This window comes from Vanessa atalanta, chromosome 9 (genome assembly GCF_905147765.1).
Source record: "Vanessa atalanta chromosome 9, ilVanAtal1.2, whole genome shotgun sequence".
In the NCBI taxonomy this organism is placed as follows: Eukaryota; Metazoa; Arthropoda; class Insecta; order Lepidoptera; family Nymphalidae; genus Vanessa; species Vanessa atalanta.
In genome coordinates this window covers 2501-57792 of record NC_061879.1, presented here as the reverse complement: position 1 = coordinate 57792, position 55292 = coordinate 2501, and the positions used below count along the sequence as shown (strand labels likewise).

Below are 55292 nucleotides of genomic sequence, written 5' to 3'. Positions count from 1 at the left end.
CCTTGCGATATTTCATTCGTCACCGTGCATGTATGGGCAATCATTGAGAGTTTATTCAAATTCATTCGACTTGTTTCCTCGACCCTCGGTGAAAAACTATGAGTTCCGTCCACTGCGCCATCTTAAATTCCGTTATGTTATTACTGCCATATTGTTAAAATGAACGGTGTTACATTCTAGGTGTAATTCCCTCGTGGGTACGAGGCACGCTGCTGAGGAATGGTCCTGGATGTAATAAAATTGGTTCATATCAGTACGATCACGTTTTCGACGGCTTAGCCCTTATACATAGGTGAATATTACATAGTTTTAAGTAAATATTGAATCAGTTTTAAGACACCTCACTACTGGGCTTCCTCTGAAGCAGTAGCCAGAAGTACACATGAATGCAGAATTTCATCCGACACACGCAGGCTTCCTCACACGAGCACGTATATAAATTGCTATTAACAGTTACCATCTCATATATAAATATGATAAATTTCCACATATATATATTAAATGGTATAGTCATGGTGTTATGAGACGCGATTAACAAATGAAATTAATAAAAGGTTAACGTACTCGAGCCAGCGTCGACCGTAATGTATGGCAAGTCACACAAGGTTTACAAATATTTGTCTTTAAAGAAATTAGTGTTATTGTATTTAGTTTTTAATTTGGTAATTAATACATATAAAAAAGGAAAAAAAGGTTGTTAGTAAGCACAGTCTTTCGACTTAGTAATAGATAACCTGAGGACTTGTATATCAAAGGCTGTACTGAGAGAATTCCTTGAGGAAAATATTTGGAGCTAATTCAATTAGCTATATATATTTTTTTATTTACCTTTAATAGATAAGTATGACTTATGTAATAAGTGTTAAATTTATTTATAATGACCAATTTTTATTAAAGGTTTTCCATAAAGCATTCGAAGGTGACCTACCAATGTCGCTTTGTCCGTTCAGAGACGTATAAAAAAAATACTACAGCGAATCGCATTGTGGTGACAGAGTTCGGCACCAAGGCGGTTCCCGACCCTTGCAGGAGTATATTTGACCGGTAAGAAATTCATGCCTTACGTTATACCTTATCATTTGCCTGCAGTGGGAAAAGCACGACAGAAGGAGATCAATGATCTGAGCTGTTTCTTTTAACGAAAGCTGTAAAGAAATTGGAAACTTTTCAAAAACACAAACTACAATATGATTTTTGTTCTTCCCACTTTGAGTATCAATAAGAGTAATGCCTCAATTTGTAATTTCTAGAATCTCATCAATATTTAACTTCACTATGGATCAGACGGACAACACGGCGGTCTCAGTGTACCCGTTCGGAGACCAAGTCTACGCCATGACAGAAGTGCCCGTTCTGTACAAGTGAGTACCAGCAGGCTCAAGTCCATCAGAAGTGCTTAGAACGCAAATTATGGCCAAGAGTTTCGAGATGATGCTACTCTTACTAATCTTCTAGATAATAATTAATTTATTTATTTATTTTGAAAGTCACACATTTCATAATACCTTAGAATCGACCCAGTGACCCTCGAGACTGTGGGAAAGGAGAAACTGGCCGACTCGTTGGTTGTGTGTCACACTGCTCACCCGCACGTCATGCCCAACGGTTAGTAGTATTAAATATTTTATACCCACTCCGTTACCGATACTTGCGCTGTCGACTGCTTCAGGTATACGGCGGTGAATACGTAACCTATATATGTATTATACTTTAGTATTAAAGAAAATGAGAAGTGCGCATAGCAAGTATATAAACAATACCTTCTCAATATTTTCTTGCTGTATTATTTATATTATCCTTCATATTACATACGAGACTATCAAAAATATTAATAATATAAAGATTGGTTTGAATCTTGGTTTTATAATAAAACATCGATCCAATACCGAAATGTTATTGTTATATACATATATATCGACGGCTACAGTCAGTTGTCCGGCCGTCTGTTAGTTAATGTACTTTTTGTTGCACACAATTTGGCATCGGCGATATCTTCTAAAGTTTTATTGGAATGATAATACTGTAGGAGGGAATTAATATTAAATGCTTAGCGTAACGAACATGATTATCTTAATAAGAATCAATAATGAATTTAATTTTTTAGTAATTTGTTTACCTTCAAAAATAGACACGTGACATCGCGGGCTTTTCTGTAAGTTTATTGTCACGATTTTCTAGAACATTGTTTTGCTGAATCTCCCGAGGTGTTAGCCATGTAAGCGTGCACAAGCAGGTCATACTTTAGCCATTTTGGACAATTTATTTACAAATTCTGTATACATACCTTCCTCGTTTATAGCTCTTTCTATTTGAAAACCGTATCAAAGTCCGTTGATTGGTTAAGAAAAAGAGAAAGCGACTGTGTCTTATACTGTGTTGTTATTATTATTTAATTTAATAAATTCCTGCCGGACCCGAAACCTCGTTGTCACTACTTCGGGCACGTATTTATTAATGAAAATGACATCAGTATCATCTTCTATATAAAGCTTATTAATTAGAGAACAATATATTTGTATATTAACAGGAAAACAAACAGACAAACATTAGACTAGCCTTAACACGTTAATAAAATCGCACAATCGATGTCATTTCCTCAATTAACTCTACATTTTTTATCTTTGAATAATGTGGAGTGTTGGTATTTGTTCCACTCTGTAATAGTTAATAAATGTATGTGTATGTTTTGATTAATTCATTATACAAAAATAATACAATTTACTAGGCTTGTGCATGTGCAAGCCTATCTGAGTAGGCAACGTCCTCTCATCAGTTTAAGGGTTTGCAGTGTCTTACAATATCTCAGTTCCCAAGTTGGTTGGCGCATTGGAATGTAAGAAGTGATTACCAAAATCATCAGTCACAAGTAGCTTACCTATAATTATCTCACATTAAAAAAACTGTTTATTATTCAACTGAATAGCTTTGTTTTTATTGATTTAATTATAAAATACGACGCATTCTCACCTACAAACAATCTCAGTATTTCTAGTTTAAACGTATAATTTAATTTTAATTAAAACAAGAAAAAATTATAAGCAAGTTTCGCAAGGCCATGTTATCTGTGACCGAGTTGATAACGAAGAATGTTATTTACAATTGAAATATGAATAAATTAAATAAAAACTGACATGTTCTAATGATGAACAAAGGTTCGTATACTATAATGTTCAAGTCATAAATTTGATGCATTTAATAATATTTTTAACATTAAATTGCGTCGAAAATAATCGATACTGGAGACTCTTTTATGTAACGTTCATCATTTATTAAAAACAAACCATTTCTTTAAAGAATAGCTAGGCGAACGGGCAAATAGGCCTTATGATATAGAATTGTGATGAGTGAGCGTTACCCACCCAGATTGGTATATAAATAGTTAAGTAATCAAATATAGGAGACGACTCTGTAGTTTAACTGCTAAGAGGAAAGAAAATACACGATGTTTTTGTAATCTGCGTTATAAAGAAATCCTTAATTTGTTTTATTTTTATAGGAGACGTTTACAACGTGGGCTTGAATACCGTGAAAGGGGACTTACGTCACGTGGTTGTGAAGTTCCCTTACAGCGATAAAGGTAATTTAACTTTTCAAAGTAATTTAAATTAACAAAGAAAAACAAATATAACTTCGAACGAGATGAATTAAACAAATAAATAAAAAAATGGAATTATTTCTGGAATGATCTGAAAAGCGGAAGAACGATTCCACATACGTAATATATGGAAGTAAAAAATTTCAACTAGTTAAATGATGTGATTTATTTCAGGAGACATGTTTGAGGCAGTGGAGATTGTTGGCAGCTCGAAGCCAAGATGGCGCTTCAATCCCGCATACATGCATTCATTTGGTACACATATACGATCTATTATTAAAAGCCATTTAATTTTAACAAACAACAACGATACTGCCACTAAGCGTAGAACACACACCTGTAATACCTCGCATAGGTGAATGCTCGCCTCTGTTGAGAACGGAGAAATCACGAGGCACTAATATGGCAGTAATGGTTATAGTAGTAAAAAATATGCCTAAAGTTTTTGTATACTAAAATTCAGATTTCATGAATTATTTCTAAATGAATAAACTATTGTATAAATGATATCTTATTCATGACATTTGGACTCTTATTCTTTTAATTTTTGTAAAAGGGGTGACGGAAAACTATTTCGTGATAATCGAACAGCCGTTGGTGATATCTCTACTGAATTTGATGCGCCGCCGCTTCATCGTCACGGAGCCCTTCGCCTCCACTCTGGTCAGCTACCCGGAATGCGAGGTGCGTATTCTTTGTGCAACATCATTCATTGTTATCGCTTTACATTTCATAGCTATTCTGTTAATTGTAACAATATAAAAAAGATAAAAACGAAGTTTAAATAACATTCAATCAACTAACTCTTATTAGAAGGATAAATTGTCGTATTGATATAATTTCTACACGCTGTCTACAACTGTCAAAATTATACAATTCTTCGGATAAAAGTTAGCTTGTTCAATGCTGTGGAAAGTTTTTGCAGTGGACTCTCACGACATCTTAGCTCTTTTCAGACCAACATAATTCTAATACACCGAGTGACCGGCGAAGAGAAACGATACCCGACGGACACGATTTATTTCATGCATGTCATCAATTGCTTTGAAACGGACGGCGCCCTTTGCGTCGACTTGTGCTCGTATAAAGATGCAAACATACTTAACGCCATGTACGTCTCGGCGATAAAGGTTACAAATATTTATTTAAATATCCCGTTTTAAATACTGTTAGTAATAAAAATAACCATGTTAATTTAAAATCTTAAATATTTAATTGTACTTAAAAATTAAAATACATGACTATGAAAAGTCATTTGCTTTTTCTTTTATCTAATTTAGAGATTTTAGTTTAGGAAAGTTACTATTTCAATTAAATTAACTTTTAAATATTATTTCTTTAGAAACGCTCATATAGCCAATCGGAAAACATCGATGATATTTTTTCCATAATGTTTTGATCAGGATATGCACAGCAACCCCGACTACGGCCAGTGGTGTCAGTGCCGTCCCAAACGGATCGAAATCCCCCTCGAGGCGCCACCCCTGACTAAAGTTGAATCACGTTTAATTGCAGACGTCGGAGTCGAGACGCCTATGATTAACTATAAATTATGCAATGGTAATAATTTCTATACGTTTTTATCAAAAGTCTGACTGTAGTTTTGCTAACAAACGCCGTATGCAGTTTTTCTTACGTTTAAAATTACCGCCATGCCGCTCATCGCATTACACAAACCTCAATATTAATAATAATTCAAACTCAAACTCAAACTCAAATTCCTTTATTCAATATAGAAGTATTACACTTTCTTATTGATTGTCAAGTTAAACACTACCACCGGTTCGGAAAAAGAAAACACCCTGACCTGAGAAGAACCGGCGAAAGAAACTCAGCGGGACTTTTTTTTTTTACGTCAAATTAATTATATACATAATTGTATATGAGTAGAAACAGCCAGGAGGCGATCGTTTCATTCCCAAGGTGTGCTATCAAACATAAACTCACTAATTGTATAGTAACCTTTCGCACACAAGCGTTCCTTAACAATTTTTTTAAATTTCGCAACAGAAGCATTTTGAACGCTTTCTGGGATCCTGTTGTAGAAGCGTATACATTGCCCCACAAAAGAGTTACTGACTCTATGCAGTCGAGTAACAGGAGTAACAAGATTGTGTTTGTTCCTTGTACCAACGTTATGAGAATCACATTTTCTCATAAAAACATTAATATTTTTCCGTACATACAAAACATTACAGAATATATATTGAGAAGCAACAGTCAATATCTTAATTTCTTTAAATTTATACCTCAAAGATTCCTTGGCTCCCAGATTATAGATTGCGCGAATAGCCCTCTTCTGCAGCACAAATATAGTATGGATAGCGGCTGCGTTACCCCAAAGCATAATACCGTACGACATTATACTGTGAAAGTAACTGAAATAAACTAGGCGAGCCGTATCAACATCGGTAAATAATCTAATTTTTTTGACCGCAAATGCCGCAGAACTCAGTCTACCCGCCAATCCGTTTATATGGGGGAGCCACTGTAATTTGGCATCAAGTGTAAGGCCAAGAAATTCAGTTGTTTCAACTGGATCCATCGATTCCCCATTGATAAGTACATCGGGTTTTACATTTTGCACGTTTGGTGTGCTAAATTTTACAATTTTAGTTTTTTTATTATTCAGCCTAAGATTATTTACGCTAAACCAGTGTACTATATCAGACATAGCATTGTTTACATCGTCATACTGTACCTAATACGTGTAATCGTTACGAAAGTATATGTTATCAATTTTTGTTTTCATTTCAGGTAAGCCGTACAGGTATTTCTACGGAATTGGGTCGGACGTTGATACTGGTGACGCTGGATCGGTAATTACAAGATATTTAACAAATAATAATGAGTCCTTTTTAAACTATCTTCCTCTAATTTCAAGATACAGTTCTTTCTTTCGATCCAGTTGCAGATAAAAAATAAATTAACTACATATTTATTTTCTTTTATTTAATTTATTACATCCGATTTTTTTGACACTACACATAAGCACCGCCACGAAACTTTATAGAGAAAATCTACCAAGTAATTAGACTAAATAAATACTGCAATAAATTAAATCATTACAAACAATGTTCTCTTTGTATGAATGACTGGTTTTTAGAAAATAATAATCATAATTAAACAAATATAAGTGCCAAGTCCAATTTGAATGTGTATTGTTGTTTTTCCAGATTGTTAAAGTAGACACGAAGACTGGGGAGGTGCTATATTGGAAAGAGCCCCAGTGCTATCCCAGCGAACCAATTTTTATTGCAAATCCGGACGGCCAGGTTAGTTTAGTAGATAAAAACACTGTAATTTACTCATATAAAATCTTAAGAATAAAAATACGAAACGAACGAACGAACGAACGAACGAACGAACGAACGAACAAACTCACTCTTAGCTTCGTTATCTAATTAGCTCGGTAGCACCAAATTATTGAAACGTCTGATTAAGATACACTTTAAGTTGATACATCAGTAATTTATTAGAAGTGATTAAATACGTACGTATACTGGCTAAATCAAATATATCAAGTGACGTCAGTATAAAGCGTGTAAAAACCGGAAAAAGTAATCTTAGATTGTCAATATATTCTAAACAACATATTCTATTGTAATGCTTTACATAATTATCTGCTTACTTAAGTGGTGTCTCATGTTTCAGGGCGAAGACGACGGAGTGCTGCTCAGCGCCGTGCTGTGGAGTCAAGACGACCGCGCCATCGCACTCTTAGTGTTGAACGCTAAAAACTTGGAAGAAATCGCACGAGCGCACTTCACGACACCGTCACAAACTGCGAAATGTTTTCATGGATGGTTCTTGCCGGATCAAATGAATTAAATTGACCTTATTTATAGTAATTATTCATCATATCTTGTTAGCATAGATTCAGTTCATTTATGTAATATAAATAACGGTCTCATGTCCATTATTGACACTTACAACAGTGGCAAGGCATATTGACCATTACCATGACCTTACATTGCCAATGCATTGTCAAACAATATACGAACGAATATGTTATGTTGTAAAATAAAGTCTGATATTTTTTGTATATATTAATTTATTTTAAATTAAAATTTCAAAGATCAAACGTACAAAGTCTAATATTTTTACGTATATTTCTATCGAAATAAATATTAGTAAATAATGATCTGCTATACAGGCGAAACTACAATGCTTGAAAATATTATCTGTTTGTCAAAACTACTGGACCGATTAATTGAAATTTGGTACACAAATAGTCTAGAGCCTGAGAAAGGACATTTTTATTTGGAAAATATGCTGTAAAGGGTTGAAAAGGGGGATGAAACTTTGTATGAAAGTATTGTCGCTTTTGGAACTAGAAGAATAAAACTTATATTTTAGGCTGTATACTTATAAAATAACATATCATGACACCCACTAAGGAGGTAATTATGGAAATTCTACCCCTAAAGGGGTGAAATGAAAAGTAAAGATTATTATTAAATGGGGGTTGAAAGTTTGTATGGAAATCCGTCATTTTTTAAGTTGGAAACATAAACTTTATTATTTGGATACTGATTAAAAATGAGTACATAAGTATTTAAGCGTTTTTGCATATTCTACTCCTAAGGGGGTGCAATAAGGAATGAAAGTATGTGTGAAAGTACTTAATTTTTTAAGTTAGAAACATGAAACTTTATTTTTAGGATACTGATTAAAAAGGAGTAGATACTTATATAAGTGTTTCTGTATATTCTTTCCCTAAGGAGGTGAAATAAGGGTTAAAAGTGAAAGGGATACTTGGCATTAAATATGACTACACACGTAATTGAGCGTTTCTAGACAATCTACCACTAGGGAGGTGAAATAAGGGTTGAAAGTTTATATGGGAGTTAGTCATTTTTGAAGTTAAAAACATGAATCTTTATTTTTGGGATACTGATTCAAAATTAGTAAATACGTATTTAAGCGTTTTTTGATATTCTACCACAAATGGAGTGAAATAAGGGTTGAAAGTTTTTATGTAAGTCCGTCATTTTTTAAATTAAAAACACGAAACTTTACTTTTGCGATAATGATTAAAAAAAATTAAGGTGTTTACATTTCTTACATAGGTTAGTCTGGAAGTCATTTTTAAAGTTAGAAGCATGAAATTTAGTTTTTATGATACTGATTTAAAATGAGTAAATACGTATTTAAGCGTTACTTAATATTCTACCTCAGAGGGGGTGAAATAAGGGATTATAGTTTTTATGGCAGTTCGTCATTTTTAAAGTTAAAAATATAAAACTTTATTTTTGGGGTACTGATTAAAAATGACTAGATACGTATTTAAGCGTTTCTGCATATTCTACATATAAGGGGTTTAATAAGGGTTGACATTTTTTATATAGGTTAGTCTAGAAGTCTGTCATTTTTGAAGTTAGAAGCATGACATTTTATTTTAGGGCTATTTAAAATGAGTAGATACGTATTTAAGCCTTTCTGGATATTTTACGCCTAAAGGGAGAAATAGGGGTTAACATTTTGTATACAGGGTAGTCTGGAAGACCGTCATTTTTGAAGTTAGAAGCATGAAACTTAATGTTTGGGCTACTGATTAAAAATGAGTAGATATGTATCTAAGGGCTGAAATACACACCAATGTGGCATACAAAGTGGTCTCACATAAACGTAATATTTTAAGTTAATTTTTAAATATATTCATATTCTACGCGAGCAAAGCGGGTAACAGTTAGTTCTTAATAAATTCGTAATCTTTTATGTTTAGCGGTAGACGCATGACAGATACCTAGATGTGCCATTTCGCTTACTCTTTAGATACTAGATCTAGACTCAGAGAAAATATTTTTTATAATTTCTTCTGGGTTCTAACTTAAATCTGGAATGTTGATTATATTATGTTATCATAATTGTGTAATCAAATAATTTCGCTAGAACCCTCTCAGAGAACAAACAGAAAAAGATGAAAACTAGTGAGCCACATGTGCGCGATCGTCTCGACTTAATCACTGAAGTAACCTCTCCTCAAACTTTTTTGTTATTTCTGTGATTGTGTATCAATTATAATTTTGAACAGCTTGTCTTACTTGCAGTAATATTGACTATTCTACAGTACACTCTACACTACACTCAGTTTGCCATATGTAAATTTTATTTTAACAACAATAGTCTAAACCTTAGATTTTCGTTTTTATTCTAGTTCGTAGTTCTGGACATTTCCAAGATATGTTTTTATTAAAAGTCTTGTTGATATTAATGATATATCATATATCGAAAATGAATTGAATAATAGCAATCAATTGGTAAAAATTTTGAATATTAATAACTGGACGCATAAAGTGCGGCGTAAAGTTTGCGGAAAATTATGTTATTTAATTATTATTCACTTGTTATTACTGGAGATACGAAGGCTGACTGACCGCATTTGTTAGTGTTTTTCCTCGCTTGATTTGAACAAGACGATGATTTGGATACTTTTGATTGTACTCATCGCCTTTACATGTTTTTATCTTTATTTAAAACTAAGTATAAAGAAATGCGTTTGCAAAACTTCAATGAAAGGCAAAGTCGTCATCGTCACGGGAGCCAGCAGCGGAATAGGATATCACACTGCAAAAAAGCTGGCGCTGCGAGGAGCTCGAACGATACTCGCATGTCGGAGTGCACAGCGTGGCCGCTCCGCTCAGGAATCTCTAATCGCTGCGACCGGAAATCAGCAAGTCATATTCAAACAAATAGACTTACGTGATCTAGCTTCGATAAGAAGATTTGCAAGTGATATTCTAGAAACAGAAGAACGTCTCGACGTGCTCGTGAATAATGCGGGAGCGTGCTCCTTTGCCGATAGGTATACGATGGATGGACTTCTTGAAGGCATGCAAGTAAACCACTATGGACCATTTCTACTGACCATGCTATTACTGCCGCTGTTGAAGACGTCGCGACCGAGTAGGATCGTCAATGTCAGCTCTCTGATGTACTTATTTGGATATGTGGATTTAGATACAATTAATAAAGCTAAATGTAATAGAGTAGTTGTGTATGCTAATAGCAAGCTCTGTAGCCTGGTGATACACCAAGAGCTCGCGCAGCGGCTCGATAAATCTGGAGTAGTAGTGAATTCTGTACATCCTGGCATCATTCTGACGAATATTTTGAGCGAAGGCAACTTCCTTTTCAGAATGTTCTTCAAAGTATTGTGCTGGTTTAACAGTAGAACAGCTGAAGATGGCTCGCAGACAGTGGTGCATGTGTCAATTGCCACAGAGTGCGCGAGCGTTACGGGCAAACTGTTTGTGGACTGCCGAGAGCGGTATTTGTTATCAAGAATAAATAATACAGTAACTGCTGATCTTTGGCGTGTGACTGAACGGTTCGTGGGATATAAAGGATAGGATATAATAAATGTAATATATTAACGTATTTTCCTTTTTTCTTTTGGTCATTAGATACGAAAAATGAAAGTTATTAAAATGTGAATGGTGTCAATTATTTTATCTACATAATAAGATTAAATTTCCACAACACGATATTTCATCGCGACACGACGGCGCAACGTGCCGCGGTTTACTAAAATATATGTAACAAAATAGATACATATATACATTTTTATTAATAATATAAGTATTTTTACGGTAAAAATTTACGTGTCAGACAAATAAACTCCAAGAAAATAAACATTTCTTTTTATCTTAATATCGTTTAAATATATAATAATAATTGGTTCTTATAAAAAAGCATTTCTAGGAAACGCGTTTTTATGAGAATACAATTCAACAGATTGTATTTAAGGAAAGGACCTTGTGAATGTGTGCATGTATTATTATTTTTATCCGCGATGGTATATGTTTTCAATGTTTAAGTCTATATTTTGACTTTTAATAAACTACTTGCGGGTCCGTCTGAGTAGGTATCAGTTAATTTATGTAAATTACTGATCAGTACAATATATCGTACATCAACGTCCGTAACATTGTAACAAGACCTGTATTAAAAGATAATTGTTGAATTCTTGATACGATTTATGTTATGCTTGAATATTTATGGCGATCATTCGTATCAAAGGTTTGTTTTATTATGTACGTTGCCACTCGTGTAATCGTGCACAGAGGTAATTTGATTATTATACACGATATATTATAATACAATAATATTATATACAATACATAAAGGAGAGATTGCGACATATTTTCTATCGTTACATGCTGCGATATATTAAGGATTATTGTGTAGAGCAACATACGATTTACGACAAGCGACTCCATCGTTGAAAAATAATAATCAGAAGCGTATCCGGAAGCGTTCACTGTATCGTCGTTTAAGCAGATTACTGCCTACCAAAGATTAGATTGTCGTGCCTTAACATATATTGTTTATTTTTAATCATAATAAATAGGCTGAAAGATATTGTTGAAACAATAATAATTGAGTTTCCACATTTTCGAGATAATTACGTCTGTAGGAATCATAATATTAGTTTTTGAAAATTTTGCATAATATGACTTACGGTTTTGAGTATTGATTGCGAATACGTGACGTCTATTTCGTTTTTTCGGTTTTTGCAACCTGCATTCTATGATGTTTCCGTTCTACAGAGATGTGTGGTTTGATCAAATCTATCTAGTTGGGTAGCAGCCATACTGTTGCTTTGTTCCAATTAGAAGAGTGTGTGAGGGGTGGGATTGGTGTTTACGGATAGAGGGTGGCGCATGGAATATGTGGGGACTCGCCGCCTTCATTTTTTAAATAGCAATTAGGCGGACGGTCATGTTGATGGAAGGGGTCGGCCATCTGATGGTATGTGGTCACCATCGCCAAAAGACATTCTCGATCTAAGAAATATTAACCATTCCTTACAAACATGTAGGATGAGCGAGTCAGTATAACCGGAACTTCATTAAATGAAACTCAACGATAGTAAGTATTATTACTCATTGAAATAAAACTAGTTTTTAACGGATTTAATCGCGTATATTAATTATTTTATTTTAACATCCCGACGTTTCGAGCACTTTGCACTTTGTGTAATAATCGCGAAAATCTAAGACAACATTAAGTATTATTACTGTTTGGCGGAAGAATATCTGATAAGTGGTTGGTACCTATATAGATGAGGTCGCACAAAGCCCCACCAACTTGCATTGGAGCGGCGTGGTGGAATAAGCTCCAAAACATTCCTCTCAAAGAGATAGGAGGGCTCTTTAGCACAGTAGCGGCGTATTTAGTGTCTGTTAACTTTTCTTGTGATATTAATCTTTGTTTAAGCACGAGAAGTAAGAATAAGCTTCTTAGGCCAAGTGACCGGCTCCGCAATGTCAAATCTTTCCTGGGACGAGTTATTCCTTTCTATAATCAAATACCGCAAATATTATTAACTTGGCCGATTTATAAATTTGAATTAAATTGTTCACCACAAGTTTACATGGACATGGAGCTCAAACTTGATGACTTTCAGGCAGGACACATTGTATACATTTAATTGTATTTAATTGGCATAACTTTGTATTTCCAATGTTGGAAAAGAGTAATACTGGATTTCTTGTCGGTTCTTCTTGGTAGAATCTACAATCCGAACCGGTGGTTTTTTTATGTTGAGTATTATTATATGTAGTATTTAACGAGAAATCGAAGTATTAAAGTAATTTTCTCGCACAGATAATTATGACAAAGACACTTAAAACGTGTTGTCATGAAATGTTATGAACTATACAAAATGTTCTGTCTATACTGTTAACCGTTTCAAAATCCTTCATCGGGAGGCAATCCTATCATAGAATCTAGATAAACTGACAAACAGACACAGCAAAACATAAATAAAATATTTTAAAAAGATAGTTTTGGAACGTGTGTATTTTTGTTTGACAATCAACGAACATTTAGAGGATAAATGAATTATATAAAATATAAATGATATCAGATTCAGTAATGGTTTATCTATAGTATGTAGCAATATACGGAGATTAATGACGTCTTAGAGTGATTTATTATATCAACGTAATCAATTTGTTTACAAAAACTCTTAATTCATATTTTGTTGTCCGATTTCCAATCTGAGTACGTGTGATAATCTGATATTAATTGCATCATTCACATTGTTAGGTTTTCAAAAATATCAGAAGCAAACTAGACTGCAAGTGACCGCGGTTCAATCGGGTTGACCGTCCCTGAAGTATTTAAACTTGGAAAAGGATCTGAAGCCAACTATATGCAACGCATTCATTCGAAGATTGCTTTGTTGGTCGTGGTCTGGGTTGTTGCTCTTCGAGTGCACCTGAGGCGTTAAGGTGGCGGGACACTGAAGGGCTTAAGGTTAACCTGTAGCGCTGCTGATTTTGGTCTAATGTGACAGTTCACGATGACAATATTGTCGCTGCTAATACTTATACGCTATATAATATCGCTTGACATAAGCTCTTCGAGATTGGTCGCTGACGCTGATATGCTGTTCGGCTGTTATTTTTATGCAAAAGATGATGACGCGATCCTGTATTTCTTTAAAATGATTACGGATTATTTATCAGTGTAATCGTATTAACGTTATCTTTCATTATGATTTAATTAATTTTGATGAAAATTCCAAACTCAATTCAGACACATTACGGTAACAAGTTTACTACATCTTGGACATAAATCGGCCGAGTTATTATTCACAGGGGAGATTCATTCGAGTTTATACCAGGTGAGTTGACCGATATTGTATTATATAGTGAATATTTCAACACGATAAAGTATTTACGTATTTTGGGTATATACAAATGTTGGCTCTGCTAAAATTTACAAAACGGCATAATATGTTTATAATTTATAGAAAAATAAATATCTGGCACCTGCTCTTGATTCCCGGGTAGTATTTCTGCACTATATATAACTATTATGGATATGCAAGTTTTTAGAAATTTTTAAACAAAAATATTTGAAGCCGTTTTTTTTATATTATATTCTGAGGTCTGGCAAATGGGCCACCTAAAAGAATGTGGTCACCACTGCAGCAAGACCTTATGCCATAAATGCGCCAACAACCTTGGGAACTATTATATCCTGTAGTGACACTTCAAATCGTAACTAACAACAGCCATTATTTCGGTTTGGAGGGAACTGCAGAGAGCTAGATATAATAAATAATCCCGCGTTCGGCGATGGAGGAAAGCACCGTGAGGATACATTTGCAATAAAGATAATAATACTTTGTTTGTGGGTCGTGATTGAGTGAGTGTGTGAAAATGAAGATGAAGATATGAAAGTGTGCCATGTGTTTGATTATTTATTTCATAAAAAAATGGGTTCCATCACAAAAGAAAAACATTCAATGATCATAAGAAGAGTACCTAGTTAGTAACGAGTATCGCTGGAGTTTATAACAATCATAGTTTACCAAGATCTTGTTTAAAATCCAAATTCGGTTTGATTAGATAACTTTCCAGTGTTATCGCAATCGTTATCGTTAAATCTCGGTATTTATAATTCTCTCTTTAGTCATTAAAGGATTAGATATATCGGACAATCATTGAAGACAAAGTCCGCAAATACATAGGTAGGTGTATTATTGAAATTATTACATATATTCAATGATTTTCATAATTTAACGTAAACCTTGCATGTGGCGATCTACGCAAAAAATACTTCATTCTAGAGCTTGGGTGGTCACAGACAAACTTAGGGATATTTTAATTCATTAATTACTTTAATTAAACTAAAGATTTGATTTTGTGGATCACGATACTACCGGCTAAGAAGCTACATACGTCACTTGGCGAGCACTATAGTTCTGCCGGGGTCCGTTAATATTGGGGTCGCCCTAAAAGATCTATTGTTGGTCCAATTATATTTCTCATTTATCTAAATGCCTTATCTTTGAGGTAAAGAACACGAGATTGTGCTGATGCTGATGACAGTTCTTGAATCTTTAAAATAAAAGATTAGTATATGACGTTAAAATTGCTCTCTCTAAAATAGTATATCGGTTTCGTCGAATAATTTAATATTCAACAGTAATAAAACAAAAGTATTACTCAGAATAAATATAATTACAGAAAATTAACGGAAATTGGAGGACAGTTGAATAAATCGTAAATTGAAATAATCAAACCTATAACAATGTCTCAAAGTGATAATCTGTCTTCCGAGTTTGATGTGTGTACCTGGCTCCGATGCTGTGAACAGGAAGTCAAAGAACCCTTAGAAGGCAAAATTAAAGGTTTGTACAATGTGGGTCATTCTTAGAGAAAGTTAGCCAACTATCAGACAAAGGTGGGTAAGATATTCTACGCTACGCTCGCTGACGGAAGAAACGTAAGGTACGCACGCAGGCAATGGAACTAAACAGAAGAAGAAACTGGAAGAAGCTAGAAGTTTTGACTTCTAGCTTCTTTACTTTATGTTGATTCTGTTTTTTTTTAAATGTTAATTTTTATATTTTTTATCGGCGTAATCTATAGACAGGATATCAGAATCTTTTATTTTGTAAGTTACTTAGTTTACTATATTGGTCGTATGACTCGTTAAAAATATTTGTTGTAAGCAGGCAAAGATTATTTTTTTATTAAAACTTAAAGCAGCATATGATTCGTTCTATCTCTTAATAAATCAAAGATGACATTGACAAATGATCAAATCTAATTGCTAAATTGTAGGTGATATTCCATCTTGGTTGAGTGGGACATTGATTAGAAATGGACCGGGGACGATCAGAATCGGTTCAACGGAATATGCACATGTTTTTGATGGATCGGCCTACTTACACAGGTAGAGAAGGACTTTTTTCTTATTTTTTTTTAACTTATGTACTTAATAACTGCTACGCGTAAACGTTACTGGTGATATTTCTATAATAATTAATGCTTAGATAAAAAACTGCTGTGTTTCAGTTTCGCTATTAATAAAGGTAAAGCGACTTACCAAGGCCGTTTTTTGAACACAGAAGCATTAAAGAAAAATAGAAAGGCTAATCGCATCGTCATCACTGAGTTCGGAACAAAGTCGGTGCCAGACCCGTGCCACACTATCTTTGATCGGTAAGTTATTTGCACAACAACGCAACAAACAGTAATAGTAATACTTAAGACAAAAAGTCACCGAGTACAGACATATCAAATAAAAGGTAAAGGAAGAGAAGTATTTTTTAAGCAATTCGATTTTGATGTTGAGAGATATTTCTTAACATCAAACTCGAAACTCACAGTAGAACACGGTCGTGTAATATCAGAAAGTGATATGCGACATCGATTGCAATAAGCGTTTCACCTACTGAAATCAAACCGATGAGTGATAAGAAGGTAGTTCTTACGGAGTAGCGCTGCCGTACTTATATATTCTTGAAATTAAGCAATTACACAAAATACGAATTGTTAAGGGGCAACTCCCGCAGGACTGTTTTTAACTAATATTGATTCACGGGACGGTTTATTTATTGCTTTTCAGGATATCTTTGTTCTTCGATCCGTTGTCATATATAACAGATAATGCAGGGGTGTCTATACATCCGTTCGGTGATCAAGTCTATGCAATGACGGAAGTACCCACGGTATTCAAGTGAGATTATAAGCAATTGAAGTATTCGTACAGTTTGAAAATTGAAAATCCCTTATAATTAATTCTAATGGAAATAATTCTAGAATAAACAAGAAGTCACTCGAGACCATAGAAAGGAAAACTCTTATCGATTCATTGATCGTGTGTCACACGGCGCACCCGCACATCATGCCGAACGGTACGTGAGTAGCTTAAATACGATGTCGCTCCTCAGCGGTCTCTTTGCCTAAGAGGTGTCGCTGTTGTAAGACTTGGCAAATGGATTATATTGATCACATGCTCGTTATCATTTACTAATTTAGGCTACAAGCACTTACTGCAGCTTTGTTCGTAACAGCTCTTAAATTTGCAACTGCAAGGGAAAAAAAAATGTCCAAGTAATTTCATCAATTTTTCAATCGACACAAGCTGATTTCATTTTAAGCATGAGATGAATAAGTACTATTTAGTGCTGCTTGTCTCCTCGATCCAGTTCACTAGACCATCCCGACATGGCAATGCTTCACTGTACACCACTTAAACTACGATTCCCAAGAACCCGAAGATAATCGAAAAGAACAATACGTTTTAAATTTCGATCTGATGAAAAGTGCATCCAATGCCACAAAGTGCATTCGAATAGATTTCCCATCATAACCGTAACTAACTATTGCAATAATGTAAAATGCATTTTAAACAACAACAATGAACGAACTACATGTCACAACGGGAAAACACAAAAATAATTCAATGTGAAATAATAATTTTGGATCACAAATTGTTGATCAGATTTTAAAAGGACTCAATAATAATAAATCTTTTTATGAAAGATTGTGTTTTGAGTTGGAGACAAAGGTATATATTTCGTGGTGTCTAAGTTGTAGTGAGTTTCTGCTACTGCTCTGTTTCAGGTGACGTTTTCAATATTGGGATACAACTGATCAAAGGATTTTTAAAACATGTGATCGTGAAGTTTCCTTACAGCGCTAAAGGTGATTATTGTTCTTTCTAAAGTAAAAAATATTTCATGTTAAGAGGCCATTGCAATCTGCCACGAGCAAAACAACCGCAATTTAATAAGTGAAGTGACTCGTATAATCAATATCTTAATAAATGGTATAATACCGTAATTGTTAAATGTTTCGTTTCCAGAAGATATGTTCGACACCGCAGAAGTCGTCAGCGTCATTGAACCTCGATGGCGTTTCTCACCCTCATACTCGCACTCTTTTGGTAATTACATTATTTACTTGTATTGATAGGATTATTTGTATCTATTCGCTTGACTTTTGAATTTAATTGAAGAACAAAACACTTTACAGCTAGAGGACCACGCCTATAGGTACATGCAATGTAAAATGTAAACTATTTGTACGCCAATGACCACGACACATTATATGTTCACCACGTCATGGTTCACTCTTGTAGGTTGAGCGTACATCATAGATCCGAAGTACGGCAACAGGAAGTAATAATATTGGCCGGTAGAATATAAACGGTGAGCGGGTGGTACCCATTAAAGCCCAATCGCGTCAGCGCGCTGGGTAAACCGTTTGAAAAAAACAATCGGTCACAGTAAGGTTTGATACAGTTTTACGACAGCCAGCTTGCGCGATGTCAACCCTTCTTTGGAGGCTTCGTATATTTCTGCATCGATACTATAGGAGTGGGCTACGATTCTCGGCCGGCATCGTAATAATATACCTCGTGTAAATAATTATATAAATGTAAAAAGGTTATTAGTGATTACTATTTATAAATATACCTATGATCTATATATATAGAACTAGCGACCCTTATACTAAATATATTACAGAATGTCTTTATATATAACTTTCAGCTTTTTTGTCATTAGACAATACAAACCGCTATGTCCCTTCATTTTAAATCTGTAATATGTGTGAAAAAAATCATTTAAATTAAACGCTGTAAGGGGCCATGTTAATCTATATTAAATGCACAATGTATTTAAGGTACTCAATTGGATAAGGATTAATGCTTAAAATCCCTTCGTAAATAAGCCATTAATAATAATAAAGCCCTTTTTATTCCTTAACATACATAGAAAAGTAAGAAAAATACATAAGAAAATATACATAACCTCTGTTAAGGCCCCTAGTGGGTCTAGGCCTCCTCCAACAGTTTCCAGGTTTTCCTTGCCTGTGCTTTCTTCACCTCACCTTGTTTCACACCTCTACGTATATTGATTATTGGCCCCAATCTGTCTAGTTTTACACGGCTTACGCTTTTGCTGTAGATGTCTTTTAGGATGTTTATATAAGTTATGGGAACCTCTTGCTGTTCTAGGGCTTGCCATAAGCTGTCGTGCGATATGGAGTCAAAGGCTTTTGCATAGTCAATAAAAGCTAAGTATAAGGGTTGTTGGCGTTCTTGATGTTTTTCAATTACTTGTTCTAGAATATGGATATGATCGATTGTACAAAAACCTTTTCGGAATCCTGCCTGTTCCACGGGTTGGTATTGCTCTATCTCTGTCTCTATTCTCTTATTTAAACAGGATGCGAATAATTTATACATAGTTGGGAGTAAGCTTATAGGGCGGTTATTACAAATATCTGATGCGTCGCCCTTTTTATAAAGGAGTATTATTCTTAACTCCACCCATTTCGCAGGTACTATTTGCTCTTGGAGGATTTTATTAAAAAGATTTGAAAGAGGTCTAGCTAGTAAATATTTTCCGGATTTGAGAGCTTCGTTGGGGATATTATCATGTCCAGGACTTCTTTGTTGTTTAAGCCTGTCTATGTGTCTTATAATTTCCAAGTCATCGAAGGGTTTGACTAGTGATGTTGTTGTATTTTCTATTTGTTTTTGGTATGTATTGGTTTTGTCGTTATATTTTTTGTAGCTATACAGATCTTTATAGTAATCTGAGGCAGTATTAACAATATCTATCCTTGTTTGCGTAAGTTTTTGAGGGTCTTTTAATTTTATTTTTGGAATCCACGTTTTACTATTATTCAGTCGTTTAAAAGCTCTCTTTTGACTTCCAAAATTTAATAAGTTCGATTCTATTATTTTCATTCTATAGGATTCATAGTCTTTTTTTAGTTTTTTGTTTGTAGTTTTGTAAAGACTCGAGAGTTTTTGCTTTTCTTCTCTGCTTTTCGGATGCTTACGTTGTAATTCGTTTCGTTTTTTTATCATATCCTTTGTTTCTGCTGATATTATATTTCTTCTTTCTTGTTTAGTATTTGTGTTTTTTATGCTTTGCGTTATGGCTGACTCTATTTTATTATAGTATGAAGTCACATCGTCATTTTCACACCAAGTTGTTTTGTGTAATTCAGTTTTTAATAAATTTACATAATTATTAATAATCTCTTCTCCCTGTAGTAAAATTCGATGACTTCCGAATTTTGCTCTGCTTAACTTCTGTATTCCTAAGTTAAGTGTGCCACGTACTAATTTATGATCGCTCGTGAATAGGTCATTGTTTAATGTTTCTATATTTGAAAGTTTTTTTGGTTTATTACTGAGAATATAGTCTATTTGGTTTTTTGTATTGCCATCTGGACTAGCCCAAGTCCATAATTGTTTTTGCTTTTTCTTGAATAATGTATTTATTACGGTAAGTTTGTTTTCCAGTGCGTATTGTAGAAACCGGTCACCTCTTTGATTTCTATTGCCATAACAATATGGTCCCATTATTAAGTTTTCGTTTTGCTTTCTTTGTCCAATTTTTGCATTTAGGTCCCCCATTGTAATTATTAATCCGTTAGCGAACTTATGAGCTGTTTGCAATTGGTCGTAAAAGGATTTAATTTCATCTTCATTTGCATCCTTTGTTGGTGCATATACTTGTATTAATGATAATTTTGTTGTTTCAAATTGAAGGTTTAGTATACATACTCTTTCTGATATTCCAATGTAGTTCTGGATATAAGACTTATATTTCTTTTTAATCAAGAAACCAACACCGTGTAGGCCTTTTGTTTCTCCTGTATAGCAAAATATATTTTCATCAAATTCTATGATGTGGTTTCCAATTTTTCTAACTTCTGCTAATCCAATAATATCATATTTGATTTTGTTTATGGAATGTTGAAGTAATATCATTCTTTGTGGTGATGAGAGTGATCTCACATTATATGTGCATATATATAGTTGTTGTAATGTTGGAGGGTTATAGTCTTTAACTCCCACGGGGACAAACCGTATTGGGAGATTGAGAGGGGCCTTTTGTGACTGCTATTTTGTTTCATAGTGCTCAATACTTTCTTCTTGCTTGTTCCTTTCAGAATTGTATACAAGTTTTGGTTTTTGTAGGAGATAATTTTTCATTGTTGTTGTTCTACTTTTTTTAACAGTTTTATTTTTCTTCCCTGGACTATTTATGCTATTTTGTAACATTATTTCGGGAGACTCAGACAATATCCTTTTGTTACTGTGGTTCTGCATTGAATTCTTGTTTTTATCAGCTGACAAGACAATGAGCTTATCATATTTTATAAAAGCTGTGTTACCTGCTTCTTTTTCCTTTCGCAATTGGGCCTGTAATTCTCTGCGTTTGTTCAAAACCTCCAGTGGGTAGTCCTGTTTTAGATAATATGGCGAGTTTTTTAGGAATTTTTGATTTTGCTGGATTTTTATTTTGCATCCCATCGTGCTAAACGTAACAATAACAGGTCTGATTTTTTCGCCTTTTTTCCCAATTCTTCTGACAGCCTCGATACAATTTTCATATTGAAAACCAAAATAGTTTTTTATTATGCCTATTATTATATCTTCCAACTCGTGGTACGATTTTTCGCGTTCTTCCACTCCAAAAACTACCAGATTTTTGCGTCTTGTGTATCTTTAAAAATTCTTGATTAATAAAGTATGCTCCTCCAGTTTCTTTTCTAAGTGTTGATTTTTAATTTCCAGGTTTTTAAACTTAACATTTATGTTATTGTTAATAGTAGTTTTTATATCCTCCTTCATTTCGCGCATTTCTATTTTTTGTTGTTTCATTTCTTTCTGCATGTTTTCCAATATGATTTTTAATTCATCCATGTTTACAGTATATTGGTAAATAATGTGTTAAATTGCAATAATATAATAAACTAAAAAAAAACAGAACTGTTGTCAAATAAATTTTGAAAGAGTCTACATGTATTGGTCGGTCGCTGGCCGGGATCGATCTTGCTTAGTAGTAGTCGATTGGACGCAGTCTTTGAGAACCACTACGCCAATTAAACGATTACTCTAGTGGTGAAGTTTAAGAACTGTATCTACTAGATTAAGTGTCTTTTTAATTGTGTTGGTAGTTTATTTATTATTATGTTTAGACCACCTTCACTTTTATAAAACACTTATTTTTTTATTTTTAAAAAAATATATAGTTAGTTAGTTTATAGATTTTCACTTTTCACTTTCACTAATTTTTTGTTTCATATTATAAGGGTCTTCAATAATATTGTAGCGAAGTGATTTTTAAAGTATTTCGTCACTAATATTCGAACTTCCTTTTTCAGCTTTTTATTATTTATTTTTCAAGTGTTTCGTTTAGATAACTTTACCGCGGATGAATTAATAGTAGAACTGCAGTTTTAACATAACAATAATTACTAATTCTGATTTTTAATTATTAAAAAGATTTTTTTTGTCGGATCAACACCTATCGTGTTGCTTGCAGCGCCCTCTTCCAAATAAGCCATTATTTCTCGTAAAAAGTAAAGAATTAAAAATGGTTACTGTGGAATATGTCTATATCTTAGGGTTATCACGGACTTTTTTGTTGACCTTATTAAGGTGTACAATACTGAACATCATTTTTTATTATTGATCTATCTCGTAGAGTTCAGCCAGCGTTTGAAATGTAAGCGTGAAAAATGTGTTTATTTGCGGCATCTCACTGGAAATCTCTTAAATTATCGGTGTTTCTCTACTATATTATGCATGTTTTATGCATATAAACCTTCCTACTGAAAAACTCTGAAATTAACTCTGAAATATATATAAAATATAGAAGATAGGTATATTTATAAATAGTAATCAATAATAACCTTTTTACATTTATATAATTATTTACACGAGGTATATTATTATTTATTAGTTTCGGATCTTTTGCGTTGTTTTAAAGATCTAAGTATGCACAGGAATAGACAGACAGCGGGATTTGAATTTGTTTTACTTTTTCTATATCTTACATCGAAATCGTTCAATATTTTTAAACATTAAACTGTATTATTAGGTTTTCCTATTTTCATTTTAGTTCTTTACAATTTAGAAATCAATTTACGTACATATATATGTTTATATATATATATATTTTTAGGTATAACTGACAACTATTTCATAATAATAGAGCAGCCACTTATCATATCGACCTTCGGTTTGATGAAAAATGTCGTAATAAATCAACCCTTTGCATCGAATTTGCGCTGGTATCCCGAGTACGAGGTTAGTCTTCCCGAATAAAATAAGTAAAATAAAATTATCAATAAGTATACAATACGTGCGCAACACATCAAGGTATATCTCGGAGTTACTAATTTTGTCTGGCAATTGTATGGTACATAAGTACTCGTACAATGGCGCCTGTTCTAATTTGACAACACCCTAAGCTAATATAAATACTGACCCTAAGCTGCAATACATTGACAGTCACGTCACGTCACGCTGATTTTAGTGTGGTGTGTAGTGTGTGACCGGATCTTTTCGTGGGTCGTACGTATAGTCCAAGTATTGCTTAGCTACTTGCAAATATTACATTTCAGACGCAGATTCTGCTAATAAATCGTAACACGGGAGGGAAGGTACGTTATCGAACCGATACGTTCTTCTTCATGCACGTAATCAATTCCTTCGAGTCGGCCGGCAAAGTGACTATTGACGTCTGTTCGTACGAAGATGCGAAGATAATTGATGCAATGTACGTCGATGCTATTAAGGTACTATTAACAACAATGTAACTAAGTTATTCCTAAAACACCCATTAATAAAACCTGATCGGTACTTTTTGCAGTAATTTTATAAACATAACACAATAGTTGAAGGTTATATGACAAGATCATTATACTGTAAGTCGCATAATATTGGTATACATTGTCAGATGTTCATTATCTTTAATTTGTAAGAATTTGTAAACCGATCAATTATATGTAAAGAACGCAGAAAGTAACCCAGACTACGGCCAATGGTGCCAGAGCCGCCCCAAGCGGTTTGAGATTCCGTTGGATGCGCCTCCTTTCACTAAAGTGGAACCACGAATACTGGCAGACGTTGGAATTGAAGCACCAAGAATTAATTATGATGCTTATAATGGTACGATACTAATAATTAATATTTACTTTCTTCTTACCTAACGTTAACTGTTATAACATACTCAATGCTAACCGTTCGCATAATATATAACATATATGATATGATATTGACCGTACTATCGTCCTCTCATTTCACATCTTATAATGCGAATTAACAGTTTTATTTATGTTAAAAAAAGCAAATTCGTATTAAAAACATTCGAATGGAAAGCAAGTAAATTAAATAATAAATTCTCTTTCTAGGACGATCATACCGATACTTTTACGGGATAGGATCAGAAGTTACATCGAAAGTCGCTGGTTCGGTAAGACCTCACTTATATCGTTCTTCGTAATTTCTCTCCATCAAAACAATATTCTTGAAATTCTACAGCAGATTATGGATGACTTTAGTTTATTGTGTTTTAGATTATTAAAATCGATACAATGACCGGTGAGGTAAAGACTTGGCGTGAGCATGACGGATATCCCAGCGAGCCCGTATTCGTTGCTCGTCCTGATGCGAAGGTTTGATATGACATACTTTAAATTAGTAACATAAAAATTATTAACATTAAGACGTAAATTATATACAAGTGGACATAAAAAATACTTAAATTGAACTTACATATAATCCCATTTGGTCATAAATTATGATAAATGTCATTAATTTATTTAATTACGAATAATAAGCAAGCTGACTTCGAATAAGATTAATTTTAAATTTAAATTGTGCGTAATCTAGACCGACTGGACTAATATACTATATCTTAATTTGTAAGACATTTCATTATGTAGGATGAGGATGATGGCGTGTTGCTGAGCGCGATCATATGGGGTAAGATTGACAACGCAGTGACACTGATAGTGTTGGACGCTCAAGACCTTCAGGAGATCGCGCGAGCCGAATTCTCAACCCCTTCACAAATGCCTAAATGTTTCCACGGTTGGTTCTTCCCTGAGAAAATGACAATTACATAAAATTTAATATTATTGTCATTAGCTTCTCGAATGGGATTTAAAAATAAATGACATCCAAGGGTTTAAGAAAAATTACATAACAATAAAATTAAATATAATTTTTTTATTATGTATTAAGTTTTTAAATCAAATTATAAATGGTTTCGTGAAATAATTTTGTTTTATTGTTTTAATCAGTAATCTTTACAGCCTGACTCATGTTTGCATACGTTTTGTAGCCAACTAGGTCCTCGGATAAATCCCAGAGACTTGACGCGACGAAAGGATTACGCGCATTGGGGAGCAAGTATCGAGGAGTACAATCCATGTAAAATTTTCCCGATATATTTTCACATTCTTTCGATACGGCAAGGTGTATAATAGTTTGAACGCCTTCTTCAATAGTTCTATAGCACACCCAGCAGGCCAACTTAAATACCCATTTTACGAAGAAGTTCGCTTGAGCACTAATTTCTGTATCGAGCATCCCCGGGTGAAGGGAGTTACACACCACACCACTTCCTTGAAATCGTCTCGCAAACTCAACAGAGAACAAGACGTTGCAAAGCTTACTGTTGATATACGTAAAGAGATCGTTTGTTACGATTTTGTTAATGTTTTCAGTTCTTATGGATCCGTAATAATGTAGAATTGAACTAACATTTATTATCCTACTAGGTTTTGACTTTTTAAGTAACTCCAATAGGAGGAGTGTAAGTAGAAAGTGCCCAAAGTGGTTCACTTGAAATCCTTCGAGTATGCCGTCCTCTGTATACTTGCCGCGAGAGCCATACATTCCTGCGTTATTTATAAGCACGTCTAGACGATCTTCCGTGGCGATTACATCATTTGCGAACCTCCTCACAGAATCTAATGATGACAAGTCCAGATGTTTGTACACAACATTGGAGTTACCAGTGGCGGTTATGATTCTATCTCGAGCCGCCAACCCCTTGTCTTCGTTGCGACAGGCCAATATAACTCGGCCTCCTTTGGCTGCTATTTCCAAAGCCGCATGATATCCAATTCCTGAATTGGCTCCAGTAATTATCACAACTTTTCCCACCAGAGATACAGCACATGTACAGTTATTTTTAAAATATTTATAAATATAACGAAACCATAAAAATGTGAACATTAAAAGAATCGTTATAAACAAAAAATACATTATCATAAATTCTTTAGTTAAACACAGAAAAGACGCAATCGCTTAAGATGTGTTCCTTAACTGCAAGTATTTCGATATGCGGTGGTACTTATCTTGTCGACGTTTATATGATTTTCGTAGTGATTTTAAACGCGGTCGCTGTAACCAACAGAGTGGACGAGCTCATGCTAGGCGTATAGTGCACGATTTATTTTACTTTTTATAAGTAAAATATAAAAACTGAAATAAATCGAAGAAGCACGTGTATATCTCAACAATAGCTGTTGCATTAATGTGCGTTTCTCACGTACATTAAATTTATTATCAGAGTTACACATTGTTAAACTTAATTGATGATTACTTTATTATTTATAGTTTATATTTCCTTATACTAAGTTATTCGCATATTTACTATAAGGCCCGTAAGCCATAATGCCTTAAAGTCTTAATTTTTGCGGTCAATGTTACATTTGACTCTCTGAAATTTGACCGTGTCCTTTGGTGAGGTGAGTTGAGTTTGTTCTTTCGAGACTATCCCCGTGGAGCTATGTATTGTTCGCATATAATATTTACTCACGAGGTGAACTTTTTCACCTCAAATTATTGTATCGTGCATCAGCGAGTGACGCATGTGCTTAAAGGCACTTCGTTTATACAATATAGCGAAAAATAATGCGTTAAATTGCAATCATATTTCACGGTTCACAATATTTCGACAGTTTACAATCTGACGAGATAGATAATTATAACGATGTTTGTAATCTTACGGTGATATATACTCGTACATATATAAAAGAAAAAACGATATAAACTCCGGTTGGAAAAAAGTTCCTATATATCAAGTATTAATTGTAATAAAAAATATGAACGGAATATAACAAATTTTGAGCCGTTAAATACAAAAAAGGAGGAAATGGTAATAATAACATTGTGATTAAAATATTTTTAAATGTTGTGATAATATCATTTTATTGTTAATATAAAAAAATTAAGTTCTCATAATAATTATACGTTATAATAAAATCTTTATTACTATGTTATAAAATATTACAAATTACAGTATGGGGTACAAATAAGTTCGGTCCGTTTTTTCTGGGCCACTAATGCAAATATTTCAGGAAAAATTGAATGAACTGATTTCCATGGCAAAAAATGTTTCGTATTGTAGGTTTTTTTATGTTATAGGTGGCAAACGAGCAGGAGGCTCACCTGATGGAAAGTGACTACCACCGCCCATGGACATCTGCAACACAGGGGGGCTTGCAGGTGCGTTTCCGGCCTTTCAGGAAGGAGTACGCTCTTTTCTTGAAGGTTCCCAAGTCGGATCGGCTTGGAAAAACCGCCGGCGAAAGCTGGTCCCACAGAGTGGTTGTGCGAGGCAGAAAATGTCTTAAAAATCGCGCTGTTGTGGATTTTCGGACATCTAGGTGATGCGGGTGATATTTGGAATTCTGACGAGTAGTCCGAAGGTGAAATTCAGCTGCCGGGATTAATCCGAACAATTCCTCGGAACATTCCCCGTGCACAATTCTGTTGAAGATGCAGAGCGATCCAACATCTCTACGCAAAGTCAAAGGATCAAACAAATCGGAAAGGGCTTGATCGTCCATAATTCGAGCCGGTCTACGTTGGATACGGTCAAATGGAAGGACCTGGTACTGCACCCGCACCCGAGCACCCGCCCAGAGGTCAGAGTAGTCGTCCATGTGCGGCCGAATCTGCGCCTTGTATAGTCTTAGACGATGGGCCGACGTGAAATACTGTCTTGCCTTGTTGAGCACACAGAACTTTTTTGATGCCAATTTGGCTTTTGCAATTGACCGCGGAACTGAACGAGAACTATTCCGATACTAGCTGTGGTGGCTAACAGTATGTTCCCGAACCGTAGAGATACGAAAATGGTGTTTTTTTAGCAGTTAACGCGCAAACTTTTTGGGGTTGAAATGGACTAGGTTTAACCGACCCCAGTTCGAGACTTTGTTTAACGAAGACTCGATTTCAGACATAAGTTTGTTCCGGTTTTCTTTGACGTTTTCCCGAGAAATATTAGCACGGCAGCGTATGAGGTGTCCACGGTGCTGTCGTCTGCATAGCAGTGAATGTAACTGATTTGCAACAATTCATTGATATGCAGAAGAAACAGAGTGGGTGATAGATAGCCTTGTAGAATACCAGCATTGACGAATTTTAAGTCGGAGCATGCACTGTCGACAACGACTTTAATGCTCCGATCTGCCAAAAAACTGGTAATCCAATTGCATTATTTCCCGGGAAGCCCATAGGATTCCTTCCTATGGGAAATTATGCAATAATACTTCGAATAATGCTAATGCGAATAATGCTTCGAAAGAAGCGCTTTGTGCCACACGCGATCTAAGGCCTTCGATATGTCCAGACTGGCTGCTAATGCCTCCCCCTTGCTCTCAGCTGCTTCCACTCATCTATGAGTAAGGTAAACTAGAAGATCACCGGCTGAGCGACCCCGACAGAAACCGTACTGGCAGTCTCTAATCAGATGGTACTCCTCTAGGTACCGCAGGAGCTGGCAGCTTATAATGGACTCCATTTCCTTGGAGAACAAGGAGGTGATGGCTATAGGCTTAACTTATAAACCGAATGCGAATCAACTAATTTTTAATCGGTAGCCCAAAAATAAAGTTTCCTGCTTCTAACTTCAAAAATGACAGTCTTCCAGATTATCCTTTATTCGAAATGTCAATTCAATTTCCCTCCTTAGGCGTAAAATATCCAGAATCGTTTAAATAGGTATCAAATCATTTTTAATCGGTATCCTAAAAATAAAATTCTAGTTTCTAACTTCAAAAATGACGGACTTCCAGACTAACACGTATACGGAATGCTAACTCAATTTCTCCTTAGGCATACAATATCCAGTAAAGTTTAAAATTGTATCAGCAATTTTTAATCGATATTCCTAAAATAAAAATTCATGCTTTTAACTTAAAAAAAGACTGACTCCCATACAAACGTGCTACACCTGTTTCACCCCTTTAGGGGCAGAATTTCCAAAATTCGCTCCTTAGTGGGTGTCATGATATGTTAGTTTATAAGTATACATATAAGTTTTATGCTTATAGTTCTAAAAATAACAATACTTTCAACAACTTACAACCTTTCATCCCCCTTTTCAACCCTTAGCAGCCCTTTTTTCCAAATAAAAAGTATGTCCTTTCTCAGGCTCTAGACTATTTGTGTACTAAATTTCATTAAAATCGGTCCAGTAGTTTTGGCGTGAAAGCGAGACAGACAGACAGACAAAGTTACTTTCGCATTTATTATATTAATATGGATTTCAAATCTACTAAGATATAAATTATATGAACTTCATTTTGTCGAGGTAGGTCTCCATGTGAATCAAAAATGAACTAATGTAATTAGTGATAAGAAATTACATTTATTTCATCGCGGCCTATTATATACAAAAGTCACTTAATCACTGAGCAAAGATCAAGGAAGCAAAAGTTAATTTAATTTTATACGATTATTTCTGCTTTTTGTTTGTCGTGTTGTTGTGTTATCGTGACATGCGCGTATTATTAAATTTATATCTCAGTAGATTTTCCTGTCGCAATTGGTTTATATGAGGGAATATATACAATATATACTTTTCTATATTTTAATTTAGCAATCATTTTTAAAAATAATTCTCTTCGTCTAATACAGAACTATAACAATATTCATAATATGGTTGTGTTCGTCTTGACATAAAGCTCACAATAATAAATGGTATATAGGGAATGATAAATAGATATAGGGAATATCAGTCAAAGGCAACATACATATTTTATTATAGATTTTGGAAACATACATATTTTATTATATTTTTTACTGTTTTAAGTTGTTGCTCTTAAAAAAGGTATTTCCACGATACATATTCTTGAAAAATATTTCGGTAGAATCCATAAAAAAAAAACCTTTATACGATAAAAATAAATTTAAAAACAAAATAAATAAAAAAAATTGCAATGAACCTTCTTTTAAAATTGACAAAAACAAATAACAATGAAAATAATTTTAAGCAACACATACTTTTAATTCATATTTGTATATATATTAAAGCACTTAATGTTATCTATTCTTATGATAATAAAATATAACACATATAATATCAGCTGTGTTAACTACATAATTATACAATCAACTAAAAAAATGTAATTACCAGTGACTAGAACCAAATATAGTATTAAAACTTTACCGTTACAGAGAGACAATACCAATACCAAACGAACTGTAATTAAAAATCATTTATAAAAATCAGGATAAGATTAACTCAATATTTTAAAGATCACTTTGATTAATTGCTTAACAAATATTTTTTTCTAAGTCACTACAAATTATTGTTATAACTTATAAGTATACGTTAGAATACCATTCATTATCTATAATTCTCATTTCTATTTAAAATCTCCATCTCTTTTTCTGAGATGCTATTATTCTTACCAAAAGTATTGTGCTTAAAGTAAAATTCTATTTCCTGCAAAGTTCTTCCTTTGGTTTCGGGTAAATATATAAAAAGATATATCAGACACAAAAATATCAGAATCGCATGTAAAAAGAAAACTCCATGATATCCTATTGATGAGAACATCCTCAAAGCATATTGGATATTTAAAAACTGCATGATACCACAAACGGCACCAAAAATAAAGGTATTAATCGCTTTTATTTCTAGAGGATGCAATTCCGACAGTAATGTCTCAAGTACAGAATACGGCCCCGCCGTCACTGTTATAAGGTACAAAGCTAGTAAAACGACTTTTGGCCACGCCTTATCGCCATCGTCGAGCCACGCATAAAGGCAAATAGCTAATACTATCTGTATTAGATTTGCTATTACTCCAGATACAAATAAAATACTTCTCATTTTAAATTTACTCACAATTATACAAGAAATGCAAGCACCTAACAATCCAAATCCATCGACGACTAAAGTATATTGTAGAATATCTGAACTGCCTGAGATATCCTGTATCATTGTTATTGCTAAAGTACTTAACAATATTCGACCAGCTGTAATCCTATATATATTAATAACTAAAAGTGCTCCCGCCGTTTTCCAAAAGTACTTTTTTTTACTAGCCTTATAATATCTCTTCATTAACAAAACTAAAGAATTGGTATCGTTTTCATTCATTGTATGTCCTGTCCTTTGATCTTCTAACAGAGCTTTTAATTCACGATCAGATGCTTCACAAGGTATGTGTAGGGCTTTAAATGCTCTTTCGCTTTCTTGAAATCGTTTTTTGGTGGCTAACCAAGAGGGACTTTCGACCCAAAACAGAGGTAGAACTCCTGATATCGCTGTAGGAATCATGCCTATTAGAGCAACGTATCTCCAGTGCAAAATGATGCTTAAAATGTGGCCCAACATTGTACCCAAAGTAGAACCAATACATGACGTCATATTTAAGGTTAAAGACCTACAATTTGGAGAGACGTACTCGCCAATATTAATGTATGTCAATAGCAATATACCTCCGTAAGATATCCCAACTATAACTCTCGATGCCAATAGGGTTGCTCTGTCTTGTGCGAAGTACACCATTAACCAGCAAATTAGCACAGGTACAGACATTATCGTTATGCTTTTTCTTCGTCCATATATTTCGGTCAAAGCTGTCATTACACCGAAACCGCAGAAGCAGGAAATGTTTATCGTAGAAGCTGGGAAATAAAAAAAAGAGTTAATTTGCCAAATGTATTGCTATAATGACGCGTCTCTTCTATAAATTACATTATTGGGTAGTTTAGTTTTTAATTAGAGTTAAATTCACCATAGAAACTCACTCGGCATCGTGATGTACAATTACGATAACGAGCTAATAGTTTCAAGACAGATGTAGGATTTATAATAAGTTTATCTTGTAGATATCAGTTGGAGAGAAAAACGGTAATTTAATATTAAAACGTTTACAAAAACTTTGCAAAATTGTAAATCTTAAAACTACCTATAGGAAATCAGCCCTTTTCGTGGGTTCCAATATTGAATATAGTCTCACAAATGACTTCGGTACGCAAATGGCATCTGCGCCCAAAGATTGGCTTTGTATTAATACTGACAATTCAAAAACAGAAAGTAATAAAAAACCTAAACACCAGTAGTCTTGAATCCAACCCACGTGTTGTGTCGTCTTTCAAACATTTTATCACCAACACTAAATAATGTCGTATACAGATTTACTGATTTAAGATTCACCTATCCAGGAAAGGTCATTGTCAGTCAATGGTACAGAGTTGTCGCTCGTATGCAAGGCGTTTAACATCCCTGACATTTGACCGAATATAAATCCGTCGGATAAGCTGCACAGCGCCAGACCCGAAACCACAAAAATCTGTAACATAATAATACAGTCATGTATTGATACATACACAATCTACTCAAAAAATTATCGTGGCAGTTTATAATTATTAATAAGAAGTAATATAATAATAATAAATTGTCAGCGTTTTTGTGAAGGGTAAATGAAGGGTAAATAAATAAATCCCAGGTTTAATTTGGTCGCGTTTGAGTTAACACGCAAATGTCTTTTAGTAATTTTTATCGTAATCAATATTTCTTAAATAATTTAAAAAATATATATCCTCATTTCCAGTAACCTAATGTGTACCAATGTGTTTTTTTAATAATAGCTACTTTATGTATAGATATTAGTTAAGTTAAAAATTAAAGTTAATTATCAGCAACCAGGCAGGTTGTCTTGTGACGTAGGCCTACTCCAATTCCCTCCACTTGTTTCTGTCCATTGGATTTGGAGTGTATGACCAGCAAAATGAATTCGTCAATAGTAGATCTACTGAAACGAATCTTTGTGAGTTTACTCATCAACTTGCAACAGTGATGGACAATGATGGTCGGGTGGATGTTGTTGATTTTGATGTTCACTGACTATTCGAAAGCCTTTTATAAGATCTCTCATTCTATGTTGGTCGAAAAAACTTATTCACGGTGATTGTTTCGTTGGCTCGAATCTTATTTGAGGGATCGTAGTCAAGCGTGTTTCTATTAAAGGCTTTTGTTCATCGTTTGTGCCCGTTACCTCTGGTGTTCCTTAAGGATCTCATCTCGGGCCTTTATTATTTAATATTTTTATCAATTACATTATTCGATATATTCATAATTGTAACATATTGCTTTATGCGGATGACATGACGTCTCAAGATTGTTTATTACTTCAAACTGATCTCAATAACTTAGATAATTACTGTGATTACCTTTTACCAATATGATTTGACTATAAATTGCAGAATACTGGTCTGGTCAGAGTTTCTGAGATTAGAGATTTGGTGTTTACTTATACCATAAGCTAACTTTTACTTATCATATATATATATAATTATATAACAGCCAGAGCGTATCAAATGCTAGGATTTATTCTAAGATTGACTAAGAAATTTAAAAATTGCCTTACCCTTATTCTACTTTTTAATGCTTATGTTAGGTCTATCTTGGAATATTGCTCTACTGTTTGGAAACGATATTACAAAATGTATATAAAAAGAAAAAAAACAGTCAACATTTTTGAAACATTTGCGATTTAGTGTCTTTTCAGATAATACTGAAAATAATGATATCTCGGGTATCATCTCGTTAAAGGTGCGTAGAAATATAAGGAACCATTTTTTTTTTTATATAAAATTGTTCATAACTTTATTGATTCTAAAAGTCTCCTTATTAAGGTACTTTTTAAATGCCCTCGGTATTGTATTCTGTAAGAAAGAGCTCTCAGAACAATTTTAATATCAATTCAAGAATATGATTCTGCGAAAATTAATGGCAATAAAATTATAATTTAAGAAATTATAAAAGTTTATTAAGACTAAATTAATCAATAAAACTTGTTTACATACGGGTTCCATAATTAAATAGCCAAAAAAAAAAGACCCGCTGAGTTTCTCTCGCCGGTTCTTCTGAGGTCGGGGTATTTTCTTTTCAGAATCGGTAACAATCAATAAGTAAGTGAAACGCTATATTGAATAAAGAAGTTTGAGTTGAAAACCCATATTCTACCCGTGCGAAGCCGGGATGATAACTAGTTAATTAAGATTAGTACAACTTCAATTTTTGACATTTTCATTTATATATATGTATACGTTATACGTTTTCGTTCGCTTTGTAAATATATTAATTTATTGTAAAATTGTATTTAAATATTTATATAACTTTATATATATACTAAACAGGTATAATATATTTAATAATAAAATGAGGTAATTACTTTAGTAATTACCTCAGTTTATTATTTATTTTATTTATTCACTCCACAATTCATTGCACAGAAATCCATTGAAAATGTTCGTTCGGTTGTGATCCGTTGAAATATGTTTATTTCGTTGAATCTTAAAATAAAATAAATAAAAAATAAAATACAACAAAATAATTATATAATTGTTTCACTTCGAGGTCGAGATTACCAAAATATTTCCATAAAATAAATACCTGGCGGACTGTTTGTTTCCGAGCCATATTGGCAGATGTGCCGACGCGCGACGCGATGCCTCCACCGCGCGACTAGTTGTACACGAGTACGGAGTAGGTAGTAGGTACATCAGTAGCCGCGTACATTCTCAAGTACAGGGCCGGATCTACCATATGGCTTTTTGGGCTTCAGCCCAGGGCCCCGTGGATCAAGGCCCCCCCAGCTAAGTTAAGGTAAAGTCAAAAATAGACGATAACGCGAAAGAATTACCTAATTTTATTAAATTAAAAAGATCGTATGGTTTGCAGCCCTGCGAGTCCTGCAATTAATCAAACCCATTCAATTGATTTAATTCAAGTCTACGTTCAGATATGTCTTAGGTGAGCCCCTGAGTAGTATTAGCCCAGGGCGCCCTGAACTCACAGTCCAGCCCTGCTCAAGTACTTCGAAGAACGAGTCGGTATCAACACGCGTGACTGTATCTATATCACTATTAGAATAAAGTAATGAGTGTGAGGATAATGACCAAATAATACATACTTTCCGCACCAATTATATTATTTTTTAACCTACACGAAGGACGATCGGGCGATACGGACAAGGTTTGCGACCCGTCACTGCGCGTTAGTATATTTTATATTTTTTTTTATATTTTTTTAATATTGTTTGTATATGTCGGAGAAGCAGGATGCCGAACAGTTGGGTTCGGGGATTGATCCGACATTTGTAAGACTATGTGGGCGTGCAATGGAGATATTCACAAAATAAAACGTATTTAATATCGTCTAATCATTGTATTCATTGATTCAATAATCGTACACCACAATAATATCAAAGGATTACAATAATTCATCTCGATTAAGAGCAAATGGGTTTGCAAGCAACCATCGCATTCGAGAAGCTTGTCAAAACATAACGACTCGCGTTGCCATGACACTTACAACTCCATTCGGGGTGACCCGCTCTTATAAGTAAATCAGCCATCAAACATTATTGCTAACTACTCGATTCATTAATTATCCAAATCAACAACCAAAGTAACCACGCTCCGATACGGCCATCCTGAACTATCACACGTCCTCGTGTGTCTCGTTGCTGTAAACCTCCTCGTCTGTAAACAATGAAACAACAAATGTACACATCATAACACGCTTGGCCATTCTGACCACCACACGATGAATATTATAACCTTCCATGCTATCTCAATAGGATAATATTCTCTAGCAGCATAACTTTACAAGGTAAGCGACCAGCAAGACCACCAAGGTCTATGTACGCCACTCAGTCAATCTCTTGCCACCAAGGCTGTCATTTGCCACCAAGGCCAATTTTGTCACCAAGTCAATCACTTGCCACCAAGGCCATCATTTGCCACCAAGGCCAATTTTGTCACCAAGTCAATCTCTAGTAGGGTCACTATGCTATGCTTTCTCTTACCAAGTAATTTGTTAACACGGAAATCAAAACAAAATGAAAACTGCCCACCGTTATCAATAAAGAATAAGCCTACAGTTGGCTTCATCGTGCAGACATCCACTCGACGTTCCACAACCGACTCGCTTGTTTTGTATTTCCTTTTTCGCACAACGCATCGATATGTGGCTTCGCTCGGCGCAGGAAAAACACGTCAACAGGGATGTTTTCTTCGAGACGTCCATTGTATTTCTTACTTGCTTGAGCTGTGGCATTGGTAGCCTGCTGCGTGAGCCTGCGTAGTCTGATATGTGTTCTGATCCCACTTCTGATGTCGGAGAAGCAGGATGCCGAACAGTTGGGTTCGGGGATTGATCCGACATTTGTAAGACTATGTGGGCGTGCAATGGAGATATTCACAAAATAAAACGTATTTAATATCGTCTAATCATTGTATTCATTGATTCAATAATCGTACACCACAATAATATCAAAGGATTACAATAATTCATCTCGATTAAGAGCAAATGGGTTTGCAAGCAACCATCGCATTCGAGAAGCTTGTCAAAACATAACGACTCGCGTTGCCATGACACTTACAACTCCATTCGGGGTGACCCGCTCTTATAAGTAAATCAGCCATCAAACATTATTGCTAACTACTCGATTCATTAATTATCCAAATCAACAACCAAAGTAACCACGCTCCGATATATACAATAAAATAGAGATAGTTTTAACCTTTTTTTTTAAATATTATTATACCACAGTTAGTTCTTATACTAAATATTAAAACATACCAATTTTTAACATTTTATAAATGTTTGATAATCTATTTATATAATAAAATAGTAACTGATCAAAATCTGTACAATGAAGATATTTGAAAAAAAAATTGTACTGGTATTTATTAACGTAATAGACCACAAAAATGTGATTTTTAGAATTTTTGTCTGTTTGTCTGTTTATCTGTTCGTTCGTTACCGCTAATCTCGGAAACGGCTTTACCGATTTGGATGCGGTTTTCACAAATATACTGTAGTTAACTCTGGGTAACAGAAACTTTGGTTAACTATAGTCTATCAAACGGTTATAATTGACAGTTAATGTGAATGTTGAAAAACGGGCGCTGCCTGTAGTATTGAATGACCGCAAGCATGTGGACGCATATTACAAAAATATTTAAGAGGACTACAAGATCTAAGTGCACTTGAGAATCGCACGCACACACTTACAAAATCGCCAAAAACGGCAAGCCCGTGAACTAATGGTTAAGCGAGGTAACGAGGTTACGCCCAAAAACTCTAATAGATGGCGTCAAACAGAGCGAAATAAGATCAATCATAAATGTCATAAAAATAGACAGGACAACAGAATTGTTTTTATTTCTTTCGATGTTAGTTAACAAATGATTATAAAATAAAACTGATTCAATTAAACTTACAATACTTTTATTTATATTTTTATGCAATATTTTTATTTATATTTTGTATACAATAAAATAGAGATAGTTTTAACCTTTTTTTTAAAATATTATTATACCACAATTAGTTCTTATACTAAATATATAAAAATGAATTGCTGTTCGTTAGTCTCGCTAAAACTCGAGACCTGCTGGACCGATTTGGCTAATTTCAGTCTTGAATTATTTGTGGAAGTCCAGGGAAGGTTTAGAAGGTGAGTAAGTATGATAATAATGCTAGGAAATTAATAAAAACAACTTTGTTTTTCCTTAGAAATAGAGATGGTCGATTATCATTGATTTTCGATGATCATCGATGTTAGACAATAAAACATAGATGTTTTAAAATTGATTTTGGTTTATTTAAAACATGGTTACATCTATTTATCAAATTTAATAATTTCTTCCCTTTAGGACGACGCAAAGTTTACAAAAAAACACCGTTGTCATCAATTAACATCGATGTTTAATGCTCAATAAACATTGAGTATCAATGCTCGATATCGATGTCATTATCGACGCCATAATCATATTTTTGCAACATGGTAACCAACAAACCAACCAACAAATAGATCGAACCTTTATTGTCGATTGATTCCTCTTATGACAAAGAGTGCATTCTGCATCCTTCTATCCCCTATATATTATTATACTCTTTGATAAAAGATAGAAGATCTTTGTGAGTGACGGTTACTACTACGTGTGCGAGAACTTTTTTTTACTTAGGTGATCCTTTGCGATGTGCTCTTTTTTTAACCTTTGTGATACTGACACTTTACGGCAAAGTGCGCGAGAATTTTTCTTATTTTGTTTACGATGCTGAGGAGAACATGAGCTGACTTAGGTCGTTGCAGTCAATCAAATATGCGAAGAGCTACTTCACGTGTTAACCGTACTAATGACCAGAAACAGATCGAGAAAATAGTCGTATAAAATTAAATGTTAGTTACATAATGAAATTGAGAGATCTCGCAGACTTAGTGCTCCTGTGATTCTAAAACGATCCTGCATTCCACTGTGATCCAGCAAAAGATTATTGTGCCAACAAATCGGTAAAAATTGGGGAAATGACAATAATTGGCAAATATTGTAAGATGTTACAATACAGTGGTGAATCTGCTGGAGGCAAAGTAAAATTGCCACAATTGGTCGCACTACCAGATCCCTTACGCTCTTTAGTTTCTAGGATGAGAAATGATTCTAAACACTTCCTGGCCAACATCCAAAAATATAACAGCTGTTTCCAGATGACATCATACCCACTTTCAAGGTATTATACTATAATAGTTTTTTATAATATTCAAGTTGGAATTGTAATGGAATATTTATTAAAAATAATTATATACAAATCTTTAAAAAATACCGATACAAGGGCAATACATAATACAAAATTCAGATGCGGAAGTTGGTAAGCGTTGTGCTCACAATCCAACAGTGAAGAGAAGCATTGTCCATGAATTACAATATATTCTTCATCGGAACAACAATTTAGTAAACATGTTCCAAATAGCATTGGATCGAATGCCATCCGAAAGCCATAATATTGTCGTTCAAGCTGACAAAACATCTGCCGATGAGCCGATGTCGATGAGGCCGATGACACACAAGGAGGTTTAATTCGCTCACCATTGTGGATGATGTCATTGTAGGAGAAAATTTACAATCTAGAGATATTGTGCTTCATCGTCCGAATAATGATTTGAAACATGTATCTGAAACACACAGGACTTATGATGTGTTACAATCTCCTTTGATCGTCTGGCAGGGGGAAGATGGATACCATTTTAATATAATAATGATTACACAAGTAACAGGCGCTGATGTCAAACAGGTGCCCACAAAAAGTTATTGCTATGAATTTCTATTTATAAAGAATCATGATCCGTGAAGGTGAAGTAAATCTTATTATTATCATATTTTGAGGTGCTTTTCCATCAGTTTGCAGTTGACATGCATGTCCAAATTGAGACTGAACGATTGACATACATCCGTTTGAACCAAAGACAGCTTCGATCAGAAAAATACATTAATTATAAATGCTATGAAACACTTGACCCAAAATTGCATGCAGTAGTTACCAAACACATGATACCCATGTATCTATCTGTATCTAAACTATAGGTCTATACCTTGCAGAGTTTTCAATGTTTTCAATTTCTAAGAGACCTGATTGCTGAAACCATCACGGGAAATGATGGATACTCATCGTCGGCGATCAGTTGCGGACAATGGTCGATTGGTAGGTGTGAGGGTAAAAGGACAAAATGTTGATGTAGACAATCGTTGGATTGTGCCATACTCGCCAATATTGTCCAAAGCTTTTGAAACTCACATTAATGTAGAACATTGTAACTCTATGAAGTCTAAAGGACATATGTAATGTTAGCAAAGGTAGCGATATGGCCGTCTTCGCTATAACCGATGCAAATTATGAAGTATCACAGTACCAGATGGGTCGCTATGTAGGTAGCAACGAAGCAATTTGGCGTATCTTTTCATTTGTGATCCATGAAAGACAAATACAGTAGCCCAAAAATAAAATATCATAATATATTATATATTAATTACATGTGTAATATATAATTACACATGTAATTAATTGAAAATAAGAATAATAAAACCTCATTCAATCAAATCAAGCATTTTTTTATTAATTACGAATTCCTATTGTTTGTTTGAAAATTTATTTTATACGAAAGTTTAGCTTTTTTATCTATCGATTATGGCAGTACAAAGTCTGCCGGGTCAGCTAGTACTAAATATTAAAACATACCAATTTTTAACATTTTATAAATGTTTGATAATCTATTTATATGTATAATAAAATCGTAAGTGTTCGAAATCTGTAGTGTAGTAACCGTGGGGTAGCATATAGCGTAGTATTTGTTCGTTTTATTAATATCGGTTCACAAAGAAAAAATATATATTCAATTTAAAAAAAAAAACCTCTAAATATTTACTAGAAAAAAATGTCGTCAAGTCGATTTGGTTGAATCATTGGTTAACTAGGTTAATCATAAATCTCATAAAAATAGATAGAATATTAGAATTATTTGTATTGCTTGTGACTGTTATTCGAAAATGATTAAAAAATAAAACTGATTTAATTAAACTTAAAATATTTTAATTTATATTTGGTACTACAAAAAAAACATTTAGTGTTAATTTTTTTATTAAAATCTTTTTTTTAATTTCACTTGTATGTATGAATGTATGTACATATGTCCTGGAATCTTGCAATCAATATTACACCCACTTCCACTGAAGCTATGGAGCTGAAAGTTGGTACACATATTTAGTCTTGATGAGACAATGCACGATTCATGAATTGCTGCCATATTCAATCCAATATGGCGGACGTTACAAAAAAATTAAAATTTTTGAATTACGTACAAACGACACTTCTGAATATTCTAGTTCTCTGGTTCACAATAATTAATTTTTTTTTTGTTACGACTTTACTTTTTTTTTATTATTAAAATTAGTTCATACATAACTTTAATTCCTATTATAAACAAAATCGATAAAATTAAACTCTTACGCAATATAAATAGCTTCCGTGTTATTGTTTTCGACTTCTTTATTCTGTAAAAAATAAATATATGTTATATTTTTATTAATTATAAAAGTATGTATCTAAATATACATAGGTACTTTTAATGGAAAATATGGAATGGAATGTTGATACTCTCATATGATGTTATTCTTACATTGACCAAATACTCTATCGTAATGTTTGAAGAATTGCTCGAAAAATCTGATTCTATGTGAACTGATTGTACATTTTTTCTAATAGATGTTTTCAATATTCATAATTTATAAAAAAATATATGTTTACTAATAAAACACTCTAACCTTTTAATATCGTTCATATGTATGTTCGGCGCTTAATTTATATAAACGTTTTTAGTTTTCCTCATGCGTTTCACTTTAATTCCCATATTTACACAATTACAATTTATAACAAAAAATATAATAAAAAAACAAATGCCTAATTACTACTACACTATTTTAACTTAATATATTTATTTACAAGAAAGAATAATATTTATTATAAGAAAATATGAAACAATGAATTTACAATTAAAATTACAAAAAAATATCTCGTAACGTAATGCGGCGAAAAGATCGACACATCTGTATAGCATCAGGTCTCGGCCGGCAATGTCAATGGCAATGCTTGTAGAATAATCTGACAAAATATCAGAATTATTTAATGTATATAAGTATAATTATTATTAGTTTAAAGATTTTTTTAGAGGTAGCTTTGTGATTTTTTCTATCGTACCAAATTAATTACATCATGTTTTCAAAATAACAATTATCTAGCATGTATCCTGAAGATTATCATATATTTTTTTCATTTGGTTTACTGCATTGGATCATATACTTTTTTGCATTATAAAACTTGCATTTAGCTCATGTAATCCCCTTAAAACCCTCGCGGTTACAATACTATTTTTAAAAACCAATGTATTATGTCTCCGTAATACATTTAATAAGAGAGGCTAATACGATCTTATCGTAAAAAATCATTTTAGGTAAATATTACTTTGCACAGACACTGGGTATAGAATAGATTAAACTTTTGTGTCTTAGTTCGTTCGTTAATTTGGCTGTTGTGTGTATATTTAAATATATTTTATGTATTACAGTGGATTATTAGGATAGAAAGATAAGTGGACTTAATTAATTAATTATTTTCTTTGTTAAAAATCTTCGCGAACAATAATGAGTTTAGCCTTATAAAATATTATTATGTTTGAATAGCAAAAAAATATTATAGGTTAGATTTAGATCTATGAATAGAATAATATATACTTATATATAGATATCTATATATATTTTCATATATATGACGGAGAAGCATGCCCCGGCTTGTTTTTAAAAAACATGACGTCAGCATTTCTGACTTTACGAATGTCAGGGTTTGGATTTCTATCCATCCTCGAAGGTGTGAAATTAAACTCAGGAAATATTCTTCTCTGATTTATTCTAAACTGAGAAGGTTCTCTTGATACCAAACCTCTTGGTAAAATATTTCAGACTGGCCGATACAACGATACTCTTCAAATTACATGGTTTAAAAAAGTAATGTAAACGCGCCTCTTGTTTTGTCATTTTCGTTGCAAACGAGATAATATTTTACATATTAACGATATTATACATCCTTTCGAAAAAAGCATTGACCAGACCATCATTATATGGGCACGAGGAGGAAAGGTAAACTTCTAACAGCTAGTTTCCGAATTCGCTATATATTCAACATCCTCTATGGAGATGGATGTAGTCGTTCCTATATTTATAATTTTATTAATAGTAACTTAAATTTAACGTCAAAAAAAAACACATTACTCCTACAATATATTAATGATATAGAAGAGGTATTTGTTGATTCACAGGAAGGATATATATTAATTTAATTGTACCTTATTGACAAAATTCTACAATTTAAATGGTGGAAAAGACGAACTATTCAGTTTCTTATCGGTTCTTCTTGGTAAACTCTACTTTCCGAACCAGTGGCAGGGCGACGATTCAAAAGTGCTATTATGAGCCTACTTGAATAAAGAATAAAATATTAGAATTATTTTGATTTGTTTTGTTAAATCTTGGCTCGAATGCACTAAGGCGACTAAAGCTCCTATCCAAAATGTGTGCTTCTTAAAGGCGCTTAAAGAATATAATTCTTCAAAACAACAAAAACAAAGAAAAGAAAAATGTACAATAGGCGGCTTTATCGCTAAAACAGCGATCTCTTCCAGGCAACCTTTGGTAGAGGAGAGAGATAGGATGGTAGGGGTGTACAAATTATTTAATACATAAAAAAATAGATACAATATATATATATATGTAAATTTTTTGAAAGGTATTGGTTTAATTGATTGATGAGGCGCTCAAGTACTTTAGACAGGAAAGGGAGAATGGATATAGGACGATAATCAGTGTAAGATGAAGGATTTGTTTTTTTGGGGAGGGGGATGACTTGTGCGTCTTTCCAGGATTCAGGGAATTCACAAAGGATAATGGATTGGTTTAAAATATGTGTGACTACAGGAATTATGATATCTAGGATTGGGAGGATCATCTTACGACTAATGCAATCCGAACCAATGGCATCAGAATTTATTGCTAAAATTTTCTTCTTAACATCACAATCAGTAAATTGACTAAAGGAAAAAGGAGAATTTTCAGGAGTTGATTTAGCAGAAATTTCTTTTAAAGTATTAGACTTCACAGCAGTGTCGAAAGTTTGAGAGGACGAAAAATGATTATTTAATTCAATTAAATTAATAGGTTAGGTTAGGTTAGGTTAGGTTAGGTTAGGTTAGGTTAGGTTAGGTTAGGTTAGGTTAGGTTGGGGTACATGTCAGTCGCCTCCTCGTGGCGTACCCTGGGCAACGGGGCCGGCTCGAGTTTACTCGCCGGCCACGGCTAAGACTGACGCGGCGGTTAGGCCACGGGTCGCCCCCGGTCCTTCTCTGATCACCAGAGTGGACTGTGTGCGCGGCCTCGTGGCAAATGAGGGTGTTGTATATTTGTAAATATCTAGTCGTAGTTGTTATACATATATCATTTTTATTTTGTTATTTGTTAATTAGGTGTATATAAATTTGTAAATTTTGTTTTGTTGTTTTGAGGAAGAAAACCTCGATAAAAAATCACCCCGAATCCCAAGTGGCCTCGCAGCGCGATGGGATGCATGGCCGAAGGGTATTTCGGTCCCGACTGCGTTTCCTTTCCCTCCCTTCCACATCCTTATTCCTTCCTCCTCCTATCCTTCCTTCTTCCTGCCGGCAGCCCCGGCAAAAAATTTTTAAAATGAGTGCTACTGAAAAAAATTATTCCTCAGGAGGGTGCCAATCCCTCCCCGATCCGCTTCACGGATCGGGCAGTCCCATATCGAAATATGAGGGGGACAAAGTCGCACGATCGATTTTTCACGATGACCATACCGCGAGCATAACGGACACAGGCACGATGACAGGACAAGTTGACATGGTGGTGGAAGTGGGCGCCCCGATGGCGCACACCAAAACCAACGACCCAGGCGCACCCAAGGTACCCGTCGTCCGGCTAGAACGACTCTCTCTCGAGTCGGTCTCGTCGGTCGGCAACGAAAGAAGAAAAGGAGAGAAGCGGCCCCACAGAGAAGACACCCTCTCGGACTCCGATAGCGACGCCACAATACAGCGTAGCGACTCGGAGTCCTCTATTAGCAGGTGGTTAAAGCCTGCTAACAAAAGGGGGCGTGGAAGACCATCTACCCACGGAAGATACGTCGGACTGGGCAAGTCAATGGAGGAGCTGAGCACCCTGTCCCAGAAGGAGGAGAGACGGGAAACCGAAGACGCGCTGGCCGCTTATAATGAAGCGGCCAAGGTGGCCATGGAGGAGAGGGTGGCCCGTAACAGGAGGCGTCAACCGGACGTGTCCACTGACGAGGCGGCGAAGACGTCAGCTGCTCTGGACGCAGCCGTCCAAGAAGCGTTGGACGTGGTGCTGCAAGTTGCCGATAAATCCGGCAACCTAAAGGGCACGTTCGTCAGGGCTCTAAAGGCTGCCGCGAATTCCATCAAAGGCGCGGTAGCGGACCTCAGAGCCCTGACCATCACGGAGGAAGTTGCGCGATTGGAAGCAGCCAACGCGCAGCTATCTGGTCAGCTGGCCGAGCTGCGCCGGGAAGTGGCACTGATGCGCACGCAGCCGGCGAAGATGGATGACGCTAACATCCAGCGTGTCATGGAGGAGGCGCTGCGCTCCAACCGGGAGCAGTTTAGCACAATGCTGAATGCCCGGATGGAAGGCATCGAGCGCCGGCTCCTTCCGGAGCCCCGGCTGCGACCTCCGCTGGCCGCCGACCGACAATCAGCCCAGACCGCAGTCGCAACATCGAGGGTGACGACACCATCCGAGTCGCCCGCCGATGCTGTCACGAAAAAGAAGAAGAAGAAGAAGGCAAAACGGCCGAACATGGCTGCACAAGAAGCTGCAGCAACAACAGCGACAGCAAAGGAGAAAACTGCCCCTCCATCTGCAGAACCAGGCAGTTCGTCGCTATCGTGGGCCGCCGTTGCTCAAAAACAACCGAGCAAGGCGGCCAAGAAGAACAAGACGAAGACCACGAAATCGGATTCGAGTCATGTGAAGAGGAAGGCCCCTAAAGGGAAACTTCGCCCTCCTCGCACCGCGGTGATCACCATCACCCTGAAGCCCGGTGCTGAGGAGAAAGGATTGAAGTACGAAACTGTCCTGAAGCAAGCGAAGAGCCGCATCAAGCTGAGCGAGGTCGGCTTGACTGCGGTGCGCTTCAGGACAACGGCCACTGGAGCGCGGATGCTAGAAATCCCGCCGGGCACCGTCGACGCGGAGAAGTCGGCGGACGCCCTTGCGGCGAAGCTCCGCGACGTCCTGAGTCCGGACGAGGTCCAGATCCATCGACCGACGAAATGCGTCGAGATCAGGGTCGTGGATCTGGACGACTCAGTGACGGCGGAGGAGGTGGTGGCAGCGGTCGCCAAAGATGGAGGTTGCTCCGAGGGCGCTATCAGGCCGGGCGTGGTCGTCCGGAGCGCCAACGGCTGCAGGTCGCTGTGGCTCAGCTGCCCAGTCGCGGCGGCCAAGAAGGTTCTTGTGGCCGGCAGAGTCAGAGTGGGGTGGATCTCGGCGCGGGTGTTATTGCTCGAGCCGAGGCCACTCCGCTGTTACAGGTGTCAAGAGGGAGGGCACATGGGGGCCGCTTGTGACAGGGGTGTGGACCGCAGCCGTTTGTGCTTCCGCTGCGGCCAACCCGACCACAAGGCCCGCGAATGCACCGCCGCTGAAGCGAACTGCATCCTGTGCTCAGCGGCCGGTAAACCGGCGACGCACGCCTTGGGCAGTAAGGCGTGCCAGGGCAGCAGAGCTCGCCCTGTCAAAAGAACGGGAGGTGCGGTGACGAAAGGGCCCGTCACCGTGTCCCTACGGACTGAGGAGCCCATGGAGACCGCACACTAATGGCCCTGCGTTGTCTCCAGGCCAACTTGAACCACTCCGCCCGAGCCCAGGACCTTCTAGTCCAGAGCATGGCGGAGTGGCAAATCGGAGTGGCAGTGGTGGCGGAACCCTACGTCGTTCATCTACGGGACGACTGGGTATCCGACCACGAGGGAGTAATTTCCATCGTTGCTCCCGCTATCGCCGGTTCCCCTGCGATCGACTGGGTCGCAAGAGGCAGAGGGTGCGTGGCCGCAATTGTGCACGGTAACGCGTTCGTAGGAGTCTACGCCTCTCCCAACCGGAGTCTCGCCGAGTTCGAACAACTTCTCGTTGAGGTAGGGGCTTTGGTCGGGCAGGTTTCACCGAGACCGGTGATAGTCGCGGGGGATTTCAATGCCAAATCCACGGCTTGGGGTTCTCCTGCGACCGATGCCCGAGGAGAGGTGCTAGAAGAGTGGGCCGTGTCACTGGGGCTCGCGACGATCAACAGTGGATCGGAGAGCACGTGCGTGCGGCAGCGGGGCGAGTCGATCGTGGACTTAACGTTCGCGTCCATCGCCCTAGCCCGCCGTGTTCGGGATTGGAGGGTGGAGACGGGGGTGGAGACTCTGTCGGATCATAGATATATCCGATTCGATGTCTCCGCGACTTCCGTCGTCCAGCCCGCTGTTGAGCGGTCAGAAGGTCCGCGGTGGAGTCTGGGCCGCCTCGACAGCCAGTTGGCAAAGGAGGCGGCCATCGTGGAGGCCTGGTGTGCCGGTTCCGATCCGGTCGTCCAGGTCGACCGAGAGGCTGACCGACTCGGTGCCGCCCTGTTCCGCATTTGCGATGTGGCGATGCCGAGGGTGCAGTCTCAGACTCCACGTCGTCGTGTGTACTGGTGGCGTCCGGAACTGCGGACGCTGCGGAGAGCGTGCGTTGCGGCCCGTCGCCAATACGCCAGGTCCAGGAGGAGACGGATACGCGATCACAACCTGGAGGAGGCTCTTTACACCTCCTACAGGGAGGCTTGCGTATCACTCCGGAAGGCGATCGCGCAGGCGAAGGAAGCGGCGTGGGTAGAGTGGCTCGCCTCACTCGATGCAGATCCGTGGGGGAGACCGTATCGGGTCGTGAGACAGAAGCTCCGACCCTGGACACCCCCACTCACCACCACCATCCAGCCGCAGCTTCTGGGACGAATCACGGAGGAGCTCTTCCCGCAGCGAGGAGCGTTCGTCCCACCGGCGATGGAACCGGAATACGTCGGAGAGATGGCGGGCCAAGCGTCCCCGGTTACCGAGGCGGAGTTATGCGCGGCTGTCCTGAAGCTCCGTTCGAAAAGGACAGCCCCCGGGCCTGACGGGATACCGGGACGCGCGCTGACGATCGCGCTGGAGCAGTTGGGCGACGGCACGTGCCGGCTGTTTTCCGCCTGCCTGGCACAGGGTAGGTTTCCGAACCGGTGGAAAACGGGAAGGCTCGTACTCATCCGCAAGGAGGGACGAGCCCCCGATCAGCCGTCGGCCTACCGACCCATCGTGCTGCTCGACGAGGCGGGCAAGCTCTTCGAGCGTATAATCGCAGCTCGTCTGGTCGGCAGCATGGTGCCGGGCCTGAGCGATTCACAGTTCGGCTTTCGCCGGGGCCGCTCCACGTTGGACGCAGTCGCCAGGCTGAGGGAGATCGCAGAGGAGGAGGTCTCTCGGGGTGGGGTGTTGCTGGCAGTATCGTTGGATATTTCCAACGCCTTCAACACTCTGCCCTGGGAAGTGGTGCTTGAAGCTCTCAGGTACCACAACGTTCCGGACTACCTGCAGCGAACCGTCGCCGATTACTTCTCCGGCAGGGCGGTGGCGTTCCCGACGATGGATGGTATCAGCAGGAGGGCGATGACATGCGGTGTTCCACAGGGCTCGGTTTTGGGGCCGTTACTGTGGAACATCGGCTACGACTGGGTGCTGCGCGGGGCCACGTTGCGGGGGGTCAGTGTGACCTGCTACGCTGACGACACCCTCGTGTCGGCCCGCGGCAGAACCCCTCGTGAGGCGGCATATCTCGCCACCCTAAAAAACACCCTGGCGTGCCTTTCGTGGCGAGTCGCCCCTTTACAGCGACGGCCGCTGGCAGGGCCGCGGTGGTGAGCCACGTGCGTTCCCGTAGCCCTGTCGCCTTGCGGAGAGGCGGAAATCCTAGGAGGTTTTAGTGGGTAGGACGGGGCCTTCTGCCCCGGGAGTCCCACATATCCGTCCCGGTCAACCCCCCTTTCGGCCGGGCGGAATGCGTCAATGCATTTCCTCCTAGTAAAACTAAAAAAAAAAAAAAAAAAAGGTTAGGTTAGGTTAGGTTAGGTTAGGTTAGGTTAGGTTAGGTTAGGTTAGGTTAGGTTAGGTTAGGTTAGGTTAGGTTAGGTTAGGTTAGGTTAGGTTAGGTTAGGTTAGGTTAGGTTAGGTTAGGTTAGGTTAGGTTAGGTTAGGTTAGGTTAGGTTAGGTTAGGTTAGGTTAGGTTAGGTTAGGTTAGGTTAGGTTAGGTTAGGTTAGGTTAGGTTAGGTTAGGTTAGGTTAGGTTAGGTTAGGTTAGGTTAGGTTAGGTTAGGTTAGGTTAGGTTAGGTTAGGTTAGGTTAGGTTAGGTTAGGTTAGGTTAGGTTAGGTTAGGTTAGGTTAGGTTAGGTTAGGTTAGGTTAGGTTAGGTTAGGTTAGGTTAGGTTAGGTTAGGTTAGGTTAGGTTAGGTTAGGTTAGGTTAGGTTAGGTTAGGTTAGGTTAGGTTAGGTTAGGTTAGGTTAGGTTAGGTTAGGTTAGGTTAGGTTAGGTTAGGTTAGGTTAGGTTAGGTTAGGTTAGGTTAGGTTAGGTTAGGTTAGGTTAGGTTAGGTTAGGTTAGGTTAGGTTAGGTTAGGTTAGGTTAGGTTAGGTTAGGTTAGGTTAGGTTAGGTTAGGTTAGGTTAGGTTAGGTTAGGTTAGGTTAGGTTAGGTTAGGTTAGGTTAGGTTAGGTTAGGTTAGGTTAGGTTAGGTTAGGTTAGGTTAGGTTAGGTTAGGTTAGGTTAGGTTAGGTTAGGTTAGGTTAGGTTAGGTTAGGTTAGGTTAGGTTAGGTTAGGTTAGGTTAGGTTAGGTTAGGTTAGGTTAGGTTAGGTTAGGTTAGGTTAGGTTAGGTTAGGTTAGGTTAGGTTAGGTTAGGTTAGGTTAGGTTAGGTTAGGTTAGGTTAGGTTAGGTTAGGTTAGGTTAGGTTAGGTTAGGTTAGGTTAGGTAGGTTAGGTTAGGTTAGGTTAGGTTAGGTTAGGTTAGGTTAGGTTAGGTTAGGTTAGGTTAGGTTAGGTTAGGTTAGGTTAGGTTAGGTTAGGTTAGGTTAGGTTAGGTTAGGTTAGGTTAGGTTAGGTTAGGTTAGGTTAGGTTAGGTTAGGTTAGGTTAGGTTAGGTTAGGTTAGGTTAGGTTAGGTTAGGTTAGGTTAGGTTAGGTTAGGTTAGGTTAGGTTAGGTTAGGTTAGGTTAGGTTAGGTTAGGTTAGGTTAGGTTAGGTTAGGTTAGGTTAGGTTAGGTTAGGTTAGGTTAGGTTAGGTTAGGTTAGGTTAGGTTAGGTTAGGTTAGGTTAGGTTAGGTTAGGTTAGGTTAGGTTAGGTTAGGTTAGGTTAGGTTAGGTTAGGTTAGGTTAGGTTAGGTTAGGTTAGGTTAGGTTAGGTTAGGTTAGGTTAGGTTAGGTTAGGTTAGGTTAGGTTAGGTTAGGTTAGGTTAGGTTAGGTTAGGTTAGGTTAGGTTAGGTTAGGTTAGGTTAGGTTAGGTTAGGTTAGGTTAGGTTAGGTTAGGTTAGGTTAGGTTAGGTTAGGTTAGGTTAGGTTAGGTTAGGTAGGTTAGGTTAGGTTAGGTTAGGTTAGGTTAGGTTAGGTTAGGTTAGGTTAGGTTAGGTTAGGTTAGGTTAGGTTAGGTTAGGTTAGGTTAGGTTAGGTTAGGTTAGGTTAGGTTAGGTTAGGTTAGGTTAGGTTAGGTTAGGTTAGGTTAGGTTAGGTTAGGTTAGGTTAGGTTAGGTTAGGTTAGGTTAGGTTAGGTTAGGTTAGGTTAGGTTAGGTTAGGTTAGGTTAGGTTAGGTAGGTTAGGTTAGGTTAGGTTAGGTTAGGTTAGGTTAGGTTAGGTTAGGTTAGGTTAGGTTAGGTTAGGTTAGGTTAGGTTAGGTTAGGTTAGGTTAGGTTAGGTTAGGTTAGGTTAGGTTAGGTTAGGTTAGGTTAGGTTAGGTTAGGTTAGGTTAGGTTAGGTTAGGTTAGGTTAGGTTAGGTTAGGTTAGGTTAGGTTAGGTTAGGTTAGGTTAGGTTAGGTTAGGTTAGGTTAGGTTAGGTTAGGTTAGGTTAGGTTAGGTTAGGTTAGGTTAGGTTAGGTTAGGTTAGGTTAGGTTAGGTTAGGTTAGGTTAGGTTAGGTTAGGTTAGGTTAGGTTAGGTTAGGTTAGGTTAGGTTAGGTTAGGTTAGGTTAGGTTAGGTTAGGTTAGGTTAGGTTAGGTTAGGTTAGGTTAGGTTAGGTTAGGTTAGGTTAGGTTAGGTTAGGTTAGGTTAGGTTAGGTTAGGTTAGGTTAGGTTAGGTTAGGTTAGGTTAGGTTAGGTTAGGTTAGGTTAGGTTAGGTTAGGTTAGGTTAGGTTAGGTTAGGTTAGGTTAGGTTAGGTTAGGTTAGGTTAGGTTAGGTTAGGTTAGGTTAGGTTAGGTTAGGTTAGGTTAGGTTAGGTTAGGTTAGGTTAGGTTAGGTTAGGTTAGGTTAGGTTAGGTTAGGTAGGTTAGGTTAGGTTAGGTTAGGTTAGGTTAGGTTAGGTTAGGTTAGGTTAGGTTAGGTTAGGTTAGGTTAGGTTAGGTTAGGTTAGGTTAGGTTAGGTTAGGTTAGGTTAGGTTAGGTTAGGTTAGGTTAGGTTAGGTTAGGTTAGGTTAGGTTAGGTTAGGTTAGGTTAGGTTAGGTTAGGTTAGGTTAGGTTAGGTTAGGTTAGGTTAGGTTAGGTTAGGTTAGGTTAGGTTAGGTTAGGTTAGGTTAGGTTAGGTTAGGTTAGGTTAGGTTAGGTTAGGTTAGGTTAGGTTAGGTTAGGTTAGGTTAGGTTAGGTTAGGTTAGGTTAGGTTAGGTTAGGTTAGGTTAGGTTAGGTTAGGTTAGGTTAGGTTAGGTTAGGTTAGGTTAGGTTAGGTTAGGTTAGGTTAGGTTAGGTTAGGTTAGGTTAGGTTAGGTTAGGTTAGGTTAGGTTAGGTTAGGTTAGGTTAGGTTAGGTTAGGTTAGGTTAGGTTAGGTTAGGTTAGGTTAGGTTAGGTTAGGTTAGGTTAGGTTAGGTTAGGTTAGGTTAGGTTAGGTTAGGTTAGGTTAGGTTAGGTTAGGTTAGGTAGGTTAGGTTAGGTTAGGTTAGGTTAGGTTAGGTTAGGTTAGGTTAGGTTAGGTTAGGTTAGGTTAGGTTAGGTTAGGTTAGGTTAGGTTAGGTTAGGTTAGGTTAGGTTAGGTTAGGTTAGGTTAGGTTAGGTTAGGTTAGGTTAGGTTAGGTTAGGTTAGGTTAGGTTAGGTTAGGTTAGGTTAGGTTAGGTTAGGTTAGGTTAGGTTAGGTTAGGTTAGGTTAGGTTAGGTTAGGTTAGGTTAGGTTAGGTTAGGTTAGGTTAGGTTAGGTTAGGTTAGGTTAGGTTAGGTTAGGTTAGGTTAGGTTAGGTTAGGTTAGGTTAGGTTAGGTTAGGTTAGGTTAGGTTAGGTTAGGTTAGGTTAGGTTAGGTTAGGTTAGGTTAGGTTAGGTTAGGTTAGGTTAGGTTAGGTTAGGTTAGGTTAGGTTAGGTTAGGTTAGGTTAGGTTAGGTTAGGTTAGGTTAGGTTAGGTTAGGTTAGGTTAGGTTAGGTTAGGTTAGGTTAGGTTAGGTTAGGTTAGGTTAGGTTAGGTTAGGTTAGGTTAGGTTAGGTTAGGTTAGGTTAGGTTAGGTTAGGTTAGGTTAGGTTAGGTTAGGTTAGGTTAGGTTAGGTTAGGTTAGGTTAGGTTAGGTTAGGTTAGGTTAGGTTAGGTTAGGTTAGGTTAGGTTAGGTTAGGTTAGGTTAGGTTAGGTTAGGTTAGGTTAGGTTAGGTTAGGTTAGGTTAGGTTAGGTTAGGTTAGGTTAGGTTAGGTTAGGTTAGGTTAGGTTAGGTTAGGTTAGGTTAGGTTAGGTTAGGTTAGGTTAGGTTAGGTTAGGTTAGGTTAGGTTAGGTTAGGTTAGGTTAGGTTAGGTTAGGTTAGGTTAGGTTAGGTTAGGTTAGGTTAGGTTAGGTTAGGTTAGGTTAGGTTAGGTTAGGTTAGGTTAGGTTAGGTTAGGTTAGGTTAGGTTAGGTTAGGTTAGGTTAGGTTAGGTTAGGTTAGGTTAGGTTAGGTTAGGTTAGGTTAGGTTAGGTTAGGTTAGGTTAGGTTAGGTTAGGTTAGGTTAGGTTAGGTTAGGTTAGGTTAGGTTAGGTTAGGTTAGGTTAGGTTAGGTTAGGTTAGGTTAGGTTAGGTTAGGTTAGGTTAGGTTAGGTTAGGTTAGGTTAGGTTAGGTTAGGTTAGGTTAGGTTAGGTTAGGTTAGGTTAGGTTAGGTTAGGTTAGGTTAGGTTAGGTTAGGTTAGGTTAGGTTAGGTTAGGTTAGGTTAGGTTAGGTTAGGTTAGGTTAGGTTAGGTTATGTTAGGTTAGGTTAGGTTAGGTGAGGTTAGGTTAGGTTAGGTTAGGTTAGGTTAGGTTAGGTTAGGTTAGGTTAGGTTAGGTTAGGTTAGGTTAGGTTAGGTTAGGTTAGGTTAGGTTAGGTTAGGTTAGGTTAGGTTAGGTTAGGTTAGGTTAGGTTAGGTTAGGTTAGGTTAGGTTAGGTTAGGTTAGGTTAGGTTAGGTTAGGTTAGGTTAGGTTAGGTTAGGTTAGGTTAGGTTAGGTTAGGTTAGGTTAGGTTAGGTTAGGTTAGGTTAGGTTAGGTTAGGTTAGGTTAGGTTAGGTTAGGTTAGGTTAGGTTAGGTTAGGTTAGGTTAGGTTAGGTTAGGTTAGGTTAGGTTAGGTTAGGTTAGGTTAGGTTAGGTTAGGTTAGGTTAGGTTAGGTTAGGTTAGGTTAGGTTAGGTTAGGTTAGGTTAGGTTAGGTTAGGTTAGGTTAGGTTAGGTTAGGTTAGGTTAGGTTAGGTTAGGTTAGGTTAGGTTAGGTTAGGTTAGGTTAGGTTAGGTTAGGTTAGGTAGGTAGGTTAGGTTAGGTTAGGTTAGGTTAGGTTAGGTTAGGTTAGGTTAGGTTAGGTTAGGTTAGGTTAGGTAGGTTAGGTTAGGTTAGGTTAGGTTAGGTTAGGTTAGGTTAGGTTAGGTTAGGTTAGGTTAGGTTAGGTTAGGTTAGGTTAGGTTAGGTTAGGTTAGGTTAGGTTAGGTTAGGTTAGGTTAGGTTAGGTTAGGTTAGGTTAGGTTAGGTTAGGTTAGGTTAGGTAGGTAGGTTAGGTTAGGTTAGGTTAGGTTAGGTTAGGTTAGGTTAGGTTAGGTTAGGTTAGGTTAGGTTAGGTTAGGTTAGGTTAGGTTAGGTTAGGTTAGGTTAGGTTAGGTTAGGTTAGGTTAGGTTAGGTTAGGTTAGGTTAGGTTAGGTTAGGTTAGGTTAGGTTAGGTTAGGTTAGGTTAGGTTAGGTTAGGTTAGGTTAGGTTAGGTTAGGTTAGGTTAGGTTAGGTTAGGTTAGGTTAGGTTAGGTTAGGTTAGGTTAGGTTAGGTTAGGTTAGGTTAGGTTAGGTTAGGTTAGGTTAGGTTAGGTTAGGTTAGGTTAGGTTAGGTTAGGTTAGGTTAGGTTAGGTTAGGTTAGGTTAGGTTAGGTTAGGTTAGGTTAGGTTAGGTTAGGTTAGGTTAGGTTAGGTTAGGTTAGGTTAGGTTAGGTTAGGTTAGGTTAGGTTAGGTTAGGTTAGGTTAGGTTAGGTTAGGTTAGGTAGTTAGGTTAGGTTAGGTTAGGTTAGGTTAGGTTAGGTTAGGTTAGGTTAGGTTAGGTTAGGTTAGGTTAGGTTAGGTTAGGTTAGGTTAGGTTAGGTTAGGTTAGGTTAGGTTAGGTTAGGTTAGGTTAGGTTAGGTTAGGTTAGGTTAGGTAGGTTAGGTTAGGTTAGGTTAGGTTAGGTTAGGTTAGGTTAGGTTAGGTTAGGTTAGGTTAGGTTAGGTTAGGTTAGGTTAGGTTAGGTTAGGTTAGGTTAGGTTAGGTAGGTTAGGTTAGGTTAGGTTAGGTTAGGTTAGGTTAGGTTAGGTTAGGTTAGGTTAGGTTAGGTTAGGTTAGGTTAGGTTAGGTTAGGTTAGGTTAGGTTAGGTTAGGTTAGGTTAGGTTAGGTTAGGTTAGGTTAGGTTAGGTTAGGTTAGGTTAGGTTAGGTTAGGTAGGTTAGGTTAGGTTAGGTTAGGTTAGGTTAGGTAGGTTAGGTTAGGTTAGGTTAGGTTAGGTTAGGTTAGGTTAGGTTAGGTTAGGTTAGGTTAGGTAGGTTAGGTTAGGTTAGGTTAAGGTTAGGTTAGGTTAGGTTAGGTTAGGTTAGGTTAGGTTAGGTTAGGTTAGGTTAGGTTAGGTTAGGTTAGGTTAGGTTAGGTTAGGTTAGGTTAGGTTAGGTTAGGTTAGGTTAGGTTAGGTTAGGTTAGGTTAGGTTAGGTTAGGTTAGGTTAGGTTAGGTTAGGTTAGGTTAGGTTAGGT

At 36.9% G+C, this 55292-nt stretch overlaps 5 protein-coding genes across 5 annotated transcripts in view; 3 read left to right on the top strand and 2 right to left on the bottom strand.

Annotated features, from left to right (window-relative positions):
• Positions 1-7610, top strand: part of LOC125066303 (carotenoid isomerooxygenase-like) — a 10045-nt gene extending 2435 nt beyond the window's left edge. Inside the window, exons 3-14 of the mRNA XM_047674337.1 lie at positions 181-292; positions 898-1044; positions 1251-1361; positions 1511-1605; positions 3497-3577; positions 3770-3850; positions 4152-4279; positions 4552-4725; positions 4999-5155; positions 6353-6414; positions 6772-6870; positions 7250-7610. Of these exons, the coding sequence (XP_047530293.1) occupies positions 181-292; positions 898-1044; positions 1251-1361; positions 1511-1605; positions 3497-3577; positions 3770-3850; positions 4152-4279; positions 4552-4725; positions 4999-5155; positions 6353-6414; positions 6772-6870; positions 7250-7426 (1424 nt within the window). The 3' untranslated portion in view covers positions 7427-7610. The remainder of the gene's footprint in view (positions 1-180; positions 293-897; positions 1045-1250; positions 1362-1510; positions 1606-3496; positions 3578-3769; positions 3851-4151; positions 4280-4551; positions 4726-4998; positions 5156-6352; positions 6415-6771; positions 6871-7249) is intronic.
• Positions 7611-10010: 2400 nt separating this feature from the next.
• On the top strand, positions 10011-10978 carry LOC125066455 (retinol dehydrogenase 12-like). The gene has a single exon (XM_047674527.1). The coding sequence runs from the start codon at positions 10018-10020 to the stop codon at positions 10948-10950; it is 933 nt and encodes a 310-aa protein (XP_047530483.1). The 5' UTR covers positions 10011-10017; the 3' UTR covers positions 10951-10978.
• A 3211-nt stretch (positions 10979-14189) lies between these two features.
• Positions 14190-25293, top strand: LOC125066378 (carotenoid isomerooxygenase-like). Its single transcript, XM_047674439.1, has 14 exons — positions 14190-14234; positions 15586-15749; positions 16186-16297; positions 16420-16566; positions 16973-17083; positions 17167-17261; positions 17974-18054; positions 18215-18295; positions 23346-23470; positions 23788-23961; positions 24178-24334; positions 24577-24638; positions 24742-24840; positions 25111-25293. The coding sequence occupies exons 2-14, from the start codon at positions 15650-15652 to the stop codon at positions 25291-25293; spliced, it is 1527 nt and encodes a 508-aa protein (XP_047530395.1). The 5' UTR covers positions 14190-14234; positions 15586-15649.
• A 169-nt stretch (positions 25294-25462) lies between these two features.
• On the bottom strand, positions 25463-26498 carry LOC125066377 (retinol dehydrogenase 11-like). Its single transcript, XM_047674438.1, has one exon. It carries the CDS (start codon positions 26444-26446, stop codon positions 25463-25465), a length of 984 nt encoding a protein of 327 aa, XP_047530394.1. The 5' UTR covers positions 26447-26498.
• A 4142-nt stretch (positions 26499-30640) lies between these two features.
• On the bottom strand, positions 30641-34928 carry LOC125066485 (facilitated trehalose transporter Tret1-like). Its single transcript, XM_047674572.1, has 3 exons — positions 34878-34928; positions 32637-32772; positions 30641-32104 (listed from the first exon to the last, which is right to left on the bottom strand). Exons 1-3 carry the CDS (start codon positions 34902-34904, stop codon positions 30816-30818), a joined length of 1452 nt encoding a protein of 483 aa, XP_047530528.1. The 5' UTR covers positions 34905-34928; the 3' UTR covers positions 30641-30815.
• Between the last annotated feature and the right edge of the window lie 20364 nt (positions 34929-55292).

Coding starts and splice junctions, on each gene's coding strand:
- LOC125066485 (XM_047674572.1), bottom strand. CDS start 34,904: ATGGCTCGGAAACAAACAGTCCGCCAG. Junction 32,773..34,877: donor GGAAACAAACAGTCCGCCAG/GTATTTATTTTA, acceptor ATTATGTTACAG/ATTTTTGTGGTTTCGGGTCT. Junction 32,105..32,636: donor CAATGACCTTTCCTGGATAG/GTGAATCTTAAA, acceptor TTTATTTCCCAG/CTTCTACGATAAACATTTCC.
- LOC125066377 (XM_047674438.1), bottom strand. CDS start 26,446: ATGATAATGTATTTTTTGTTTATAACGATTCTTTTAATGTTCACATTT.
- LOC125066378 (XM_047674439.1), top strand. CDS start 15,650: ATGTCTCAAAGTGATAATCTGTCTTCCGAGTTTGATGTGTGTACCTGG. Junction 15,750..16,185: donor CTTAGAAGGCAAAATTAAAG/GTTTGTACAATG, acceptor GCTAAATTGTAG/GTGATATTCCATCTTGGTTG. Junction 18,296..23,345: donor CTCATACTCGCACTCTTTTG/GTAATTACATTA, acceptor ATATATTTTTAG/GTATAACTGACAACTATTTC.
- LOC125066455 (XM_047674527.1), top strand. CDS start 10,018: ATGATTTGGATACTTTTGATTGTACTCATCGCCTTTACATGTTTTTAT.